Genomic DNA, 64,687 nt, shown 5'->3' on the forward strand with positions numbered 1-64,687 from the left:
TTGACTGCTGTTGCTAAGGTGTTATGGCTGGTTGCTAAGGTGTTGTGGGTGGTTGCTAGGGTGTTGTGGGTTGTTGCTAGGGTGTCTGGGTGCTTGCTAAGGTGTTTATATGTGGTTTCTAAGGTGTTTAAATATGGTTGCTTAGGTGTTGTAGTTGGTTGCTAAGGTGGTTATTTGTGGTTGCTAGGGTGTTCTGGGTGGTTGCTGAGGTGACACTCTAATTTTAACCGGAAGTGTACATATAGCTCCGCCCAGGAAGCGGTCTAGGTATCATTCGAAAGGGTTTGTTCTCACCTTTCGAATGAGTCTCCTCCCATGTCAGTGGTATGTAAGGTTCATGAGATATTGACTACGTTTACATGCAGCCAATATCCGTGTTATTGTCGGGTTAGGGTCACTATTTGGGTTTCTAAAACATTCGGAATAACCCGTTTACATGCGTGAGCAGAGAGAGTTACTCCTGTATACATGGAATTTGTAATCAATTGGCAATATCCCGATGTAAACGGCGACGCACGGTTAGCGTCTGGACGTACGGACAACCTTAAAGGAGTCATAACCTAGTATTACCTTGGATACCCAACGCTCTATTATAGTATTTCAGGCACTTCTAAAAAAGAAAAGTGGAAAAAAAATAAACACAGAGCTCCTTTGACCCTTATTTCTGAAGGCATTATTGTCTCGCGAGATCTGACGCGATGTTTTGGCTGTCGTGGACGGTCATTTTAATAATGCAAATGAGGGGCGCGTTGATTGGTTGCAGGAATGAGGGGTGTTGACACCGCCGGCAACTTCAGCATCATTACAAACTGACATCATGGCGCAAGTTGTGAATGAACCAGACCCGGCCGCGACCTACGGGATTCAACCGTACATGTTTGAGCCGGACTCTGAACCAGAGCTGGAAAGGGAAGATGTAGAGTTGTTGGATGGACGTCTACATCAAGATGTCTCTGAATGGTAAAGACAATCATTTTGACTGAGACATACATTAACATCAGTAACGAGCTAAAACGTTTGTTGCTATTTTCTCCCACATAGGTTTACCTTTTATTTAATGTAGATTACATTAACGGAGATGTAGTCTACTTTTTTATCAGCTTACAGTGCTTATTGAGATCAACGTTTACTATGTGTTGTTTTTGCCTTGTTTCACGTTGTTATTTAGACATTCAATATTTTTCTTCTTAAGACATGTAACGTGATGTTTTCCTTTGTTTATTATTACTTGACTGTTTGTTTTATTTATCTATCGTTATCTATTTTATAACAAATCAATACAATGATATGTTGTCATAGTTATATAATATACAATTCTATGAAAATATAGCTGTTTCATTTTCTTGTCTGTTTATCACTGAGGGCAAACTTCATAATAACAATGTATCATATTTTAAACTATATTTATGTACTTTTCAGTGAGTCACAGTGTATTAGATGACTCACTTGTCACGGTTGTTGAATGCATTGTTTTCTTCTTGTCTCGTGTCATTGTTGTTTATGTGTGAGTGGGCGTTGTCCCGCTCACGTGTCCGTCAGCGCTCCAGCTGATCATCATCATCATCAATCACTGTTCACAGCTGCGATTCATTTCCGTTCCTATTTATACTCACACCATTCTCTGTTCCAGTGTCGGATTGTTTGTTGATGTCCTGTGACCTGCCGTGTCTGTGTTCGCCTTGCCTTGTCTTCCTGCCGTTGTGTTCGTCATCCTTGGGTTCACCGCACTCCAGCACCGGGATTGGGATTCACCACTATCACCGCACCAGCGCACCACAGACCATCTAGTCCCTGCCTGAGTCTGAATCGCCGCCTTCCTGTTCTTTCTGTTGTGTGTACTTTGGAGAAAAAATATCACTTTGAGTATCTGCGATTGCTTCCTGTTTATTCTATCATGACATCACTAATGTCCAGTGAATAGGCTCATTTGCTAAAATACCATCCTGACTCATGCATATACTCTAAAACAGCCTTTAGATAGGTGGACACTGTAGTGGGCATTATGCATCAAAGTGTCAATGTCACAATCTCCCTCTTGTCTACTCCTAGCAGTGTTTTTGTAATTTGACAGATATATCAAAATCATCTAGTCATTCGTTTGCATACAAGCATTGTAACCTACTTTTATGTACACTTGTTACACTTTTCTTTTTGATGAATAGGTGCACTTGTGGAAATTGCAGCACCATGCCCACTGAAAGAGAAAACGTCTGCTGCAGGGAGACCCCAAAGGTGGACATCATACATCACCTACCAGCAGTCACATCTTTCCAAGTATATATATTTAAATATTATTATTATTATTATTGTTTATATCACAGGTTTTAAGAAGGATGAATCAGATACAGACTCCTCCCATGTGTATGATTCAGCATCCTGTATTAGACTCAGTGTGTTTGAACGTCTATTCTCTTCAAAATGCAAGAAACATTTATATGCAGGACTAGGGACATCTGCCTATTGGAGGCAGTGAAAGGCAAGTTTTATTCAGCAACTGTAAACACTAATTGAATAAAGATTATTGGCATTGCCAACCTTATTCAACACAACAATGGGAAAACTAAGATGCTTGTTCAGTCTGATCATTGCATGTACACTAATAATTGCAACTTTACTAGTAATCTACAATTGTATTGGATGTAAATAGAAGGTTATAGAACACAGTACTATTTACACAAGTTCTTGCAATAAGTAAAATTTGAAGAAACAAACACCCGCAATTTAAAAGTTGCTTTATTATGTTTTTCAAAACATGCAAACTTAAATAATTTTTTTTTTAAAACTTTGTACATCCTATTTACAGTGAATACAGGCACTTATCATATCGGTGCTTTGTGAGTTGGTGCTGGGGACATCTCGGACACAAGATCAGGGTGGTCATTCCTGCATGTGTGGTGCTGCGTATCCGCCGTGAGTTCCCCGATTCAGATGGAGGATATACAGGCTTCAGGGTCCCGCTCGATTGAAGCGTGACACATAGCGGGCTACAACGTCTTCCTTTGCTGGTGCTTCAAATTGAGAGCAGAGTGAGTCTGGCACAGGTATCTGCTTGAGCTGACTGACAAAAGGTTCTGGGTCAGGAAACACCACATCAAAAACCAGGTGCATCAGCTCATCCACATAGTCTGAAGGCAGGAACAGACATTCTTTGGATTAATAAACAAAACAGGCCATTTATAAATTTTCATCAACATCCACTTATTTTTTTTTTTTTTTTTTTTTTATACAGCATCACATGTATATGTAAATGTTATGTTCACAGATTAAGGTCAGATAGGTTTGAAAAGTCTGTTTATATGGTGTTGTACAAGTCCAAATAATTGTAATTGTACATCTGCATTTTATATTGTAATTTATCACGTTATTTTTATATATATATATTGTCTATGTTTGATCAGTGTGCAATAATAAATAATTCATAAGTTAACTTACTGAATGTCGGGTCTTCTTTCCGTGGCTTCACTGTACATGTCCCTTTTCTTCCTTTTGGCCAATAAAGTTTGAATGAAGGTTTCCCATCAGCCTGCCTTTGTGGACGGTCAGCGTTCTCGTTATAGTGCATCGCAGACAGGTAGAGTCTTTGGAAAGAGAAATTCACAAATGTTGTCACTGTGTATTACGTATGTTGGGGCTCGATATTGAACATTTTCACAAACATTGAGAACCATTGTTATTAACCTGCATAGCATTCCCATGAATGGAAATGGCACACTTTTTGGAACAAATCGAATGACCACTGAGTGAAAAGCCTCCAGCGATGACGTTTGGTGATGGGGGCTTAGCTTTGACACGTCTTTCAGGACTCTCTTGCTTTAAACAGCTTCTCCAACTTATAATGAACTGGTGTTCCTAATAGTTTGATGACAAAAAATATTGGACAACAACTTTATGCAACTCTTTGATTGTGGCCTACTTGATGAAGATAAAACAATGGTTATAGGTCAAGCTGTGTTCATACTTAGAAACCCAATAAAGTATAACAGTATAGTTATTACAATTCAAAATTCACTCCTTTTCATTTTACAACAACACATGGAAAATTATGTGGTTTTTAATTCATTATTGTTGTTTGTAAAAACAGGACTCAACCAGAAGCTATTTTTAGCTTGTAAGAATGGGGATCACATACAAAATACATATATATTTTAAATATAATTGCTGCTTCTAATAGAACGAAATATGACGAATTTAATTTTCTTTTAGAATTAGAGATATTCTTTTGCATTTTAATCAGGTATGTGTTTTATCTAATTCATAAATTACAATATTTTGTAGGCCATTTGGATTTGTGTGTGACAAGAATAAAATTACCTGCTTTCAACCATTTCTCCTTGTCCGTCGACACACGTGGAGCATGATGACAGACTGGGTACAGGGGGTCATCGTGGTTATGGATGTCCTGTTGGTGGTTTATCACAGACGACCACTTGGCGATCCTCTCTGGCCCAGAGGTCGATGAAGCCGCAATCCAGTAGATCTGGTTCTTTATCATCGGCAACCATTTTTTCACCTTTTCACAGTCCTTTGTTTTAGAAATGGCCGTCAATTTTTTGCCCATCCCTACAACAACATTGAAAATATAAAATTATTGCCAGGGCAATAAAACATAGGTCAACATTTGCCATAATGAATGAAATAAGTAAATGTCAAATACCTTTCTCAAAGTGCCATACATCATAGTACTGAGTTATTTTGGCATCAGTGAGTAATTTCTGGATCTGGGGGTGCCGATCCGATACGATGCAGTCCAACTTAATTCCAGACTCTGTGATGACTGCAAGGTTCCTCTTCAAACCTTCCTTTTCCATGTTCACGCTACCACCAACCTCGTTGCTCTATTACGAAATATGTATATGAGTGGATTACGTTTAATACATTAAGGCTAATACGGCAAAGGCATCTCAGCAGTGCTGTGATTTACTCAGTTACCTGGACTAGCTGGATGTCGATGACTGTGTTTTTGTTCAAGTCCATCATGGTGTAGCTTCCCAACTTTGCACTATGTCCTGAACACATAATTGTAGAAAATCAAAAATAATGTTATTGATGAAAATAATCCAAAAAAGTGCATTAATCCACTATTTTCCTGTATTAAGATTTACAAATAATAAAATAAAATTGCCTGGTGAATCAGCCCTCATATCGCCACCAAGAATAGCACTCCCGTCTGTACTCAGCTGTTGCAAGACGGCTGCCTGATCATTCTTCCACTTGTGAATCACAGCGGGCTCTATGAAGTTGCGGCAATGTGTTCGGAACTGTTTGTAGCTGTGCATCTGCTACTGCATGGCCTTGAAGACCTGTCATGAAAAAAGAATAATGGAATTGAATGGGTCTACATGGTGATAAACATATATTTTATTAACATTGCATAAGTAGAAGAAAATTGTGGTGAGTCTAAATCTTATACCAAACAGTGTTGCTATTTGGGTTTTACATGAAAAGACAAAAATCCAGAAATGGTGGTGTATCCCTTCAAACAAACTTCCTTTCAACAGGGCTGACTCAACTTTAGTCCACCAGGCAGACAATCCCACAGACTTTTGAAGTGTTGCTGCTATATAACAGTAAACTGAAATGATTTGGTCATGAGGAGACAATTGGAGAGCTTCAGAAAGACCAATTGAAACCAAAGTATGTGTGTTGCTGCTGTTAATAACCAAATCTATAAAGGAAAGTGTGCGTTGAGGACTCAGGGGGTATTAATCAGTGCACCATGCAACATAAAGTGGATGAACCCCCAACCTCAGCCATTTAATGAAGAGCATTCCATTACCAAAATTAATCGTTTTTGAAGCTATAATAACAATATTAGACAAACTCCTTGTACATACATACCTTCTGTATATTGAAGAAAGAAGCACCAGACACGTAGATAGCTGTAGAAAGCTGTAAATTCCCCGCTGGTGTGGAGTTTCCAATAACTGGCTGACTCTTCCACCGTCGTTGGTACTGGCAATGTGGACATCTCTGCCAAACTTCCATGAATGTACCTCTCAGTCTTCTCTGGACCTCACAAACTTGCGTACACACTGGGCACTTCTCAAAAAGCTCCAAGAGGCATTCTTCAAAGACCAACAGCTTTCTCATTTTGGGAATGGACGATGACTGTTCAGGAAGGGGAATGGTGTCTTCCCTACATTGACAAGAGTGAAAACAGTCACATGCAAGTACAATGTATAAATGCAGGTTTAGATATATAGGTCCAAGTGAATTGAAATGGGAATACAAAACATTACAAATTTTAGCAGTTCTTAGCATACAGACAACTGTCCCTTGTTTATAATCAAATACATCAGTACTCACATAAGGATTAACATGATATATAATTAAAAACAACAAGTGACATAGGATAAAAACATGTTGTATAGTAATCGGGCAAGTTTTCTTAAATCAGAATAACTTACAATGTGTCCATTGACTCAGTTAACACATTAACTGAATTTTCTGGGTTATATGTGGAGTCATCTGCTTCGGGTGCCACTAAAGAGGAGCTAGCCTCTGCAGTACTGGCCTCATCTCTATCCTCCTCCATGAGACGAGGCCTCTTTATTCGTGGCTTTATTGGTGTTGAGGACCATGGATGGACAGGATGTAATGTAGATGGTGATGTGCAGATGCCTACATCAGTAGTGGTCTTGACTGTTGTCTGGGTTCCTTTTATGCAGAGAAACAGATAGACATGACAACAAGCCAAAAAAAAAAAAAAAATTACATGTTCTTCCATGAATAATATGACAGTCTTTGTCTTTTTTTTAAAAGTCTACATACCTTCACTTCGGAAGTGTGGTTGCAAAGTTTTAAATGACAGTTGCGTTGCAGTTGATGCCAGCACCACGGGTTCTGTCTGGCAGCCAACATCTCTAACGTTTGATGAAACGACAGTACTGGTACCAGACACTTCATGAGATGTGCTAGCCTAATAATGGCATAATGATAAAAAAAAAAAAAAAAAAATTACAATTAAAAAAATAAATTTTTGAAACATTTGAAAATTTGGAGTGATATGCAAAAAAATGTGTTTCACTACTTCAAGCGGTACAAAAACAGACAAAATACTGCAATAGCTCAATAAATGTGACAGTACTTAGTGAAATTGTAATCACAACCAAATAAAAAAGAAAAAATACACCATTGCCAGATACATTCTTACAGAAGCCCCACTAACTGAAAGCTATTTTCAGACTGCATGTTTTGCATGAGTTTGGCTAATAATGTTTAGTGGTATATTGTTTTCATACATGCATTTAGCAAAAAGTTTTAGACACTGAGCATGGACTCCTGTACCGTCACTACTGTAGTGTAAAACAAAGTGGAAAGATGTGGCTAGCATTCGTAGAGTTCATTCCCCATGTTTACCTCGAAGGTAAAGTTAGCTTCTACATACAATTGCCACATTAGCAGTTAGCTGCTTTTTGTTACACACAGTAGAGCAATAAAAACACAGTCTTACCATTTCAATTCCAGGCAAGTCCCTGATGGTTGAGATGGCACCTTTTCCCAAACGGAGCTTCGAGGCCAACTTCGCCTGATATTGGGCCAAGTTTGTAAATGAGTCCTGTGTAAAATGTTTAGCGCACACACTTAACGATACGCCAGTGGAAAGGGTTTTTGGGACAGCGTCATTAAAAATGAATTTCATCCACTGGTCCCTGATAGTTTTGTCCATTTTTGGTAGATAAAACACATTTGCATGATGTTTGTGGCAGTCAACCACAGAGCAACTCAGGTGTGCACTCGGTTTCTCCATCTTTCTCGACTGAACTGAATATGAGGGGGAGAGGGGCGGGCTTCCCGCGGCATAGATTTGCGGTGTCCATATATGGGATATCCTGCCCCGTCTTGACGTCAAGAGGGGGCTGAAATCAAAATCTCGTATTTGAGTGCACGTGCACGCGCGCTGGTTTATTTACCCTGAGGTAAACAAACGCTTCACTTTTAAATATCGGCTTCCCGGCCAGTGTATAATCGTTAGTCAATCATTACATACATTGATTCTTGTGGAAAAGTGAAAATTGCAGGTTATGACTCCTTTAAGACGCAATATGCGTCATTTCCGATTCTTCTTCCTGTATCCAAAGACAACAACAACAGCAGCAGCAGCACGCGGATAATGAATAGTTCGGGGCAGATAGCGATCGCCTTTGTTTGCGCTTTCCTCCTCGCTCCAAAAGTGTGGTGCTGTGCTGCGTCTCGACATGTTTACCTCTACTAACGTTACTTGTTTACTTCCGGTATACTGCACGCGGGTTTCTGTATGCGCCGTCTCTACTCAAAAGACCAAGATTCATTGCGAATAGAACATGCGCAGAACATAAATCAATGTTCCTTTTGATGGAGATATGCCGATATGCGTTTACATGACCAAATATTCGGGTTAGAAAAGGGATACCCCTGGGATCATATCTGGGTTTTTAAAAACCGGGATATGAGCATATCCAGGTTTTTGCAGGTGTTTACATGGCCGTGCGCGACCGGGTTATTGCTAATATCCCGGTTTTGAATGGGTTATTGGCTGCATGTAAACGTAGTCATTGACACTAATTTTAACTGGAAGTGGCTGTATCTCCTAAGTAGTAGGTCATATTGAAGCATGGGAGGGGTTAATAGTAAGGTCCGGATGACACCTTTAAGATGACACCAGACCCATGTCATTTTGAGCTTAGGGGGCGGGATCATAGCATAGGGTTTCTTCATACTAATTATTTAGGAAAATGGCTGTTATACATCAAAATCAATCGAATTTTCGGCAAATTCTGCTTGAGTCACATGACTACTGTTACCTCACTCCTAGATCAGTAGTTAAAATCTGAATTGGTATTTTTTCTGATTTTTAAATGGCATGTTTTGACTAAAAGTTGTAATTAGCGTGTAATTAGTATGCAAAACAATTGAATTTTCGGCAAATTCTGCTTGAGTCACATGACAATTGTTAGCTCACTCCTAGATCAGTAGTTGAAATCTGAATTAGTATGTTCTGTGATTTTTAAAGAGCATTTTTTAATTAAAAGTTGTAATTTTGCAGTAATATTACATTAACAACTCATTTTTACCTTAAATTTATTATTATATGTGTAATTATGATTTTTTGGAGCATTAATATTCATTGTATGATCATTAAAACCTATAAAAAATAAATAAATGCATATTTTTTGGTTAAACTGAACTGAGTTTGAAGAGTGTGGGAATGGCAGTTGTTTTTTTTTCTTTGTTTACAAACATCGTCTAGTTCAGGAGGGTCACAGACTGCAGCAGTTTGTTGGTGTGTGGAGGCTGAAGAGAGAGGTTGTGTGGTTTTATACAGTGTAAATTGAGTGAATTAAAGACATGTCAGTGCTTTTCGAGACTGGAAAGGTGAACTCAGACAACATTTTGTCTGCTGTGTCACGTTTTTCAGGATTGGAGGAGTTTTTACATGACGAGGATGTAAAAATTCCCATTCACTGCACCAGTGCAGACTGTGAGAATATGACATTGATGGGGTGGTGGTTCAGCTGAAGGAGTTGTGTGGGGTGGTTGGACGTGTCCATTACATGTTCCTTCCTGAATTTCACGCTCATATGATGAATGAGCATTTTGAAATTCTAAGGAAGCACATTAAACTGAGCACTCTAACACAGAAGCATGTGCGTGCACTGCACAACTGCAGTGGTTGGACGCTGGGCCATGTCGAAGGGGGGTATTTTTTGAACATTTCTGTTGTGCCAAAAACTAATGGTGCAATAGAGGACATGTTCATGGAGAAGTATACTGCAAAATGTAAGACTGCAGAGATTTTTAATGCAGTTGTAGTGGACTTTAAGTCTGCACTGTGTGCAATGGCAACGGCACCCCGAAACATGGATCGCCCATCAGTGATGAAGGCAAATTTTCATGACCTGTCCCATTTTAATATCCTTGATGGTGACCAAGGTTTCGTGTTTGTGCTCTTACAAAAGTGCATAAGTAAAGTCACTGAAGGGCTGAACGTTGATATCATGTTTACTCTGACCATGTTTGGCCAGAAAAGTGAAGACATCCTGGATTTGAGTGCATTTGTAAATACAGAGTTAGTTGTGTCCGTGTCTCTGCACACAGCGTGCACTGTTCATGCTGCAGACCCTAGGGTGCACTTAATGTGGTCACGGTATGGCGTGCAGGAGGTGGTGGGGAACAGAGGGAGTCTGTTCTCAGCTCTGGCAATGAACGAGACTGCCAACTTCTCCTCCAACATTGACCACAGGGATATCGATATCTCCAGGGCACTTCGGGGGGTGTTTAGGGAGAGTGACCTCGGACACAAACTCACGTTTGTTCAATTATATGCTACTACACCCCCCAACAGGATTCAAAATGTCAGTGTGCATCCAGTCAGTGGGTGCTTGGTGACCTGTGGAGCGTGTCACCCAAGGCACCTGAGGAATATGTGGAGTAGGGCAGACACATATCTGACATACATGTCAGATATGTGTCTGAAGTTCGGGCCTACTGTTAGGGCTCGAATTGAGCAGGTTGCTCTCTTTGAGGGAGAGTTACACCATGTAATGGACAGTGAGTCCACTTTCGATGAGGAGGTGTTGGGAAATTTGCTGAGGAACAAGCCTTTGTTGGTTCCCTTTACCGATGTTGCCACTGATGCTGGGGTCATGTGCATTGTTCAGGATGTGGCCAAGCACATGGTAGCTAAGCTAAGGTCACTTTTTGAAAACCACACTGGCAAAGGAGGCTATGAGCAGACATGGGCGTCATTCCAATGTGAGCTGGGTCTGGAAGAGCTGTTCTTTGGCCACCCATTCTCCCCATGGGATTATGCTTACAGTGTCAGTCTGGGCACCAGCTCTAACCAGAGCAAAAGCGTCACATGTCAGCGGGGATTTGCTGGTTTGGCCCCTACCAGCAGTGCAAGTGCTGGACTTGCTCCACCTCCGCTGCGTCACTGGACATCTAACGAGACACAGAATTGAACGGCTGTTCAGATTCTCAGAAGCGGTCAGTGCTGGCATGAGTGTGGTTGGGGCAGAGCTGGTCATGCTTCTGCTCTGTGATCTATTTGATCAGAATGATCGAATCCCCATCACAGCCCTGCAGAAAAGAAGCTGCCCGGGGACACTAAAGGGCTTCATGTCCAGGCAGGGTCTTTGCGAGACCCTGGAAGGCGAGGCGTCTTTTTGTATATCCGCATACATTTGGCAGGGCTAAAGATATGGTGGCCCAAGCAGGCCATGATGTGAAGTCCTGTCTGATGTGGGGATTGCGTGGACACAAGCTCCGGTTCTTTCCAGCCTTAAAGTTTTTCAGTATTAAGAACAACAAAAAGGTGAACTGGAACTTTAAGGATTACTGGGAGATCCATGACATCTGTGAAGAACTGTCTGTGGAGGCGCAAGCGGTTAGCCTGGTGGGAGATGTGTGTTTGGAGCTGGAGAAAAGGGGTCTCAGCTTCATCCGAAACACGCAAAAATATATGGAGCATGGCATGCCGTGGGTGAAGGAGGTCCTGCTCAGGCTGCAGAAAGCGTTAAAAGACCAGGAGCTCGTTAAGGTCATGACTTTCGTGAGCTCAATTGGGCTCATTCAAAATGGTGACTTTATCAGTTTTGAAAAACTGAAAGCCCTTCTTGATGACCTCCCTCTGACCCAGGCACGGCTCAAGACATTACAGGTCCTATCCCGCTTTCTGTTGCAGAGAGTGTATGGTATGAAGCTGTGGGCCTTACACGAGGCCATACCATACATTTTTTTCTTTGCCTCTCTCTTTGCACTGGATCTTTTTTTAGTAAGTTTCTTTTGTCTCCCTCACTGAGCGCTCCAGGTCTCTCTCGAAATTAAACATTTCAACATCATTGCAATTCACACTATTGAAGAATAGTGCCAATTAGGGGCCCCTCAAACGCCGCCGATCTTGCGTCACTGGACAGGAACGGGGCCCTCACCAGGTGACACATTGCACGGGGCCCTGGTAAAGTAACATATTGCAGATTATTAGCTGGAAAAAGCTAATTACTGCATTAGCTAACGTTGAGATAATCCAGCTCTTGTTATGAAACGTAACAGTTGCACATTGTATTCTGAGTTAAAGATGGATCTCACCACCGACGCCGCCCTGCCATTCCTCATTGCCAACGACATGGATAGAGCCTACCCACACCTGACCATTCTCCACAGGATTTATAAAACCCTTCCAATCAGCAGCGCCAGTGCCGAACGAAGTTTCAGCCGTCTGCGGCTCATTAAGACATACTTTCGTTCGTGCATGGATGAGGCCAGACTGTCAAATCTCACCTTGCTGTGTGTGGAGTGGGACATACATATTGACAAGGACAAAGTGGTTGGCAGATTTGCCACCATGAAGGGACCATAATAAGGGACCATGATATGTATATAGTTTTGTTAGATTTATTTGTTCTGGAGGATCGTTATCTCAAAGTTTTCATCCCAATTAAGTAGCCTACCTATGGAGTTGTAAACAAACTTTGTGTTCAGTATATATAATAGTGCCATGTCAATTATATAATGTGGCACTGATTGAGCGCACTTGGCCTGTTCAGCACCATCGCTGTCAATCAGATGTCACTGTCCGTGGTGCTGAAACATTTTTACTTGACTGGCAAACTGTTTTCTTTGTTCGTCAATACAAACTTGTCAACAAAAATAGTTTTTCTTTGTTTTATTTAACATATAAGCTTACTTGGCTCAACAAGTAACACATTATTACATATGCATTCATCAGATATTTTACGTTTTTTTTTACAGTTTTAATTTTAAAATGACTTGGTAGCAGAGGGGCCCATGATGAAGCTCCAACCCAACTGTACTGAGAGTCTAGCTCCGCCCCTCCCCATATGGTACACTTTTCAGCTCCACTAATTACCGTTGATACCGTTATATCTGTCTGACGTCATTCACACTATATAAAGCAGATTTGCTGAGAAAACCTATTTCGTTTCAGATTCATGTTGGTTAAGTTAACGTTAGTTTTTTTAAGTAAGTTTACAATTATTTATAGAATTTTACTCTAATATTTGGCTGTGTGAAAGTGCGGGAGTTCGCTCTCTCAGGAGCGTGTGAACTCCTCTCTTACGCAATCTGAGCGCGAGTGCTCTCTCTATTCACATTGAGAGAGTGAGTGAGAGACAGAAATGACTAAGCATACAGTAGCCTACACGTGTGAGATCATAATATTAATAATAATTTTATATATTCACTTTATAAATAATAAAAAAATACAGTAAAGGTACAACATTTATTTAACCAGGGAAAAAAATATGAATCATATTCAAGTAAAATTATTTTCAATAATGAAAATCCATTGTATTGTGACTTAATATTCCTTTTATATGTTAGAGTTTCTTTTGTACATTTTCAGATGTTTTGATATATTCATAAATAACAGGGTTTTTTTAATTTTATGGTAAATGGCATGAAAATATATATATTATATATTAAAAAACTGATTAGTCAATGATGAACAATCAATACATTTCGATTTGTAAATGCAATATTTCTGAATCAAATGTTTTTCTTTTTCTCACCTTTTCCTTCCCTTGTTTTTTTTGTCAATAGCTGTTACATAAACCCAAAGGCTCTTTTAAGAGCCACAGCACAGTGCGTCTTTGGCTTTGTAAGTATATGCATATATTTGTCAGTCACATTCTCAATATTTGCGTTTAGGTTCAGTAAAGCTATGTAGATCATGCAGTTAGTCATTAATCATGGCTTAATAAAGACAAATTGTTAATAATTGTAATTGTAACAAATAATTGTTAAAGTATAGGATCATCTCATCTGATTATTGGATTTAAAAATGTATTTTGTGGTGAGTGAACCTTTATTATGTAATTAAACAGTATATTAACCTATGTGCCTAGTGTAATGTGCCCCCCCCCCTTTTTTGTCATCTAGATTTGTCAAGGTCATCTGGAAAGTGTTCATCCATGTAAGTAATTTAATCTTAAATGTTGCTATAGAGTAGACGTGTAAATATACGTTTTCTTTTAGGATACTGAAATCAGACATATTTTCTTTCGATTCATTTTGTTGCACTGTTTTGGTCAAGTAGGACCAGTGGTACTCTAAGAATTAATAAATAATTGAAAACTGATGTAGCAGCCCTGCCTGTTTTGGGGGTACAAATAACAATGATTCATTATTAATTTATTTCAGGATCTGAATTTTGGTGTGGACATTCAGTGCGCTTAATTTGACCAATTACTGCAAGTTCCAAGCTTATGAAAAAATTATACTTTATTGTATTTGAAATAGATTACCCTTTTCAATAGTACATTGCAAATATACTATTGTTTACTATCTTTAAATATATTAAAAGTATATTAGTATCAGGCTTTTACCTATTAAGATTAATTTATGTTTTTCCCATCCTTTGGCCATAATGACTGGACGTTACTCTGAGTACATTAAGAACTCAAATCAGTGAAGGAAGGCTACATCTACAGCCAAGGCACATCTAGAGTCACTCTACACAAATGTCTCTATAGATGAAGCTACTGAAAGACAACTTCCTGAGTTCGTTGAACAAATTTCTGAGTGTTGTGGTCAAGTTGCTGAATTTGGTGATCTTAGTGTGCAGGATTTGGACACAACCATGGAAACTGAATGCACAGCAGAGGCTTATCCTTGGACAGTGGGTGATTGTGGAAATGGGGATGAGAGCGATGACGAAATTGAACAGCCAACTTTGACTACTAGCTTGATGAACTGGGCCATAGAGTATGGTATCACTCTAGTTGCACTGACTGCCTTGTCAATATTAAGGTATCACCACCCATCCCTGCCAAAAGATGCCAAGACACTCCTCCATACAAACAGAAATGACATTATCAAGCAAGTTGCAGGTGGTGCACACTTTTACTTTGGAATTGTAAATTCTCTGTCACGTTTCTTGAACAATGCTTGATTTAAAATTCCAGACAGGCACACAATAAAATGACAACTACATTTTGATGGGCTTCCTCTTTACAAGAGTTCATGTGTCCAGTTATGGCCAGTTTCGGGCTTAGTCCAAGGATTTGCCATGAAACAAAAACCTTGCTTGAATGCCCTGTTTGGTGGAAGGTCAAAACCACATCCTCTGGGAGACAGATGACCATCCCCATTTATTATGCATGGTTATATGCATCTTGTTTGCCTTGGAGTCACAAGGAAGCTCCTAGAGATGTGGGCAGGCAGCAGTGGCCGACTTAGGTGTCGCTTGCCATCCAAGAATGTAACACAGTTGACAGATACACTTTTGTCTTTCAAATGTCACATTCCCAGTGAATTTGCTAGAAAGCCCAGATCTGTTGCAGAGAGGCATAGATGGAAGGCAACTGAATATAGACAATTGTTGTTGTATACTGGGTTTACGTCCTTGCACTGGTTTATGTCCTTGCCTCTCCAGTTTACAACAACTTCATGTTGCTCTATCTATGTGGCCATATCTATACTGGCATGTCCAAATCTCTGTGTGATCTTCTGTGACTTTGCAAAAACCTTGCTTGTGTCTTTTGTAGAGCACTTTGGACAGCTTTATGGCAAGGAAAATCTTGTGTACAATGTGCATGGCCTTATACATCTCAGTAGTGATGTAAAAGAACATGGGCAGTGTCTGGACAACATTTCTGGTTTTCCCTTTGAGAACTATCTTGGGCAAATAAAGAAATTGATCCGCAGCCCTCAGTTCCCAGTTGCACAAGTTGTGAGGCGAATGTCAGAGCTTGAAAATGCAGAGTGCAGTGTAGATAAAAAAATAAAGACAAACTCAAAAAGCCACACAATGAGGGTCCTCTACCATCTTACATTACATGTCCAGCCATGCAGTACAGAATTTTAGTTCAGATTAACATTTGAGGGCAGCAATTGTATTTATAATGTCAAAATAAAACCGAAGTAATGTTACTTGAAAGCATTACAGCCTACTATTCCTGCCAAACTTCCATGGTTGCAGTGAGTGTTACTACAGTAAATCCATGGTGAATGTTGCAGATCTGTGGACACTGGATAGTTCATTCATGGCACAATGTTTCTTCCTGGTTTCCACGTCAGCGCTGTTTGATCCGTTAATAACGGAGAAATGTGAATGTTTCTCGCTAGATCTCGCAGCGATGTTATTACTTAAGTGGCGAATTCAAATGCTTTCTTTACTGGATCTCTTAGCGCTGTGTAGTAACAGTGTCACTTGATCAAGATCGCGCTGCTTTGGTCCAAACTGATAAACTTACACCCCTATATATATACATATATATTGCTTGTGTAAGAAAAGAAGAAAAGAAAAGCTGGCTCTTAACACATATGAGTGATTTATTTATTATTATTTTTTTCCAGATACATTTAGTGAGGCTTGGCTGTTGCTCCCAAGAGCACTGCAGACATCCGATCTCCAAACAGAGGATGACGAGGACAACCGTCCAGCGTATAAAAAAAGGAAGAGAAGGTATAGCACTAATTGTGATAAAATTTCATTTTTCTTTTCTTTTTGTATTTTTTCCGAACCAAAACCGATCAACTAAGATCCCTGTAAGTGCATGACATTAACATATCCTGTGATGTGACTATTTTGCAGATATGCTAAAACATTATATTGTGCTGCCCTAATCATGATTGCTATATTGACTTAACTTCTTTTGTTTAATAGAGTCGCATACAGACTGACTGACTTGGAGAGTGAAGACGACGACTGTGACATCCCTAATAAGCAACCCAGAGGGAAAATCGCCAGGGCTCCATTAGCTTTAGCCCCTGCACCAGCTATTGCTCCTCCAGCTGCTACCAGACCAGCAGTTTCTCCTGGTGTCCACAAACCGACCTCTAGCATGGCACCCGCTAACCAGCCCAGGATAAACGATCAGCCAATGTGTGATCGTAAGTGTGTTCAGCAATTACTACTACATAGCAGAATTCATTAAATTACTTGGAAATATTTTTAGCAAGCTTTAATTTCTGGTATAGCTAGCAACCTGAAACCTATTTAGTTTGATATGAAGTTCTTGGACTAACAATAGGGGGATAGAAATCTCTCAGGTTACTATAAAATAATCTTAATGTGTTTTGAAGAAATGAATGGGTCCTGCAATGAGGGAAACTGTCAGTTGTGAACAAACTATTAAATAAATATAACTTGAGAGTGTTTATATTTTACAGAAATTCTCCGTGGGATTTTGACTACAATGGAAACAATTAAGCAGCAACAGAAAATGATATTGCTCCAAATGCAAACTAATTACCCACATACATTGGAGGTGCCAAAAGTTTCTGAATTCCCACTGACAGGGCTTTGTGAAGTGTGTGACCTCACAGTCATTTTGCTTTGCACATATATTAAATGCATTCATATGTCTGCAGAGCGGTTTTACTTATTTTCAGCATTATAGGAAAAACATTGACACTTTCTTGCCTATAGTGATGAGAAGATTGATAGTGAGGCTGTGATCAAATTTGTAATAAACTTCATTCTGAGTTTTCATGTCAGAATTATTATAATTTTTACTGACATTTTCCATATTACATTTTGAATCCATAAAGTCCTAGATTTTTTCCCCCATCTTATTCCCATTGTCTTAATAAGTTAGGAAAACCAGCTTTAAGTTAAAACGGGCAAACTAATGCCACATATCAACACACATACCTAAATTCTAAATTCAGAGATAGAGGGGACGGACCGTAGAGAGAGAGCCCTCTCCTCGGACAGCACGCCAAATACGCATTTATTCTATCTGATTTATTTGTAAGTGTGAACTTGTGAATTGAGAGTTAACTATGACATTAATGCGATCAATCGCGATTAACCATTTTAATAATTTGACAGCACTATTTAAAATATATTCAAATAGAGAACACTTATTATACATTTTAAATATATTTCACATATTACTCTTTTTTTCTATCTAAATCATTCCCTTTGTGGGCTGTGGGAGATATATTGGCAACATTAGTTCTTCAATGGCCCTACATGTCTCCTTGATACAGTCAGACACTGTCTGAACTCCGAGACGGTAGCAGTACGCCAGACTGTGCATCGAGTCTCCTGTTGCCAAATACCTGTGAATAAAAAACACATTGTTAGAGTTTGTGAATAATGCATCTGTGTTTGTTTTACAGATTATGAAACACTAAAGTCCAAGTGGAAAAATCTACGAGACACATTTGTGAGAATCACAAGCAGACCACGCCCACCGAGTGGTTCAGGGGCAACTACACAAAAGGAATGGAAATAAAAAGAATGTATGATTATTTGTTATCAAACTACAACATTCTGTCATATGTTAGTTCAAAACATTGCATTTTTATAATTTAATTTAGGGTATTTTATTATTTGCTTTCCTCAGGACAAGGAGCATCTTGGATGACTACAGTCACACCAGCGAATTTGCATGTGAATTTGGAGAAAATAAAGACAGAGAACATTCAACAGATGAAGGAGAAAGTGAGAGAGGAAGTGAGAGAGAGTACACCATGACAGGAGACGAGCAAGAAAATGCAACATCAAGACCTAGAAGAGGTCAGATAAAGAAGAGGAGGTCAGCTGCACAAGTGGAAACCTCAGAGCTGTACAAATTTCTTCAGCAGCCAATGCCTCATGAAGATCCTTATGAACTTTTTGTATTGAGTTTGGCACCCGAGATGAGGAAAATAACGGTAAATAAAGGGCAATTAAAAGTCAAATTAATGTCACTCATTGTCAACTGGGAGGAGGAGCAGCGTCAAATGCCAGGCCTGTGTCTACTAATCAATTTGCACCTCAATACCACGTGGAACCTCACAATTACATGCTTAATCATACACACAGCCTGCCAATATATATACATTGCCTAATGCCTATATATATATAAGTTATATGTATATATATACATATATATATATATATATATATATATATATATATATATATATATAGGGGAGAGCGGGGTAAGTTGTCACACGGGTAAGTTGTCACACTGTTCATAACTCCAACACTAGAGGCTCTATCTCAAAAATAAAATAGCCACTTTATGTGACTTCTTCTTCTATAGTCAACTTCCTGTTCACATGTGGTCAAGATCACTGTAATCTGAGGTTAGCACAATTTTCTTATTTTTCTGCTTAAAAAGTAAAAAAATTGCACTTTACATTTTATGCAATACAACTTTGTTAGATATGAATTTTTAAAATGATTATTTTGCACAAAATAGAGGAGACAGTAACGTGTCTTTTGATACTTTAGCTAAAGTGATATGTTGAGCTAAACTTGAGATTTAGCCAACATTAGCACACATGTCAGTATGGGGCAAGTTGTCTCAATGACTTTGGGGCAAGTCGTCACATGTGACAACTTGCCCCTGTACAAATAAACACATAGAACATGCTCAAAAAACATGATAAATTGTGATATTGTAATTTATTTCTAATTGCAATAAGGTGTTTGAAGGAAGGAAGGAAAGTCAGGAATTAAGAAAGGAAACAAAGGAAGGAAGGAAGGAAAGTCAGGAATCAAGAAAGGAAGGAAGGAAGGAAGGAAGGAAGATGGTTCGAAATTACATTCCTGGGATTGTCGCAATTGCCTGTCCTCTGGCTCCAACCCCCTTAAACATTCAGGCTGGCTTTAGGGTGGCTGGGGTTCAACCTTATCACCAACTCTGCCAGGCCCCAGCCCCAACCCTGCCCTGCCAGAATTGTGACTCTAGAGATGAGTCTGATTAGTCAGATACAGGGCATCTGTTTTGTTCAGAGGTTAAACATGTTAAGTTAAGCAAGTTATCTGCAGCATTCCATTCAGTTATCAGGATCTATGTGCAAGCCATAGAACATTTGAGTTTAAAGTTCAAAGTAAAGTGGTCTTGCCACTTAATTGAAATGTGTATTATTTGGATTGAATCTTGGTTTTTCCAGATTCTCCAGGCACGGATGTTTATATTTCCAGTTCTGGTTTGAGTTTAAAAATTAAAATCAATATTCACAATTAAGTACTTGTGTTCTTACTTTTAGATAATCTAGTGTAAGAACTTACCCACCCTAGTGTGACAACTTACCCGCCGATGGGGCAAATTGTCACAAGTGCACACTCGCTATTCAACAGTCTACAACTCCGTAATGAGATAAGATATGAAGATGTTATGAATAAAACATATGTGCCCAAAACTTCCTTCTTTCATTTGGTATGAGATTTATACCATTTTGATGTATAGTGCTCAGTAAATGTTAGACAGTGTGAAAAGTGTGACAACATACCCCGCTCTCCCCTATATATATATATGTCTGTGCATACATACACACACACACAATATATATGTATGTATGCACAGACACACACACAGAGGTGCACGCACGTGTAGACGCATGCAGACCACTCACACAGACAGACACCCAAGCAGACACAAACACTTTGTTCTGAAGACTACATTACTACATGTTTGAGTAGTTTAATCTTATTTCAATATTTCATTGATGTTCAAAATGTCTTGAGGGTTTATGGAGCCTTCGCGTGCTATGGTAATTATAGTATATACCAAAAGCCGATGTGGAAAATGCACATGAACACCCTCTCATGTGGTATTTTCCACTGGGCAGCTCGTAGAATATTTTGATGCACGAGTTGCCGAGATGAGATAACCTTTGACCTTTTCAAAATGGCGGAGAGCAACGCAAGAGTCGTAAATGGTAAGGATTGTACACAACTAAACGTTTTTCTTTGCAACTGTTAGCAGATAGTTTTTTTAGCCTATACAATGTTGTGTCATTAACAATTGTAATATAATGCGTTAACACTCAGTTAGTGTCAGTTTTAAAAATACCGTTTGGTGTTACCTCACCCAGAGCAGATGCTAGCTAGCAGTCAATAGGAACCTCCTAGTAAACAAGGAGCCTACAACCTACAAAAGCACTTGAACACAACACACTGGTAAATACCAGTTCACAAGTGGAAAATATCATCTTTTCCATAGCATGTGAAGGCTCCATTACACCCAGTTTCTCCCATGTGCACAACCAAATATACTGTTTACAGCGTCATATGTGAACAAAACAAATTTTGCAGCATACTGTTCATATATAATTTTCCAAGTTTGTCACAAACTAAAAACTACTGGACTACTGTCTACTACTGTTGTTTGATTTTTTTTGATTGTTTGTTTTGTTTTTGTAAAGGCTATGTTGAAGCACATTTGTGTGGTCTTTTATAAGGGTGATGAAAAAATGTTGTGTTGAGCAATTTTAAACCAGTTACTATGAAATAAACTACTTCTTTTTTTCTTTATAGTTGTTTCTTCTATGCACAGTCATCAATTGACTAGTCTTGTATAATTTCATCATCATTTGTGCCCCCAAATGGAATTGCAATATATTTACCTTAATAATGTCATTTTCATATTTATATATCTATAATTATGTTTGAGGCATTCACCTAATAACATTAAAAACAAAAACATTTGCATTTAACTATGAATAAAAAAAAGTGCTTTTACACAGACTTTCTTGGCATATAAGCCACTTAAGACAGCTTCTTTGACAATTTGGTAAAAATAAAAACAACAGTACAGTGTATTTTAGTGTTCAGCAAGAAGTTGTTGTGGCTCAACTGGAACACAGTATGATGTGGTCTGCTTCCTCAGGTCCTTCCCAACATAGGACAGCACATTCTCCACATCAGTGGAGGACATACGGAAATAATTAAAAAAATGTGCCTTGTCCAGGAAAAGTTCCTGCACTAGGTTGTGATAGGCCCCTTGCTCTGCTCTTCTTTGATTTATTGGATGCACCCACATCCTTGTCTTCCTCCCCTGTAATAAAAGAAAGGCCACTACTTTCTTCCTCCTCCAGAGCTCTCGTCTGAACCTTGGACCTAAATGGGGGAAATAATGAATGCGATATTTCGTATTCAATAATCTAATATGTAATCTTTTTGGTCATTAATAATCTCAGGTGTTCATTAGTTTTTTTGTATATTATTAAAATTGTTTCATTTGAGTTAGAATATTTTTTTCCTTTAATAATAAAGCGACGAGATGAATTCTGAATTTCCCTATTAACAAGATTGAATAAACTGATTGTCATATGCCTGGGGTTGGGGCTCGTATGCGAGCGCCTGGTGGCCGGGCCTCCCCCCACGGGGTCTGGCCGGGCTCAGCCCGAAGGAGCGACGTGGGGCCGCCTTCCCGTGGGCTCACCACCAGCAGGAGGGACCGTAAGGGGCCGGTGCTGAGAGGAGCGGGGCAGCATCGCGTGGCGGTCGGGGACAGTGCCTCTTGGATGGCAGACTGGGGTGGTGGTCCCTCTTTTTAAGAAGGGAGACCGGAGGGTGTGTTCCAACTACAGGGGGATCACACCTCTCAGCCTCCCTGGGAAAGTCTATGCCAGGGTACTGGAGAGGAGAATACGGCCGATAGTAGAACCTTGGATTCAGGAGGAACAGTGTGGTTTTCGTCCAGGCTGTGGAACACTGGACCAGCTCTATACTCTCTACAGGGTGCTGGAGGGTTCATGGGAGTTTGCCCAACCAGTCCACATGTGGTTTGTGGATTTGGAGAAGGCATTCGACTGTGTCCCTCACGGCGGCCTGTGGAGGGTGCTCCAGGAGTCCGGGGTCCTTTGCTAAGGGCTGTCCGGTCCCTGTACGACCGAAGCAGGAGCTTGGTTCATATTGCCGGCAGTAAGTCAGACTTGTACCCAGTGCATGGTTCTCAGTCGGAAAAGGGTGGTTTGTCCACTTCAGCTTGGTGGAGAGTTCCTGCCTCAAGTGGAGGAGTTTAAGTATCTTTGGGTTTTGTTAATGAGTGAGGGAAGGATGGAACGGGAGATTGACAGACGGATTGGTGCGACTTCTGCAGTAATGCGGTCGATGTACCGGTCTGTCGTGGTGAAGAAAGAGCTGAGCCGCAAGGTGAAGCTCTCGATTTACCGGTCAATCTACGTTCCTACTCTCACCTATGGTCATAAGCTTTGGGTCATGACGAAAGGACAAGATCGCGGATACAGGCAGCCGAAATGAGCTTTCTCCGCAGGGTGGCTGGTCACTCGGGAGGAGCTTAGAGTACCAGCTCCTGCCAGCGCAGGGGCCCATCGAGAGGGGTCAGCTGAGGTGGCTCGGGCATCTGTTCCAGATGCCTCCTGGACGCCTTCCCGGGAAGGTGTTCCAGGCGCGTCCCACCGGGAGGAGACCCCGGGGAAGACCTAGGACACGCTGGAGAGACTATGTCTCCCGGCTGGCCTGGGAACGCCTTGGTGTTCCCCGGAAGAGCTGGAGGATGTGTCTAGGGAGAGGGAAGTCTGGGCATCTCTGCTTAGACTGTTGCCCCCGCGACCCGGCCCCGGATAAGCGGAAGAAGATGGATGGATGATTGTCATATGAAAAAATGACACTGGTAATGAGTACAAATTATTTATTTTTAGTTAAAAATAGGTCACTGTGCCACAAGCGATAATGGATCATTTACCTCAGATTTTGAAAGCAAATATTACAGCGTTCAAACTGAATTCTATGCAAACATACAACTGTACTTAATAACAAAATTAGTCACTGAGTGTATTTTGTTAATGTTTTGATTTTTAATAATGTTATTTCTTGATTTGATTATATCGGGCATGTCCCAATATTCACACTACGCCCTAAGGTCTTCCTCGAAGTGGACACTTTTTGAAAGTGCACTTAGCGGAGTAAGTGCGCAAGGGCCCGAAGCTGTGAAGAGCAGAATTGGGACAGTTTTGCACACGACACTATCTACGTCACTTCTGTTGTGATCAGGAGAGCAAACATGGCGCTGGCTGCAGTTGCGGTATTCGTAGTACTCCTGCTAAAGTTGATCACAACTCACCACCAGTTTCTTACCAGAAGAATTAGGAACCGCAGGAGAAGAAGGCTTCTGCACCGGATCCAAATGTGTAAGCTGATGCCCGACCAACAGGTAAATGAACTTTATTTTACATTTCAATGTACCGTTCATTTACGAGGCTAATGTTTGTGCTGCTAATGACACTGCTGTTGTGTCACGAAATGTAGTTTTAAGACTTTTTCAGTCGAGAATGTAGTTGATTAAAGCTCAAATATGTGGTTTATTTATAAAGATAGTGCCTATTTTAAAATTTTATCCGACGTTTTTGGAGTTGTGAGGGTTTCACAAACTCGGTCCTGAAGGGCCACTGTCCTGCACAGTTTAGCTCCAACCCTGATCAAACACACCTGAGCAAGCTAATCAATGTCTTCAGGGTCTCTAGAAACTCAGAGCTAAGTGTGTTTGATCAGGGTTGGAGCTAAACTGTGCAGGACAGTGGTCCTTCAGGACCGAGTTTGACAATCCTTTGAATGAAGAAATTAATATCTTTTTTTACTCTTAGCTACCAACCTTTCTGTTAATGTTATTCATATTAAAACAGTTTCTGGCTAAGATAAATTGTGATATAACCTAAACTATGAAGTGATGTAAACTATACTGCATTATACTGAGAGCTGTTCCTAATATTTTGTCAAAATATCAAGTGTGGACAAAATATCAGGAAACAGCTCTCAGTATAATTCAGTATAGTTTACATCACCACCACCACCACAAGTGAGTGTCCAAAATTACAATGAAAATAGATCAATTCCCTTTAATAAATTAAATTATAAAATGAATAAATACTTTTTCATGGTGTGATCTGTTTTCCTAAATCTGTCATTCAAATTGTTTTTTTGTCTTTTTAAGTTTGGCAGACTGACCAGGTATGCCAGGCTGAATCATACCATGCCTGTCCTTCTGGTGTATTTTGATGTTGAGAGAGACCTTCGACCCAACTACCGCCTTTCAAGAAAATCAATGGATGGCTTGATGGATATTCTGCACAGGCACCAGGGCCACGGCTGGGGATCTTATTTGGAAGCCCTAATATTTGTATATTGGATTGCACATGGACTGTCTTACAGAGTCACTGCCCGGGCGTTCTCTGTGCCAAAATTGACAGTGTGCCGTGTGGTGCACAGAGTTGCTCAGAAAATTATGGACATTGCAGGTAAAGTGATTTGCTATCCACATCATGATGAACTTGAAGAAGTTGGCCTGTGATTTGGACGCCTTGAATTTGACAAGGCTGTAGGGGCAATAGATGGATGCCATATTCGTATCAAGCCTCCAAATCGTAACAAAGAGGACTATTTTAATTACAAACAATTCTATTCTATCCAAATGCAAGCCATCTGTGACTCTCAGGGACGTTACCCGTGTTCTAAAAAACAGCTCACTTTATGTCAATGCTGAGTTCCCCCCACCTGGCTTTTTTCTTCTTGGTGATGGGGGATATCCCTGCATACAGTCCCCCATAACCATCATCACAGCCTACAAACTGCCACTTCAAGGAAGGGTCGAGGAACGCTTCAATCACAGCCATTCACGTGCGCGTTCAATTATTGAACGAGCCTTTGGTATGATGAAGGCACGCTGGAGGGCAACACTCTTCAAAGCCTTAGAAGTAAAGGTTGGCTTCTGCACAGAGGTGGTCACTGCCTGTGCATTCTTACACAATGACTGCCGTACCCATGGTGATGTCCTGGAACCAGAGCCAGCTTATGATGCCTTACCACAACCACCAACAGCAGATTCTGGACAGGAGACAAGTGGCAACCAGCTCCGGGCGAGACTCGCTGCACATGTATCAGCACACCTTAATGTTGAAGGGCACCTTTTGGAACATGACTACATAATTAAATTCAAAGTACCTCATACCTCAACACACACATTGGTGTCATGAATGTAGAAAGTTAACACCTCAAAGGTTGTATCAGCGATTTCAGGCCCAAACATAAATGATCACATTCATCTAATCTTTCCTAACGATCCGCTAGCTGCCCGCCCCATAAGCATGCCGTCAAAAAACGCGTCTCTAGGCAGCCTAGGCTCTGAGATCTGCACACAAAAACAATTGGTTTCACCAACCATTCAAAACCAAAATAAATAGTGTTCCAACCAATCACCGACAGGGGAGGGTGTTGTGAGCCATCATAGGCAGCCGTGCACGAGCGCAAAACCTCACAACATGATTGGTTGGAACACTATTTATTTTGGTTTTGAGTGGTTGGTGAAAGCAGTTGTTTTTGTGTGCAGATCTATTTTGCTTAACATTGTTTACTTACAGTTCTGTTTATATATTTTGTAAAATTAAATATGTTGTCGATTACCTAGCACCTGTAAATACCAAATTTATCTGTCCTTTATCTATGGTTATAAGCCTACACTTGTACCTGGCGGTATTGTTCTGCATTGTCAGCTCATTTATTTTGTTATAAACTTGTCTTGAAGTACTTTGTTTCAGAAAAAAAAGTAAAAAAAAAAGAAAAAGTGATTTTTCTAAATGATAAATGTTTCTCTTTATTTGTGACGCATATCAGACTTTTACTGATAAACAGAAATTATAATAATAGATACAGAATTACAATTTCCAAATGTCTTGTACAAACCAAGAAATACAGCCAAAGTCCTCTGAAACTTTAAATATAAGTTAAATCACTCAATGGTGTTAACACAGTGTACACTTATACAGGAACATCAAACAACAAACAGAACAGAACTAGATGCAGGAAGTTATTACTTCTCTGTCATATGGTCAACCAGCTTTCCAGCTTTCTAACATCCTGTCCATTTGCTGCTGAGACTTTTGGAGCCAAGCATTATCCCTTTCATTTTCTTCCTTCTGTGTTTTCTCTAGCCGCTCACAGAAGTCTTTAAGATAATCTACACTCTCCCTCTTTCTCTTTCCTGGTCTGACATCAGTTGATATACCTGGTTGGTCACTTGGGGGGTCTGTGGAGTTTCCTGGTTGGAGGTCTGCTGTCTCAGTATCTGTGGAGGACCCTGTTGGAGAATTTACTTCAACCTCAGCCTCACTGACAGGTGTCTGGGCTCTCTCTACGCTACTGTTTCCAGATGAGAACAGATAGACTGGCCTGACTGAGGGTCTCTGGCCAATGGCTTCATGCATGGCTGCAAAGAAAATCCATGAGGCAGCAGTAACCTCTCCTGCATCTGTCCCTGACCCAGTTTTTGGCAGTGTTAAGTCCTTTGTAAATTGTAATAGTTATTAAGGGGGAAATTAACATTATTTACATGGGTTTACATTCTGAACAGTCATTATGTAAGGGATAATTATTTGAAATGTTTTGAGACAGTTTGTTTTTTTGGAATTTTCAAAGAGTTAGTAAAAGAGTAAAGTAAAAGTTAAAAATTTATTATTTAAATATCTATTTTTTTATTAAGTATTTATTTTTTTATTAATACATAACCTCACTGTATTATTTTATAATGTAACATTATAGCATGACATTTGTGTCAATATTCGTCAAGCACAGGTGACTCCGCGTGGTGGGAGGGGACCCCAAAATCAAATTCTGCCTAGGGCCCCCAAAAGGCTCGGGCCGGCACTCACACACACACACACACACACACACACACACACACACACACACACACACACACACACACACACACACACACACACACATATATATATAGTGTATATAACAAAAATATAACGCATCACGCAAACCATTTTCGATAAAGGTCACATAATGTTTCTAAATGTTTTCCCCTATAAAGGCTTTTGTGATGGAACAAGAGAATGATGACATTTCCCATTAAACGTGTTTCTTCTTTAACTGAGAAATTATTTTACTTTTGAAAGATAAAGTTTTATTTTAATGTCAAATAAGCTGAACTTAAGGTTGAATCTTACATTTAAGTTGGAATCTTAATTTGTGCATGTACACAGCCAGACTGTGTAAATCATAAAACCAATACAGATTTATGTTTTTGTGAAGGAATAAGAGAATGTTGAGGAGAATGTCCCTTTAGATTGTTTCTTCTCTGACTGAGTACCTCCCATCAGAAGGCACAGATGATGCAGTGATCCTGCAGGGTTTTTTTTTTGTTTTTGTTTTTTTTGTTTTGCTAGTTTGCTTAGAGATGGGAAGGTTTGTTCATGATTTCTACACCAAACTAATTGTGTTCTTGATTTAATTTTTTTTTTTTATTGTCAACGTGAACTGTATCATTAACTTACCATAGTGTTATTAAATGTATTTTACCAATACATTCAATCAGCTCTGAGTTGTGTCATCTTTTATATATATATTTATTTTTTCTACGTAAATTTCTATGCACTTTTGTGATTGTAACCTGCAGCGTGTGAACAGGACTTTTAATTTGGTCTCAGAGTGTGACGTCATAAGGCGGCGCCGCGCTCCCGCATCTGTTGTGATTCGGCTAAAGAAAGGTTTGTGTTTTAAGGTGTTTAACGCGATAGAAACCGTTTAATCGTCTTCAATCGACGCCTACTGATTCAGGCATTATTAAGTTTAACAATGCATTGCTTTATTAACGTCGTGTGAGTAAAGTAACAATTAAAAATTAACAAAAGGTGCGTTTCAATTCGGTCTCTGGCGAGCAGTGAATCAAATACTTTCAAAATGTATGTAGCCTATTGTAAAAAAAAAAGTAAGTTTTTTTTTGTTATCTCAGGCGATTTAAGTACATTAAATCCGACTGACTCCCTTACTAGTTTTCTGAACTACTGAACTAGAGCAGATTGAGATGCACACAGAGATTTAGTTTGGATTTATTTTTCTTTCTGTTAATTATTCTCATTTTAAACAGGAAAAAACAAACAAAACAGAAAAATTCCTGGTGAAGAACTGAGATCCAGACGACACTATTATAAAGATGGAGTTTATTAAAGAGGAGAGTGAAAACATGAAGATTGAAGAAACATTCAGTGTGAAACAAGAAGAAACCGAGGAACAAACAGGTTAGTTTCTCAAAGTTGAACTCTGTCATCTGATCCCTATTAAAATCTCCAGCTCTACAGAAATAAATTATATTTTTAGGGGTGCACCCATTGCTGCTGGAGCCACTTTGGTGCCCTAAGCATAAATCCTTTTTGATTCCTTTTTAACTTTTTATTACCAAAACATATAACTCAACTCCATATAGGGGTGTAACGGTACGCAAAAATCATGGTTCAGTACGTACCTCGGTTTTAAAGTCACGGTTCGGTTTATTTTCGGTACAGTAAGGGAAAGAAATGCAAACATTATCTGCAGGTTGTTTATTACTATAAACTTTTTTAACAATTTGTTCACACTTTTTTTTAAACACTTTTTAATATAATAAAAAATATATAAAATAAAAAAAGAATAAGAAATAAAATACTGTTGCAAAGTTCTCCACTAAATAAAATACTCTCAGTCTCAAACCAATATCACATAATAAATTTAATGAAAAATATAGGCTAAATAAATAACTATGATTACAGAGCAGCATTACCAATCCCAGCTTGTAGGCCTGCTCATATTTAAAAATTAGGACTGGGGGAAAAAATGAACTTTAATTGCACAATTTGCTGTAATTAATTGCAATTCCTCCAAGCTTGTAATCATCAATAATTAAACTTAGAATCACCTAATTAAATGAAACACCGGGGGAAAAAAGGAACAGAAAATAGCCCTATATTAAAATAATATTAAACATGTATATCAATGTATTATTATTTTTCAATAATCAATCAACAATCAATTTAAGATTTTTTTTTTTTTTTTACTAATTATCAAAATGAATATTATAGCCCTACATAGCTACCAGAGCATGTGATCAGAGCAGATCATTTTACCATTGTTGCCAGCATGACTATACCAGCTCAGCAAACAGAAGTCTACTACTGAGAAATTTCACCTTATTTGAGAGGACTTTGCTTTTCCAGTGCGTGATCGGTACATGATTGGAGTGTTTGGGCCGTTAACGACAGAGCAGAACGTGCAGCGCAAACACGGACTCGAACATTGCACATTGACCAGAGAGCGCAGACACACACACACACACACACGCGCGCGCGAAACGGAGAGTGCGGCGGCGCACACGGAGCGGAAAAGATTCTTTTCGCCCTGCAGTCGATTTCATTGGTTTAGGTTACAGTGACGACGGATAATACTTTAGAATCAGCTGCAGGGCGGGATTTGCGCTGAACGTGGAGACTTCCGCCACTTAATATGTTCGTGTGGAAACTCGAAAATGTACCTATGTTCCGCACACAAAATATTGCATTCAGTCATTCAGTCACCGAAAGCCCTGTACTGAAACGGTCCGGTACGAATACACGTACCGTTACACCCCTAACTCCATACCAATAACACAATAGCAGCATCACGGCATGTGAACTGCTTGTAGATGGTTGATAGTTGTCTGTATCTTCCTCTCCTTGTACGTATCTCAGCATTGCTCCTGCATTAATTTACAAGTTTGGGGGAAATGCGATTAATTGCGATTAATCACAGCAAATTGTGCGATTAATTATTAATTTTATATATAATGGGGCCATCCTTAAAAAAGTTAAATTTTGGTCATGGTGATTACATAGTATGAATTTAATCAAATTTGCATATCGGGACTTCACTGACAGTTTTCCAGAACTTGCTGACTCGCGATCTTCGCAGTAGTGAACGCGCCAGAGAGAAATGCACATTTCATTACATAAGCCTAAGCAGAGAGCAGTCTGTTTTCTTTTGTTTTGAATTGTTTTGTTTAAAAGTGTACATTTCATGCTTTCTATATGTCTCAGGTCTGTGAGGCAAGTAGCTTATACGCTGAGTTTCAGTTCATTTAAGAGACCAGCTCCAGTTCATGCGCCGGCGCCTCCGTGTCCTGATTATATTGCCTGCTATATTTAGCCTACCTCTTATTTATTAAATCCAGGAAATTGGTTGATGAAACATTAATTAAAATTAAGATACAATTAATACGAAATTCACTTTAAAGACAGGCTTTCTACAAAGACAAACTTAATGAAGTGGTCAAAATCATGTCTGCCCACTCCATTTGTCTCCCGAAAATTTCGGGATCACCTTATCTTATTCATGCTTTTCACTTTTCATATAATCAACATGATTATGAAAACTAAAAAATATAATATCAAAAAAATTATTTTATTTAAACATGAATATGAAACTAAATCGTTTTTTAATGACTGGGCTACAACACATAGGCCTATAGCCTACAGAGAAATTTAATGTCGGTGCATCTTGCCAGTATTATTTTGCTTGATATGCCAATTCTTAATATTTGGTGTTTTAAATGCCTGTTTGAGATCTCTGTGAAAGTTTTAATTGTAGTGCCGCTTTCAGAGCGGTCACATCGGTAACATTGTTTCTTCCTCATAAATGCGAACAGGAAAAATAAAATAAAATGAATATATTATGTTCTGTGGAGAGCCAACCCCTCTTCATCCGGTGGGTATATTGCTTTTGGTTTGCGCAGTGTAATTCATAGAATTAGGCCTACTAAAACATATTTTTCGTGGATTTGAGTGTCGCGATTTCGGTTTCATTTCCCATACAGCCTAGCCTACACAGCCCTTATAATAGATGACGCCACAGGTTTTTATTTAAAAGAAAGAGCGTAGCCTACGTTTGTATGTAGGCCTATTTATATTCACAATACTTACTAAAATATAATTAATATCATTTTATTGCATTTGTATTAGTAGTTTGAAGAGTGAAAAAAAAAAAATCTGTCGGTCTTAACTAGGGATGCAAATTATCGATTAATTCATTAATCATTAGTTGATTGACCTTATCGATCGATTAACGATTAATTGATAAGCTATTTTCCTGAGAATGTAAATTTCTCACGGTATCAATAGTGTCTTTAACATAAAAAGCAAAATATTGCTCATATACTGAATAAAAATGCATGTTATATTGCTCAACTGATGTTTTATTGTAACAGTTGGGATACGGTACAGATAATGGAATTTATGTAGTTTACCAAAATAAATTATGCACAGAAAATTAAAATACATAAAAAAATAAATGTAAAAATAATTGTAAAAAAAAATTGCATCACAATAAGTGTATTGTGATTGTCACTAACATTTTAGTAACTAAACTGAATTTTATTAGGTTTAGTGACAACATGTTACAATGTTTACATGGTACAATTTCTGGTAAGCTACGCTTTTTTATTATTTCAATTCAGTTACCGGTATTGTGATTTTATTTAATATTGACTCATTTGGATAAATATTAGGTAGGCTACACAAGATAGACATGAATTTTTCTCAAGAAAAAAAAACAACTCACCTAATGCTGTAAACTTACAGAAAGCCCTAACAGCTGGTAGTAGGCTATTATTTAAGGTTAAAAATAATTAAATATGATGCGTTTTTTATTATAATAACTTTATTTAATGATACAAGTAAAAATATAATAAATATGTAATATAGAACACATATTTAGCAAAATACTCTCTATAGCTATTTCGTTTCTTGCCAACTACGTGCTGTAGCCTATATTATGTTCATTAAATGGCTTTCCTGAGGTAAATGTGAGATAATTGTTCTCCAGCTATGTTATTGACCTCTTCACGCTGATGAAAAACACTGATTGATCGATATTATGTATGAGAAATATACATTTCGGTAAGTTGTACTGTATCTCTCAACAGTGTTCGTTTTTTTTTTTTACTATTAGCTAGTAACGTTAGAGATGATCGGTTCACGTGCGCTAGGGATCTGTGACATAACATTTACAAGCGCCAAAACGGTATTTATTGTTTGAATTTCGTAATAAAATTGACAGAATCTGAGAGCTGAGTTTTTATATATCATAGCTAACCTGGGGTGCGTTTCCCGAAAGCATCGTTGGCCAACTATGGTCGCAAGTTCCGTCGTTACCAATAGAGTTCAATCGACATTGCGATGAACTTGCGACCCTAGTTGGCCAACGATGCTTTCGGGAAACGCACCCCTGCTCTGTCTAGCTTCGCGATTTTTCAGTGCATGAGATAATGGATGTGTGGTGTGATGCGTGAGGGCTGGCAGCTCTGTTTCTGAAATGCTCCCACATTCCCCTCCGTTTTGACCGCCTCATGTTTGGTTTCTTTTTTGCCGCCTCAAGTTTGTGTCGGGTCTCTCACCGCCCGTGAGAATCTCGTGCACGTTCGCAATGTTCAATTAACCGACAATAATTTCATTTAATCGAGTAAATTCTTGTTGACAATTAATCGATAATCGATTAACCGTTTACATCCCTAGTCTTAACGCAAGTTTACAACCGGCAAGACGGTCGGGCTGAAAGGGAAAAAAAATAATTAATTGGGTCGGTCCTAAATTGACAGGGTCGGCCAGGGTTACGGCATACAAGAATATTTTTAAGGATGGCCTGAAAGAGGAAGAGACTGTACACTGAATGCCTTGAGTTTTCCCTTTGTTTTTTCTCTTTACTTGGTAATGAAAAATATGTAATTAAGATATTTTCGTTCCTTTCAGTTTCACCATCTTGATAATAGTATCATGTGTTGAAGTTACACTATGTTGTGTCCTAGACTTTCATCTCTATAGTAGGCGTCTTATCTGTGTGAACTGGCATGATCTCTTTACTTTTTCCTCCTTTCCCTCATCTCTCATTTCCTCCTTTTCCTCATATCTCCTTGCATGGTCAGCATTGAGTCTTTCCCTGTATTTTTGTGTCCTCTCTTTACTTGACATTTCTGCCTGACAGACAAAACATTTTAATCGCATCTTTTAATAGGCAAAGCATTGCAAATATGGTGAAACATGGTTAAAATTAAGTATAAAATTGAAAAGAATGGCATTAATTGTATAGGTAATTTAATGTTCACTATTAAATTAATTGAATATGTTTTGAATAGTTATTAATTTATCATTAAAAAGGTGTATGTAATATTGTGTTACAAATATATCATATGGTGTGACTTAGAAAAACAGTCACACCATATGATACAGTGTCACCATATGATACAGTGTCACACCATATGACGTTTTGTTCAGTTAAGCTAATCTCTAATCTCTAGCTTATACTTAGCATGTAAATTGCCACATGGCAGGAATGATTTTTAAGAATTAATAAGTAAAATTTGTATAAAAGTGTTTAATTTTTATGTAAATGTCGACACAAAACATTGACCACTAGTGAGCATATCGGATACAGAGCTTTTTAATTAAAAATTAAAAAGCCAGAACTCACCTCTTGACTTTGCAAACCACTCTAGAGATGACACTGCAACTTCCTGGTTTAGTGTGGACCTCTTCATCATAATGATGTCCGAAATTATTGCCTGTTCAAAATATAAATTGCGGTGTCACACCATATGATGCCCATTTTACGGACAAAATGTATTTGGCCAGAACTTGCTTTAAAATCATACACAGACATCAACACTTTCTGTGTCTGTTGAAATAGCCTAATTCTGTTACTTAAACTGTAAATCTATCAATTATTTATACTTTGCTGACATATATTGACATATTAGTAAGGTGACGGTCACACTTATCTGAAGGGGTTGTATTAGGGATGTCAATTTTAACAAATTACAATGATCGATCGTCGTTTTAATTAACGATCAATTAATCGTTAGCCGTAACACTGCATTATGAGTCTGCTGTTTATGGCCAACAGCATGACAGGGTGTGCAAATACCACTCTGTTGCTCACCAAATGAATGAGAATGTTTTTTAATCTAAAAGGGCTAGTAGGATTGTAAAATGTTTCAATGTGATTTGATCATTTAATTAAATTATTTAATAATTTAATTTAAACGACTAATGAAAAGCGTCACCAACGCCTCAGATGCGTGCTTGGAATATGTGACTGTTGTGGATGTGCTCTTCCTGGAACAACGTGCTGGAAATGGCAACTAAACCCGATGAATTCACAACGATTTAATAAAACAGTGTTCTCATGTTATGTATTATGACAGTCCTAATCATAGTTATTATTAACCGTGCATTGCTGTTTGAGCTGCGTGCTGAATGAATAATGTTAAACTGGAGCACACTGCTAGCGCTTTATTTAACTCAAAGAAACGCATCCTATATGAGATTAATCAGATATATACGAAATAAACAATATTGTTGCAAGGGTGGGTTTTCGGCTCACAGGCGTTTGGGGGGTGCGAGACGACCACCATTCAACCCGAAAACAGTCATATAACTATTCAATGACTCCGAAGCTGTTCGGTTAAGGTAAAGTTACTTAGTTAACCTTTAACCAAATATTATCAACAATTAATCGATCATCGATTCATCGTTAACATCCCTAGGTTTATATATATATATATATATATATATATATACACATACATACATACATACAATGATTATATTGCTTCCGCTAAGAAAATAGTCCGTTCTGCGTCCATAGAAACGCTGTTTTTCATGGCAACGGTGTGTTATCAAGAAATAACAGATCGCATTCTACATAGGAATTCAACCAAGCCATGTAATAAACAACAATAAAATGCTTATTATTATGAGTGGAAATGTCTTACCTTAAAAATCTTCTCATCTTCAAATCGCGTTCTTCTAATTCTGAGGTAAATCCAAGCAAGGTACACAGCACAAATACAGTGAAAACTCGAGGAAAAGCAGAGGAGTATGTTACTGAAGTCTCTGATTCTTTGTTTTTAAGATAATGAGGATGTTTTACAGCTCTGCGTTCCTTCGCATGGACTATTTGCATGTCAACCACTTGTGTGCGCATGGGTGTATTCACATTAGAGTGAGCACGGACTGAAGAAACCGTATGTCGTTGCTTTCATATGGAATACTTAAACACAGAATATTTGTTTTTGATATAATTTATTGATATAATTTACATTTAGAAATGAGTGACTCTAAGCTTTGTAAAGACACGCGTCTCAAGTCTGTGAGACAAACATTCGCTGAGTTAGAGGTCATTTTCTGCTGCGTTTCAGACTGAACTTCACATTGAGAAAGACGGCAAAACGCGCATCATTTATTTTCTTTATTTTAAAGGAGCTGTATGTAAGATTGTGACCAAAACTGATACTGCAATCTCTTTCAAATTATTGTAGAGCGGTGTATCCCCTCCCCCTCCCCCCTGACTTGAGGTTGCCAGATAGGCTGCAGGATCCAGCAGGAACGTAGGCTGCTACAAGGAGCTGCAGCTGTGGTAACTAGAGCAGAGCTGGCAACCCGGATGCCGAAACACTACTGACTTTGTGATTGGTAGATAGGTGGAGGGTGGAGCATCAGGCTAAAACACAAGATGGCAACATCAACATCAGTTTAGGGCTGCAACGTCACTTTTTAAATGACAATATCTTGGCCGTACTACTGTTGTCAGCGATGTAAGTATTTGAAATGAACATGATTTCTTAATGTCTAGTGACATATCAGGGCCATTTTATGATTAATTGAAATACATTTCTTACATACAGCTCCTTTAAGTTTTTTAAAATAAGCATTTTGTTTTATTATGAATGTGCACAAATAAAAGAAAACATTTTAACAGTTTTGAATGATTTATAACACTTGCATGTATAACAAAATTCTGAGTTATTTTGAGTTTCTTGCACTGATTTAAAAAAAGCGAAAGGCTTATAAAATCCAGGCTTCAGCCAGTCTGAGCTAACCAACGAGAACCCCCAGCTAAGTACCAACCAAGATAACGGCAGAGGTTGTTTCCTTCTTAAGGACCTCTGAATGACCCCAGGGTGAAATCTCTTAAAACCACAGAGACTGAGTGTAACAAGTTCAAAATAATGTTGGATGGAAGAAGACGGGCTCGACTTCACTGAGACTCGTGTTTTATTTCACAACCAGTAGATCACACAAAAACATAAATCCGTGCTGCGTGCGCTCTCAGTAACTCAGTCCACCAGTGCTCTACAGAGTTTTCTCACACTGTCACAAGTCTCAGTCAGTCCCTCTATGCCACTTCTCATCTCCCAGGTGGCGTTTATGGTCTCTTCACGCCAATTACTGAAACAAGACCAAAGGTGTTTGTCGTTTGCACTTGACCCACTTAGCTTGTCTCCCTATTCGCTTTCCCCGTCACAGACCTCGCTGAACTACACCCCCCTTGCCACACTGAGACTTTACATATCAATCGAATATCGTTCAGCTACATACTTTTATATCATGTCTACAAACTATATATGTGACTATTATGCTTAATCACATAAAAGTCATGCAATTGTTGTAACTATTGAATGGTTCATTTAAAATATGCCTTGCTTGGTACCATTGTGTGTGGCTGTTCATATTTCAGAAAATGGCTTGATTGAAATCAGCATAAAATGTATCATATTCGTATTATAGGAATCATGTCTAGACTATACTCTCTGATAGAGCTGAGACCACTAATAACGCATGATTTACGACTAGAGGGGAAGAAGATCTTATAAAATCATGTCTTTTAAGTGAATATTGCCAGAAACTTGGGATTTCATCATCTCACTATTAAAACTCATTCTTTCCTCACTTTGTTTCCTTCTGCTACTCGTATGAATGTGTGTGTGTTTGTGTTAGACAGTTTGTGTTAGATGTGTTAGAGTAATCAAAAGTCTTGCTTGTATTAAGAGAAGTGTTTTTGTGTTATGTGCTTACGAATTTAAAGGGATACTCCACCGTTGTTCATATTAAACTATTAAAAACTATTAAACCAGTAAAAAGTCACATTGGTTTTAATGACAGAAGTGAGAGGGTTTTTCAAGCGTGACTTTTTACTGCGCCGAGTCGAAGTGCTTCCAACTTCAAGTGCTATTCCGCCATACATTATAGTTATCCTTTTTACCTGCTTAGAAAAGCGCCACGTTTTATTGTGTCACCATACTTGGTCGTGTAACTACTCGTGTAACTGTATTTAAATTGGGAAAACGTTTTGTCGCTGCTAACTTAGTCTCTGTTTGATCCCTAATGAATGAACTGGGCTAAGCTAAGTGCTATCAAAGTGTCGCCGTGCGCTAGAGCGTTTGAGTGCACGCACTGAGACAAGAGAGGTATGCATCAACTCATCTTAGTTAAGGGAATAACATAGTTTAGAGCAGACCTGGGCATATTACGGCCCGCGGGCCACATCCGGCCCTTTGTGTGTCCCTGTCCGGCCCAACATAGATTATAAAAATATCTACCGTATTTTCCGCACTATAAGGCGCACCGGATTGTAAGGCGCACATTCAATGAATGGCCTATTTTAGAACTGTTTTCAGGCGCACCGGATTATAAGGCGCATAGAATAGAAGATACTGCAGTCAAACTCGACACGTCCGCATGAGCGCGAAGGTAATAAAAAAAAACTAATATCCGTCTGCTCGGGCACTTTGGGTTTTGAGTTTGAATCTGCCCGAGCAGACGGATATTAGAACATCACACCAGCACCCAGTTTGCGCGTCTAAATCAGTTGTATGGTCTGGTGTTCAGTCTAAAACAAAACAGCTGTGTCAAGTATAAATGCCTCGTCTGTTTGGGGAGTTGCGCGCGCACTCAGCTAAGGCTCGCGCTCTGTTGCCAGGCGACAGTATAAACAAGGTTTAAGTCAGCGGTTGTTACTTTTTATATAAGGCGCTCCGGATTATAAGGCGCACTGTTGTTACATTTCTAGAAACCTTTTGTTAGGCTATTCTTTGTTTTTGAAGATTAACAAGTTCAAATTAAATTGCACTGATTCAGTGATTGTTTTTGTTTTATTAGACCTACACACCACAATTTCACTTTTCACAAATTTTCAATTTCACACCTAATATAAACAATTTTATTTAGTTTTATTCTACTGATTACCAGTACCGGCTATTCATAATATATAATTTAGGGAATTGTACAATGGAAGAAAGCTGAGCAGAATTAAGTGTTATTGTTGGTGTGGCCCTCTGACACGATTCAGGTTTCTCATGTGGCCCCTTGTAAAAATTAATAACCCACCCCTGGTTTAGAGTATCCCTTTAATGTTTTAAATTGCTAAGTTCTAAGTTAACTTGCTAATAAATAGTGTTTCCAATTCCACTAAATTGACCTGTTTGACCCTTACACATTATTTTACCTTATGTTGCCACTTTCCTTTGTCCCTCCTTTGCATATGGATAGAAAATGTCTTTCTAGCATTGCAGGTGTTACTAAGGAGTGTCAGTGCTCTCTTAGTAATTTTGCTCTCTTACAAATTACTGAGAGTAAATCCTCACACGTGCGCCCACACCATTCTCTTAAAATGCACGTAATTGCAGATTTTCCAGTGAACTCCATTCTCGTTTCTGCTATTCCACCAAGGCATCAACCACATGTGCATTATAGCGCATTAACCTCCTGAGACCCAGAAAAAAGTTTTGAAATGTTTTTTTTTTTATTTTTTTTTTTTATGTCATCACATTGTTTAGAGCAGGGGTTTTCAAAGTGGGGGCCGCCAGGGGGGCTGCAGCAAGTTGGAAATAAAAGCGAAAAAAAGTAAAAAAAGTTAAAAAAATAAATATTTGTTAATATGAGTATTGTTAAGAAATGACATTATAATAATTTGTTGCATAGCCTATCTGAACATTATACTTTTAATGCTAATCTTTTAGAGATGAACTGATTGATCGGCTAGTGACCAGAATTGGCCGATTTTCACGTGATTTCCAGTCTGACATAAGCCGATTCAAATGCACTCTGGCGCCGCATGAATAACATCGCGGGACATCAGCATCACACATGCACACAGAACGCACATGTAGGAAACCTTGTGAATTACGGTCGTTTCAGGCCGCTCGTAATTCAGATTATGTGATGGTGTTCGGCCACTTTGATGGACAAAATACATATGATTTCACACAAAAAGTACCTAAATATGCACATAATATGTAGGTATAGTGTGTTTTAACAAGCACTGGAGTAGGCTATGTCAGAAAAGAAAATATTTATAAAAAATTTACCAATTTAAACTTGTTTTTGGTGTATATATACAGTACCACTCAAAAGTTTGGAAACACTACTATTTTTAATGTTTTTGAAAGAAGTCTCTTATGCTCATCAAGCCTGCAGTTAAAAAACAAACAAACAAAAAAACAGTAATATTATGAAATATTATTACAATTTAAAATAATGGTTCTCTTTTTTAATATATTTTAAAATGTAATTTATTTTTGTGATGCAAAGCTGAATTTTCATCAGCAAGTACTCCAGTCTTTGGTGTCTTAGGATCCTTCAGAAATCATTCTAATATGTTGATTTGATACTCAGTTATTATCAATGATGGAAACAGTTGTGCTGTTTAATATATTTTTTTGGAATATTTTTTTCAGGATTCATTGAGTAAAACGTTAACAGCATTTATTCATAAAAACAGCATTTACTCAAAATAAAAACATTTCTAACAATATAGATCGTTACCATCACCTTTCATCAATTTAACGCATCCTTGTTGAATTAAAGTACTAATTTCTTAAAAAAAAAAAGTTATTGTTCCCAAACTTTTGAATGGTAGTGTATATTGTTACAAAAGATTTCTATTCTAAATAAATATTTTTTAACTGCAGGTTTGATGAGCATAAGAGACTTCTTTCAAAAACATTAAACATAGTAATGTTTCCAAACTTTTGACTGGTACTATATATATATATATATATATATATATATATATATATATATATATATATATATATATATATATATATATATATATATATATATATATATATATAAAAAAATAAATATATATATATATATAAAATAAATATTTGTGTGTGCGGTAAAGTGGTTAGAAAAAATGAAATCAGAATCGGCTAAAATCTGTATCGGCAGGTCAAACTAAATGAAAAAACGGAATCTGCCTTGAAAATTGTAATCGGTGCATCTCTATAATCTTTCTGATTTACTGGTATCAAACACCATCACATAATCTGATGTTCACCTAGATGTTTTATTTATTTATTTCTACATGTGCCGTAAGGGGGGCCTTGGCCAGAACCTAGTGGTATTTGGGGGGCCTTGGCATGGAAAAGTTGGGGAACCCCTGGTTTAGAGCACAAGAAACAAATGGTAAAAAAATATTTTTGCAAAATATTTTATTCATATGTTATGCTATGTCCTCTGTAGTGGACACCAGGACCAAGTTGTTTAACCTGTTAACCGTTGCCAGTGCGCCCACACTTTTTTTATTTAGTTCAAAGTTACTATCAGATTTAATGTTATACCTTGACAAACTATAGATCATTAAAAAGATATAAGACTCAAGTTTCAGTATTTGACCACTATTGTATTCTGAGAAACTTATAGCGACAGTTATTTTTTAATTTATGTCAGGAGTTATGAAATGAAAAAATGAGTCGATACCTTTAATATGAATTATGTGCATCAGCCGCTTTCATTCATAAAAAACTCTGTGCTGTCGTCATGACAGCGCTTGACAAAACAACGTCCCTCAGGGCTTTTAGCTCAAAAATGTGCAGATTTGGAGAAATATTGATAGATTCTCATAGATTCACATCAGATTTCTATAGACAGGAATAATATTTATTGAATTTATACCCAAATCCGTTGATGTAATCATTATGAGCGCTTGGTACTCTATATACTGTTTTCAATTCATACCAATAGCCTGAGGGCGCCCTATGCACAATAATAGCCCATATATGGAACATGAAGAAGAGCCATGATCATGTGAAATTCCAGGACGTCACTGATACACACACAGCTAACAGATCGCTGTAACATGCCGATAAAGATGTTTTGAAGACAATAAACATGATTGCAATGATATTTGATTTACCTGTGTTTTTCAAGCCATGCCAGGTATTTTCAAAATAATAGATTATATTTATAATGTAATGCTAATCTATATAGACTATCATTGTGCAGAATACTATAAAATAATATATTTTCTGTCTGATTTTTTTTATCTGAAGCCAAATTAGATCACAAGATTATTTAAAACACTCAACTACAGTAAGTTTGAAGCACAAACATGGTTTTAATCTCATAAATTGTCATGTATTGATGGTGTGCTAAGCTAACATGCTAGCTAGCTCTAGGTGCTTCTATCTTGAAAAACATTTAACTAAAGACTTATCTTCATATTTTAAATATAATATGGTCAGACATGTGGCTTTAGCTGCAGTGCATTTCTAGATTGTTACAGTGCTAACTTCAATTATATTTTCATGAAAATGTTTCATAAAAATACATTTCTAATAACTTTACACAATTTTTAAGCTATTTATAACTATTTTTTTCATTATGACAATAATTCTACATTTACAATAAACTGCCAGATGTCAGCTTTCAAATGAGATCATACTTGTGCTTTTAGTGCAAAGGGATCATGAACTGTATCTGTTTCAGTTTGGGTATGTCATTTCTGGGGATTTTTCAAAAGTGGGGTTGCAGCTTAACAGGTTAAAAAATAAAATGACATGAAATTATATGTATAGGCAAAACCATTGGGATTTTTTTTTTCAATCACCAATAAATTTTGGGGTTTCAGGATTTTTTTTTTAAACCAAAATTGATGATTCTCAACTATGTTATGAAAGATATAATGGAATGAATTGATACACCATTTTACTTTATACAATATTTGGGTAAAATGGCCATAAATTAATATTCCCATTCAATACAATGTGTCTATACACTGTATCTAATTTGCGTTCTTGGAGCAACGTTTAATGAAAAAAGAAGAGTAATAATTGGCAACATTTTAATAATAATATCTAATATTTCATAGGAATATTGATGTATAATTTATTTCCATATTCACTTGTTGTGTCTCCCAAATTGCCTGATTAACATGATTTAAGTCCTGATGTGCTCTACCGAGGACGCGTATGAAATCAATGCCCTGTTCTGTAACAAAGTGTTTTTTTTTCATTTGAAACCCCATAACATTTTCCTGAGATGTTGGTTTATGAAATACAATTTGAAAAGTAGTCAGATTTAAATTACAATTACAATATATTATCATATTTCCTATATATTATCATATTTCCTAAATTAATGTCAGACATTTTTAAAGACCAAGGATAAGTTGTTTTTATGGTTTTCATTTGGTATCTCTGAAAAGCCCTGAATGTGCTCTTTACAGGACACCCAGGTTGTGACATGTGACTTATGGTGCTTTTCCACTACACAGTACCAGCTCGCCTCGGCTCGACTGGACTCGGCTCTGTTTGGTTTTCCACTGTGTAAAAGTTGTACCTGTACCTGCTTCCAGGTACTTTTTTTCGTACCACCTCCGGCGAGGTTCTAAGCGGGCTGAGACGAGCTGAGGCAATACTAAAATGTGACGTGAAAACACGACAGATTGCTGATTGGTCAGAGAGAATCGTCACTATTTACTGCGTCATCGTTGCACGCGCCAGACGGAGTATCCTGAATAAAAAAACAGCAAAAACAAAAATAAAAACATCCAAAAACAGCATACACTTGATTTCCTCCATTGTCCTGTGTGTGTGTCTCGCGTAAAAGATTAAGTAACGGCAGTTTCCTGCGGCGTCGCTATGACGACCAGGTACTATTGTGGAGGTACTATCTGCAATGGAAAACGGAGCGAAAAGCGAGCCGAGCCGAGTCGAGTTGAGCTGGTACTGGTAATGGAAAAGCGCCAATATATGATGTCAGAGAAATTCACTAAAATATGTCCACTACAGTGGACAAAAGTCTATTCCTGGGTCCCAGGGGTTTAGATAGGACTGTTAAACAGATTGTAAACTAAGGAAGACGGACGGTAGTGGTGAGTGCTCAGGCTCTTGCATTCTCAGTTCTGTCAATATAAAAGTCTGCCACCCCGTCAAACATTAAAGTCTCACAACAACCAGAGGGGCAGGACTTTTGGGAAGCCGTACATCATTTCTGAGTTCATATTGGTGGTGCAAATGCATCCTGGAAACCTTTCAAGAACTTAGTTTGGCACCCCTGGTGTATAGGATCTAGTGTTGCACGGTGCTAGGATCTAGAGGGCTGGCAACACACTGGCTGTGTGGCGTGTCTGTTTTTATTTCAGCTCCCATGTTAACAAGTTAGAGCTAGCACACTGCCTGCGTGACGCGCAGCTCGAGACGCGCGGAAAACGCGTGCATGCTAGAAATAGAACTGACGCCTATTTTTCGCGCGGCACGCAAGTGTGTTGGAAGCGTTTCCAGGCAAATAGAATAGGAAAAGACACGAATACATTAATAAATTACATTTTGATGTTTGAAAGTCTCTAGGTTTTGACATAAATGCAGATATAAATGTAATTTAAAAAATATTATTGATTTTCAAATATGCACCTCTCAATACAGAACGAAATATTCTGTAGCCTATTTTGCCGTCAACACTGCCGACGCTGTCTTTGCTGCTATATATTTATGTTTAACTTGAAGTATAGGCCTTCCACATCCCTATATGTCAAATATATCACCAATGAGCCAACGCTTATCATATGTTACCAATATTAAACATTGTTTTATATATTCGCTTTTCATATTTTTGTTCAGAGTTCAGAATCAAGATAAAGTTATTACCTGTAACTCTGTTTCTTATGATAAATGAGATAATGCTGCTAATTTTTTTTTTTTTACCTTGAATGTCATTGCTCTAATTTATTTTTTAATATTTTGATATTTCATATTTTGTTCAAATGTTTAATATATCTGCTGTTCATATGTTAATTTATTAGTGTGTTATATGATTAGAATGTTGTCCCAGTTTTAAAATAAAGCACAGCAATAATATTTGAGTGTTTCTACCTTTTCAGGAAAAGTATCGAAAAAGTATCGAAATCGAAATTCTTGACTTGGTATCGAAACAATAATTTTGGTATCGCGACAACACTAATAGGATCTAACATGCATGTTATTAGTTTGAGTCTAAATGTTTGTGACATTAAACTGGGATTAACTTTTCTGTCTTTTTTTTGCCTCAGACCTGATGCCGTTGAGAAAGGAGTGTCAAGATCTGAATGAAATGGAAGAGAAAGATCAATACAAGACACATCCTGATTTCATGACTGAAGAAAAGTCTTTGAATTGCTCACAGGCTGAAACAACTTCCTCACGAAAAACGGTTCAAAATACACCAAAGACAGGGACTATAGGTAATTTCACCTGCCATCTGTGTGGACTAAGTTTCAAAAAGCAAGGACACCTTGAACTTCACATGAGAGTTCACACTAGAAAGAAGCTTTACCCCTGCCAAGTGTGTGGAGTAATTTTCAATGAAAAAGGAAACCTTAAAGTCCACATGAGAATTCACACTGGAGAAAAGCCTTACACCTGCTCTCAGTGTGGAAATAGTTTCAGTCAAAAAGGAAACCTTACAAACCACATGACAATTCACATTGGAGAGAAGCCTTTCACCTGCTCTCAGTGTGGAAAGACTTTCAGGCACAAAGGAAACCTTGAAACACACATGAGAGTTCACACTGAAGAGAGCCCTTACATCTGCCAACTGTGTGGAAGGACTTTCAGGCAAAAAGAAAACCTAACTTACCATTTGATAGTTCATAATGGAGAGGAGCCTTACACCTGCCAACAGTGTGGAACAAGTTTCACTAAGAAAGGAAACCTTACAAAACACATGATCACTCACAAGGAAAAGAATATTTTGATATGCCAATGGTGTGGAAATACTTTTAATCAACATGGAAACCTTAAAGTCCACATGAAAATTCATGCTGGGGAGAAGTAGAGTAAAGAAAAGTTAACATTTGTATGTTAGTGTTTATACAAATTCAAGTATCCCAGACCGACACTTTACGTACTGATACACTCATGAGATTGCGTTACACAATTTGTAACAGCAAAATTTATAAATGATATGAAACGTGTATGTGTGATGAATAGTTTAGGCTTTAGATTAGGGGATGCAGAAAGCTTTGTATAATTTTTGGACACAGACCTGCTTACAACTTCACGATGCATCAATAAACTATATTCTGACGATTTACCAGTGGTTTGATCATTGTTTTTTCATTATTAACCATTGATTGAGATAATGATGCTAAAACAAGTTTGACATAAATATCAAGTCATTAATAATATATCAATTAGGCCTAGTAACTTAACCATCAAGTATCCCAGACTGGTCTGGTGATCTGATTTTATATAATTCATTTTAATGATCTGATTTTATATAATTCATGATTTACTTTTTTTTAAGATAATATAAGACATGTTAATCATTAGCATATCACTTAGTAATCATTATTGAATGTACAGTCATGTTTTGACCGCCCACCGGGCCGATGGAGGACGCTGCTGAGTCATCATTAAATCAGTATTCTGTTATTTCATAACCACTTGCTTAGCCAGCACTATAACTTGGCATTGCAGTAGTGTGGAAAAATGACTGCTTTAAGGCCCTTTCCCATAGGACGCATAACGAAAAAGCGAATAGTTTGCGTCAAAACCATTCACATCTATCTGCGACGCTAATTTGCGACGTCTGTGACTTTCAGCATTCCAAAAATTTTTGCGCGGACAGCTGAGAAAACATAAACACTTCATCATCATCATCCTGTAGCGTCAGACACACACAAATTTAATGAATATTCCAGCAAACTCACTCTCCCAACAAAGGCCTGTGAAACTTCCCCAAAAACGAACATCCCGGGGGACTTCTGACGGCAAGATGAAGTGGTAGTCGCTTTTCATTTGATAACGAAAGTTTAACGAAGATAAGTTTAAATATACTTTAGAAAGGGATAACGTTGTTTCTAATAACAACCTGAATCTACGTTCAACCGAGTTATTCCAGACAGAGATGGTGAGCGAAAGTTCAGAGATTGGACTGATTGTCGAATCCTTTCGATCGGAGGTCAAAACCAAAATGGATGCTCTACAACGTGAGGTAATGGGCCATGTTCATTCCATTCAGACTAAGCAAACCATTATGTCTGATTCCATAGAGAATATAGGAACGACGCTCAATTCCCACCATGACTCGCTAGAAACAATGGAACCCACAGTTTCAAATTTGAAAGATCAAATACAGAAGTTACAAGAGCAACAACAAGATCTCGAGAATAGGAGCCGTCACCAAAACCTGCGAATAATTGGCATACCCTTAGGACGTGGAGAATGGCCGGCCTACTGACTTCATGTCTGGTTTCTTCTCGGAGGTTCTGGGTGAGGATCTGTCTGGTCTTCAGTCAATGGTGTTAGATCGCGCTCATCGTACCCTCGCTCCGAAGCCCAGTCCCGGCAGCAGACCCAGAGCAATGATCGTTCATCTGCACTACTTCTCCGACAAGGCCAAGATTCTCCAGGCCTCCAGGAAGCGCGCGCGGTAAGCTTACATTTCGCGGCGCGTATATCCATATCTTCCCAGATATGAGTGCCGAACTGAGTCGTAAAAGAGCTGCCTTTAACTCCGTGAAACTCAAGCTTAAGCAGGCTGGGATTTCCTACGGCATTCACCATCCGGCAGATTTACGGTTCACTTTTGAAAACACTACACTTTCTTTCAAATCACCATCCGAGGCAGAGGATTACTTTAAACTACACATCAAACCAAAAAGGGTCACACGCGTTTCTGAATAGTTTTTCTGGATCATCCGGTGATGTCTGCCTCCAGCGTGTTTGGTGTTTATTCGGGAAATAAACGTTAGCAGTGCTTGTTCACCTTATAGGTTTTTTTATATTATAGGAAGGTTAATTAAATGTGGGATGTTTTCTTGCTTCTCAGTTGGGAAGCTGTGGGGTGGGTGGGTTTGGGTCAAGGTGTTTGTTCGTCATTCAAATTCGTTCATGTATACATGTGCTATCGTGTTCAGTTGATAAGTAAATTTCAGAAAGGGGTTGAATCATCAGTTTTTTGCCTATTAAACAATACTGTAAAACCTGTGTGAGTTGGAATGTAAAAGGGATTAACCATTTTATAAAGCGCAATAAGATCCTCACCCATTTAAAGAGTCTGGAGGCAAATATAGCATTTCTCCAAAAAACTCACTTATTATCAGCTGATCACTATAAACTTAAAAAATCCTGGGTGGGGCAAATTTATCACTCTGATTTCCAGTCAAAATCCCGGGGGACCTGTCACATGCCTGTCCTGTGGTGTTTGTGTTCCTGTCTCTGTTTTGACCCCACCCTTATTGTTATCTCATTATTGGTTTCATTTGTCCCACCTGTTGTTTCCTCATTATCTGCCTGATTTGTCCCTTTTATAAGTTCCTTTGTGTTTGCAGTCTTTGTTGGATCGTTGTATTGTTTACGTCTCCTGTTCTCCTGTGACCAAGTGGTATGTTCATTTTGTAGTTGTTGTGTCGTTAATATATGGTTTCTCCCCCTTGTGGGTTTTTGTTTTACTTTGTTCTTTTGTTAAAGCTGCCGTTGGCAACATTTTTTTTTTATCATATCCAGTGAACTTGACACTATAATCCGATAGAACAACATAAATAAAGTGGTTTTAGAAAAAACCCGAGCTTCTAAGGGCCAATCTCATTTCTCTGTCTTACCCCTTCCCCTTACCACTTTGTCTGCGTCTTCCCCTTGCTTCTCGATACCGAGTGAAGGGGGGTAGGGGTAGAGCGTTCCACTAAGAAATGAGACGCCACTCGATTGCCGTTTGCGTCATCTTCCCTTGCCACTATCTGGCTGCTACGTCAACAGAGGCGACAAGCATTGACATAAACAAACGAAGATGCCGTCGTCTCAGGTTGTGATGTCGATTTCCTGGGCTCTCTTTATCTTTGCACGCTTGTGTGCCATCAATCAAAGACACCGTAGAAGAAGATTGTGTCTCAGACGCATTCGACTGCTCACGGATCAAGTCATGGTACGTATGTTTCATTGTATTTAACGGCAACGCCGGCGATACCATAGCTAAGCAAAACATTAACAAGCGGCTAACGTTAGCCTACTATTCTTATGTTGTTGTAGCTACGATCTGAGGAAAACGCATGTATTTTTATCCATGTATGCGTTAATTTTGTAATGTAGTTTCAATATCATGGTCAATATCATGTAACTTACTAGGGGTGTAACAAACAATATATCGCAATAAAAAATGCAACAATACGTATCGTGGATAGTTCATCCAAAATAAAAAAATTACTGTGTGAGAAAAAAAATCATGTTTTCAGACTGCATTATTTTTTTTCTCACACAGAACTATCCACGATACGTATTGTTGCATTTTTTATTGCGATATATTGTTTGTTACAGTCTAGATTATACATTATAATCAACATTATATAGTACATAATGTTGATTATAATGTATAATAATGCAATGGGGAAAATATTTGTGGGTCCTGATAATGCCAAAACGTCTTATGTTACCAGAATTTCATAGCTGAGGGTACAAGAGTAGTTATGTGCGCATTGTGCGGTTTACTGGGGAGTGTATATGTAACCTTTTTGACTCTGCCTATTAAAGGTTTGAACAAGTTTTTTTTTTGTTTCTCCAGGCCGATCGTCCACCTATGTACTGCAGAGTGGATGCGACTGTGCCCATCTTGCGCCTATGGTTTGACGAAGAGGCTGAAATAAAGCAGGACCTACGCTTGACCAGGAGAGCCATGAATAGCCTACAGAGGCTTCTAGACAGGAATCAAAATCATGGATGGGGAAATCAACTAGAGGTCCTCATATATACATATTGGTTGGCACATTAACTCTCATACCGGGTGGTGGCAAGTGTTTTCAATGTCCCCAAGGCAACAGTATTTCGAGTAATACACAAGGTGGCACAGAATATTTGGAACAATCTAAACAAAGTTATCTCCTTCCCACAACATGAGCTGCAAGCTTTGGGTCAAGGATTTGTGGCTCTATCAGGGACCCCTGCATTCCACAACGTTGTAGGGGCGATAGATGGCACACACATTCGGATTAAACCACCAGATCTACATCATCTAGACTACCTTAACTACAAAGGCTTTTACTCGATCAATATGCAGGCCATATGTGATGCAGATGGAAGGTTCCTGGACATCTTCGTGGGTTACCCAGGGTCAGTCCATGACACGCGTGTGATGAAAAACAGCTCCTTCTACACATCTGGACGTTACCCCCCGCCGGGATACATTATTCTGGGTGATGGTGGGTACCCCTGCCTCCAGACCCCTATATGCCTGCTCACACCATACAAAGAGCCAGTACGTGGACGAGTGCAGCAACGCTTCAATCACCGCCATTCAAAGGCACGCAGCATAATTGAGCGGGCCTTCGGAGTAATGAAAACACGGTGGAGGTCAACTCTGTTCCGGGCACTGGAAGTCAAACCTACCTTTGCACCTCAGGTAATTGCTAGCTGTGCATTCTTACACAATGTGTGCTTGGACAATGGGGACACACTGGATCCTGACGAGGATATTATCAGGGATGATCTTGATCCCCATCCTCCCCATGAACCAATGGCACTTAACGAAGCCTCAGGGAATGCTACACGAGACGCACTGGCTGCCCAAGTTTCCGGGGATGTGCAGGCCACATGAAGAGACATGTTGCACTGTTGATTTTCCTTCATGAGAATTATATACATGTAATATGTTTAGGAATTTCATAGTATTTTAATATTGTTCTTCTATTGTTCTGCCCCAATTTCTTAACCGTTGGCATTCATGTGTTTGTATTGTTGTATAAATGTTATTGTTACATATTTTCTTATTGCATTTTTTAAAAACAATAGTCCGAGGAAGTTTTTTATGAGGGGTAGGCATGTTCTTACCTTGGTATTTTTTTTTTGTTCGTGGAGTGGGGTGTAATGTGGGATTTCTACAGTTGTTTGCAATAAATCTTTTAAAAAACACAACATATGGTGACTATGCTTTGTATTACTGTAGAATTTATTCACATCTAGAAAAGCCTTTTTATAAGAACATCATTTATTGCTCAACAGCAGTAACTATTACAGCATATGTAAATATAAAAATACATATTTAAATATAAATATAAAAATACATATTCAAAAATAAATATAAACTCTTAAAACATTAAAACATTACTATTAAATTAATATGTAAACAGTTGTGTAATTGAACAGGTAATCCTTAGAACAATAATACATATACAAATGTAAATGATAAACTCTTTAAACAAATAAATGAATAAGTAAACCGTTGTGCAATTGAACAGGTAATTCTCACATCTTTTCAATCATTCTTTCAAAGAGGTCTAAAAACCTCTGTGTCTTCGCCTCACTCTCTTCATGGCGCCTTTGCTCCTGAAGAGACTCCTCCATCAGGTACTCCATAATAGGATTGGACCTCCTCCTAGATGTCGTGGCACTTGTTGCTGCAGGGGTACTGGTTGGCATACTACTGGGTCCTGTGTCAGGGGTCCAGGATGCTGCTGAGGTGGAGGGCTCCACAATATCCTAAAGAAGAAAGAAAGAAAGAAAGAAAGAAAGAAAGAAAGAAAGAAAGAAAGAAAGAAAGAAAGAAAGAAAGAAAATCGTGTTACTTTTTAGAAATTTTCAGCAAATATCTCCTAATGAAATTTAAAGAGAATGTTTGCAAATCTGATGTTAGTGGAATTCATAAAAGTACTGAATTGCATGGTAAATGATTAGCCTCACCATGAAGATTGTAATGGGATCCTCTGCTGGTTGGAAGGATGCCACCACCACAGGGGGGTCCATCGCAGGCCGGGCACCCAAAACCTCATGCATTTCTCCATAGTACTGCCATGTAGCAACAGTGACCTCACCCTGGTCTGTCCCAGCCGGTTTTTGGAGTCCTCAATTCCTGACACACACACACAGAGTAAACAACCGGCTAGCTGATACATTCATTAGGTAATTGGAAATTATTTTAAACTGGACATCATATACCTTGTATTTTTGTTTTAAATTCTCCCATTTTTTGGAAGCCTGCCATCCAGTCAATTTGTTTCACAAATTTCCTGCATCACAACCGACAGCTCAAACATTCAATACCGGTATTTTAAGCACAACACAGAAATAAAATTTCAGAAAACAGACGCAAGTGATTGAACAATGAACTCACTCCCATTGTTGTTTGGACGTTGTTTTGGACTTCATGAACTCTTTTTCATTATCTGCCCTGGAGCGAATGAGCCGCCGAGTCTCCTCAGGTGTCCCTGAGGGAAAAGGCAAATAACTTTATGCGTTTAACGTTACATTAGGTGAATCAAGTAGCGTAGTTCTACCAATATCAAACCAGTCCACCGGTCAAATCAATCAAGGAATAACGAGTAATGTCACGAAAATTCACTTCACACTAATTTCACCTAAAAAACATAATATGAAGTGTCATGTCAAGGATACAGATAAAAATTAACGTTAGCTTAGCTCGACAAATATAGCTGCTAGCTAGCGGTTAACTAGCGATTCAAAACAAAAACATTACAATTAAAATCGCTTAAACATTGTTTTAAAGTATCCTAAAACACGAGTGTCATAATTATAATGTCAATTAAACTGATGAAAATACTTACATTTGTGCGACTCCTTCACAGTACGACGCTCAGCCATAAAAAAGCTTGATGTTGGCACTTCTTGAAAAAATTATACGTTGTTACCCCTCTCTTTCAAGTGTGGTCCTCCGCAAACTTCGTTTCAAGGGCTATGTAGCCCTTCGCCTTGGCCCTAGCCCTTGATCAGAATGAGAATTGAGACGCCACTTCCCCTCACATGAACGCGCAAAACCAAGGGGGAGGGGTAAGGGTAAGGGCTAAGACAGAGAAATGAGACGCAGCCTAACTCCACCTAGAGCGTGTTATTTGTTTTGCAAAAATCCACCGCTCCCGATCATCAGGTCCAATCCGCGCAGAGGGGTGTGAGATCTGACTGTCAATCACATGTCATGCACACACCACGGTCACAGATCCCCTCTCTCGCGCGGCTCGCGCACGTTACAATATCACATGCACAGGACACGCTTGAAGTTCGCCTGAGATTGTACGAAGCGTGATGGCGGAGAGAAAATCTACTAACAAGCTTCCAATTCCTCGGTTATTGCTGATAGATTAGCCAGGGCAGCCTACCTCCGAGTCCATGGTGTTGATCGATGCTGAAGAGACGCGCGCGTTCACAGAAAATCAGGTACACATGCACTGACGAACACGACGTCTATGGGAGGGTGCTCGTTGGTAGTGGGGGAGGGGCATGAGAGTTGTAAACATTCAAAATTTTGGCTAAGTCAACCAATCTGCCAGACTTGCCGACTGCAGCTTTAATAATTCATTCTCTCTGCACTTGAGTCTTCACTTAGGCTACGTTCACACTGCAGGCTGAAACGACCCAATTCCGATTTTTTTGCCCCTATGCGACCTGTATCTGATCTTTTCGTGACAGTCTGAATGACACAGATCCGATCTTTTCAAATGCGACCCAGGCCACTTGGGTATGTGGTCCCAAATCCGATACATATCTGATCTTTTGAAATGCGACTTCAGTCTGAACGGCCAGGTCGCATGTATCCGACCCGCACGTCATTGATACGCGAAAAACGTCATAATTCTGCATTGAAGTAGTCGTCGGTTTAAAAATGGACTGCATATTCGTCGAGCTGAGGTAAATCTGCCGAACGGGTCGACCTCGACAAGCCCGTTAATTAAAAAAAAAAACAAAAAAAAAACACGGCCATTATATATGCGTTGTTAACTTATTTGTGCTGAATCTGATATTAGATAGGTCAGCGGCTGCTGTCTGGCTCTTGTGTAACGGTCGCTGCGTGCGCTCGTGTGTGTGTGTGTGTGTGAGTGAGAGAATCACAGTTAGTTAAAGCAGAGACGGGCTCTGGTTAAAGTTTAGCTACTTCCGCAAACAACAAGTGACGTCGTTGACCGTTGAGTACTCTTCTGCGCATGCGGGTCACTTCTGGGTCATTTCACGTTCACACAGGAGATCACAAAAGGTCGCATTTAATTGGAAATGTGAACGGCCTTGCAAAAAAATCGAATTTTTTCAAAAAATCGGAATTGAGCATTAAGCCCTGCAGTGTGAACGTAGCTTTAGTTTTCTTAGTTATCACGTCACAGAACCGCGATTGTTATTAATAAGAACACCCCATTCTGCGTGAGTAATGCTCAAACTGATAGAGGGGGAAGATAAGTTATAATAACTGGTACATTATATTGGATACCCCTGATATTAGCGAATATTTATGCCCCCAATTGGGACGATGTATCGTTTATAAAATCTATCTTAACCAATCACTCCAATTTGACCACACATAAATGAATCCTAGGAGGAGACTTTAATTGTGTGCTCCACCCCACTATGGATCGGTCTTCAAAAACACAAAAACCCTACAAATTAACCAAATCTGCCATGTTTATTAATACTTTTTTAGAGACATACACATTCTCAGATCCCTAGTGTTTTTTACATTCAAATATTAAACAGTTCTCTTTTTTTCCCCAGTGCATCGTTCATACTCACGAATCGACTACTTTTTAAATTTTTCTATTAATCTTTTTATTGGAGAATCAAAGGTGTTACATTTTACAGGAAATGAAACAGTTCTCCAGTTTCATTTTATCTAAAACAACTACAACCTTATACAACCCCCCCCCCCCCCAAAAAAAAACAAAAACAAAACAAAAACAAAAAAACACTACTTAATGGCAACCCTACCCACCCCCCAAATTTTGACAACATTCTGGGAAAACAATCTTTTTCCATTTTGTTTGTTACACAGTACTTCAAAAAAGTTTAGGGATCTACACATTGAAAACAAGCACACAGCTGCATGCCCACATTTCGACCCCAGTTGATTAACAGGTCTTTAAACTCTCAGTTTCACAATTGTCAGTCAGGCTACTCAGTTCCCACCACATCAAGGTAATTGACCATTGATTTGAATAAACATATATAGAGAAAATAAAAATAAAAAAGGAAACAGAGAGAAGTAGTAGTAAATTGTAAAACATAAAGGAGTCTCATACTTCAGGCAATACTTTGAGATTCTCAAAATATGTCACAAATGGTTGCCATTTTAAGTAAAATTTCTGGACGGACCCTTTCAACGTGAATTTAACTTTTTCTAGTATGAGAAAAAATAAAACATCTCTTAACCATGCGGCTACCGCTGGTGGAGTAGCGGATGTCCAAACCAATAAGATTCTACGACGGGCAAGAAGTGATGTAAAAGCAATAATGTCCGATTGGTCCCGGGTTAAAGTTAAGGTCTCCTTTGGAATACCAAATATTGCAATCAACGGACAGGGCTTAATTTGAATTTTTATGACTTCGGATAAAGTTTGAAAAACAGATGACCAATATTGATTTAGACGGGGGCACAACCAAAACGTGTGAGTTAAATCAGCTGGAGAGAGGGAGCATCTATTACAACTCCTGTCTGTTCCTGGATATATATCTGCTAACACGAATCGACTACTTTTTAATAGATGATAAACTTTTAACTTCTCTAACTTACTGTAAAAATGAATCTATTGTAATCTCGGATCACAGTCCAGTGGTTTTAAAATTAGCTTTTCCCAAATTGCCAAATTCGGAAGAAAAGGCACTTTAATAATTTAATTCTTTCTGATTCATCCTTTGTAGATTTTATTAATAATAGAATTGATCTTTTCTTATCTATCAATGATACCCCAGATATCAGCAAAGCCACACTTTCGGAGTCTTTAAAAGCCTATATTAGGGGGGAAATAATCTCTTTTTCATCGTGGGAAAGGAAAAAAAGAAGCCAGCAACTAAATGACCTCATCAATCAGATTAAACAATTGAACTTGAAATTTGCAATCAACCCCTTACCCGAAGTTTTAAGGGAAAGAACAAGGCTGCAGACAGAGATTGATCTAATAACTTCCGAACAGGGTGAAAAACTTCTGCTTCAATCTCACTCTAAATTATATGAACATGAACACTCAGATAAATCTGGGAAAATTCTTGCACAACAAATAAGGCAATATTCAACTACAAACATTATAACATCTATTCGTAGAGATGATGGCAGGGTCACAAATGATGAATTAGAAATCAATTCATTCTTTGAACAATTCTATACAGCCCTATATTCATCCGAAATTGATTATAACCCTTCTGAATTTAACTCTTTTTTTTTATTCCATTAAAATGCCACAAATCCCCTTTAACTCTTTCCCCGCCAAACACAGAATTTTCCGGGTTTTAAGAAAAAACGCTTCCCCGCCAAACACGGAATTTTCCGGGTATCCGTGTTTTAGGTGGTATACGGTAAGGAAGACCCGTGTGCATGCACTGAAAGAGTACGGAACTTTTTGATCAAAGAAACCAACTGCGATCGGCTCAAACATGAATGGAGTAGCGAGAATATAGGTCAAAATAAATGTATACGGCTGATCAAATACTGGAGGTGTTGATGGACTCGGAGTCTGATGACTCCTTATTTTAATCATTCTGAATCTGATCAAAGAATTTTGAAAAAAAAAAAAAATAGTAGGCTACACAACTGTTTTCAACATTGATAATAATAATGAATGTTTCTTGAGGATCAAATCATCATATTAGAATGATTTCTGAAGGATCATGTGACACTGAAGACCAGAGTAATGATGATGAAAATTCAGCTTTGATCACAGGAATAAATTACAGTTTAAAATATATTAAAATAGAAAACAGCTGTTTTAAATTGAAATAATATTTCACAATATTACTGTTTTTGTTTGTATTTTTAATCAAATAAATGCAGCCTTGGTGAGGAGGAGATACTTCTTTTAAAAACATTTTGAACTTTTGAACGGTAGTGTATATATATATATATATATATATATATATATATATAATCCAACATTGTGCATTATATGTGCATAAAGATAGAACACTTTCTCATATATTTTCTTATCTTGTCTTACCTCTACGTGTTCTGCCACCTGGGAACGGCGAATGAAATCGTGGCAAAAGCAAATTACAGTGTCTAAATTTAATATATTTTTAATTTATTTATAATTGTAATTTATTTTGGAAGGTTTTATGTATGATCGAAACGACATCAGAATGTATTTTGCTTGAAAATGCACTTGTTTAATAAAAATGCCTTTTTCTCAGCTTTTTGTCCAGAATGTTGTGTTTTTGACAAAACCTATCTATGTTCAAATGGCAATAAAAAAAAAAGAAAAAATTAAGATAAAATAAAATAGTTTTTTTTTTTTTTTTTTTTTTTTTAAAAGCAGAGGCTCAGGTCTTTATTTTGATATGTAGCATGTTCATATATTCATAGAAGGAAATATTCTGTGGGCCATTAAAGTTTAGCGAAAATCGTCAAAAACCCTGGCGGTGGCTGGCAACTTTTTTTAAAAATGCTGGCAGGGAAAGAGTTAATGATTATGCTGAACTGGAGAAAATTCTAAACTTAGAAGAACTTAATGTAGCTCTCTCAAACATGCAAAACTCAAAAGCTCCAGGGCCAGATGGCTTTATGGAAGAATTTTTAAAAATGTTTAAAGGGAAACTAATGTCTCTGTTACTAGCTGTATTTGAGGAATCATTCTCCATAGGCCGCCTCCCGCACACGTTTTAAAATATTGGCAAAGATTCAAGCCCGAAGACTAGAGAACATTCTCCCTACTAATTTGGCTCCTGATCAGACTGGCTTCATTAAAAAACGTGTTTCTTTCTTTAATATGTACGCAGAGTATTCGATATTATTTATTCTCCTGACTCAAATAAGCATATACCTGAAATTTTTATATCTTTAGATGCTGAAAAAGCATTTGACAGAGTGGAGTGGAGCTATCTTTTCAGCTGTTTAGAGAGATTTGGTGTAGGTCCAAATTTTTTGTCCTGGATACAACTTTTATATGCTTCTCCCTTTTCTTCCGTTATTACAAATAACACTAGCTCACAATATTTTCCATTGTATAGAGGAACAAGACCAGGGTTGCCCTCTGTCCCCCTTATTATTTGCAGTGGCGATTGAACATCTAGCCATCTTGCTACGGTCAACTTCAGTTATCCAGGGTATATCCAGGGGGGGCAGTGAGCACAAACTATCGCTCTATGCAGGTGATCTGCTACTATTTATCGCAGATCCACATCATTCTCTCCCTAATGGCTCTCCCAAATTTTCAATTATATTATTTGGCTTGTAACCTAAGAGCTCTGACTTACTGGCAAGGTTCACATCACATAAATCACTTACCAGACTGGGTCCTGAATCCTCAGCCTGCCTTCCTTCCTCACTTCCAGCCCTCCTTTTCTCACCCTTACCACTTGGTCTAGATTCTCACTTGTTGCACCCTATGGTTTGGAACTCCATCCAGATTTGGGCCCAAATTCACAAATTTTTTGGATGGCAGAGAGGTTCAACTTGTGCCCCAGTTGCCAGAAACCATCGATTCATTCAGCCTCTAAATGACCAGGCATTCTTGCTATGGCAAGAAAAAGGAATCTTAACATTCAAAGATCTTTTCGCTGATGGTTCCTTCTTATCTTTTGTGCAATTGGAATCTCGTTTTAAATTACCTAAAACACACTTTTTCAGATAGCTACAGGCACGCGATTTCACACGCAAGAATTTCATCTCTTTTCCTTCCCATCCCGATCCAAACCCTATTGACCAACTCTTTCCTGATGTCATGGTATACAAGAAAATAGTCAAGGATTTAGATGCGAGTGAATAGGTTTTTATTACAGTCAAAAAGAGAAGACAAGAGGCTCAATTTGACAGGCAGAATTCACAGGAATCACTCAGAGTAGAAATAGCAGATAATTCTCATGCGAGCTCAGTGTAGAAACATCAGATGATCCTCAGGCAAACTCAGACTGGAGTGGCAGATAATCCTCGGGCAAACTCGGGCAGACTTGGTAACGCAGGTACTCAGTAGGCGGAATGCAGATTCACGTGGACAAGATGATCCTCTGTGAAGCGTCGTAGAACCAACACGGAAACAGGACTGGAACAGCAGAACAAAAGCACAGATCCAGGAGAACCTCCACAACCATCGAGCCAGCTGATGAGCCACGCCCATTCACTCAACACGCACACACATAGCGAGGGAGAGTCAATGAATCCATGAACCGTGACACCTGATTACCCGGAGCAAAGGGGCACTATTATTATTACCCTATTACTAGCTTATATATAAATAAAACTTATATTATTATTATCCACTTCTGTTAATACACAAAGAGATTCATGGCAACTGGACCTCAATATGTATCTGACAGACGAGGAATGGAATGAGGCTAAATATAGAATTCACGGCTATAGAATTCTTCTATCTGTGCTAGACACAGCCTTATTCAATTCAAAGTGGTACACATGGAAGGGAATTAACACAATGATGGGAAGGAGATCCAGAGGAGGAGATGACGATGATTTACTGGACACTCCCTCCTTTGTGAATGATCTTAACCAGTTTTATGGTAGATTTGACATTGCAGATTTTAAAGATAAGAGCAACGCCATTTGTCTAGGTTCACACCGAAACCCCACTATTCAAGTTTCAGAATAGGAGGTTGGCATCTGTCTCTCACAGATTAAGCCCCACTAAGCACCGGGACCTGATGGTTTAGGTGGGCGTGCTTTGAAGGTGTGTGCCAGCCAGCTAAAGACTGTTTTAACTAGATTATTCCAGTTTTTATTAAATACCTGCACTGTTCCGAAGACATGGAAACATTCTATCATAAGACCAGTTCCCAAAAAACCAAGGTCTAGGACCTTGAATGAATTCCGCCCTGTTGCTTTAACCTCCATACTGGCTAAATGCATGGAGAAGGTTGTCAGTAAACATCTTACCTCATGCATAAAAGAACAATTCGATCCATTACAGTTTGCTTACAGGACAAATAGGGGGACTGATGATGCTACCCTTACTATGGTTAACATGGTTTCTAGTCATTTACAGCAGAATAACACGTATGCATGGATTTTATTTATAGATTTTAACTCCGCTTTTAATACAATGCAGATTCATATTCTGCTGCAACGGCTTTTGGACTTGGGTTTGAATGGGGGTGTTGTACATTGGGTCAAAGACTTTATTTAACCGACCGCCCACAGAGAGTCTGTGTCAGATGAACTGTATCGGAGGAAATTGTCCTAAACACTGGAGCACCTCAGGGTTGTGTTCTATCACCGCTATTATTCTCTGTGTATACTAATGAGATGACAATGCAAGAACACAAGTATAAACTATTTAAATATGCTGATGATATGGCCTTAGTTGGTCTTTTTTATAAGAATGATTCTGTGTCTGATTATTTTGCTCAGGTTTCCTGGCTGGAGAAATGGTGTAGGTCTAGCTTTTTGTCAATCAATGCTGTGAAAACAAAGGAGCTGATTTTACATCATGCAGAACCATACCTGTCGCTTACTCTCTGTGGTCAAACAGTGGAGATAGTGTAACAGTTTTAAGTATCTAGGTACATATGTGGATGATAAATTAAGTTTCACTGAAAATACTGATTGCATCTGTAAAAAAAACGGACAGAGAATGTTTTTAATTAGGAAACTGAAGGAGTTCAGTGTTAGTCAAAACATTCTGGAGAAAGTGTATGTCAGCCTGATAGAGAGTATTCTTGTGTTTAATATCTCGGTCTGGTTCGGTCACTTAACACTTAAAAATAAAAATAAGTTGGGCAGGATAGTCAAAACAGCAGGAAAGGTAATAGGCCGGCAACAAAAGTCACTGGATGTCCTTTATAGTACAGCTCTATATAGAAAGGCCCTGAGCATCATTGGTGACAAAAAATGTAATCGGTTACTAAACGTAACCTCTGTTCTCTCTAGAAGAGGGAATGAGTATTGCGTAGTAGCTACGCTACGGGAAAGTCTTCTTTCTCGAGATACTGAAGCCAAAAAATTATCCTTAATTTTTAATAATCTTGCATGCAGACCTAAGGCAGGCTGTCTAGCGTGCTCATTTGCTGCCCTGCGGCAACTGCAGCAGCCTATCGCTGAGCCCTTGGCGTGACGTCACGTCCAATGAGCGCGCTAGGCGCGCTCAATGCGTCACAGCCCGTGAAAAGGGGTGTGGCTTGGCGCATATAAGCAAGGCTCAGAGGCTGCTTCACTGGTTTCTGTCGCTGAAGCGAGTGAGCTCGTGGCGAGAGCACGGCGGGCTACACAATACTCGTTCCCTCTTCTAGAGAGAACAGAGGTTACGTTTAGTAACCGATTACGTTCTCTTACGAGAGGTTCTCTCGTATTGTGTAGTAGCTACGCTACGGGAACACCCTTGTCAACGCCGTGCGCGCCCAGCATCCACTGAATGAGTCCCAGGGAAAGCCCGGGGAACGTGATAACAGAGCCGGGCGGCCAGTAGAAGGCTAGCGCAGTACACAAGCACATACTAGGGAGCACAGAGCGGCACAGCCGGTCCGAACTGACAATTCCCTGCATAGTGCAGCTCAACCAGTAGAGCTAAATCACCCAACGTAGCCCGCGCACTGATAGTGGGCTGGTCTACGCGAGACTTAGGCTGATAAAACATTCGCCTCTAAGGCGGGAACTTCCAGGTTGTAAAATCTAACAAATGTAGAGGGGGAGGCCCAGCCTGCCACTGTACAAATGTCGTGAATGGAAATCCCACTGGACCACGTCCACGACGAGGCCATGCCTCTGGTGGAGTGAGCTCGAATGCCCAGTGGGCACTGCAGGTCTTTAGACGTATAAGCAGCTGCGATAGCATCCACTATCCATCTGGACAGGCTGTGTTTCGAGGAGGCGAGCCCCTTGGTGCGCCCTCCAAACGAAACAAAAAGCTGCTCCGAGCGCCTGAAAGCGGCGGAGCGTGTGATTTAGTTTCTCAGCGCCCTGACCGGGCAGAGGAGATTACTATCGGCCTCGCTGCCGGAAGTTGGCAGGGCTGAGAGAGAAATGACCTGCGCTCTGAAGGGAGTGCCCAATATTTTGGGAACGTAACCATGCCTCGGTTTGAGAATAACTTTAGAGTCGTTAGGTCCGAACTCGAGGCATGCGGCGTTGAAGGTCTCCCACACGTTTAACTGAAGACAGAGCTATCAGAAAAACGGTTTCATCCTCCTGGCTCCTCTAAGGAAGCGAGTGACGAACACGTTCCTTCCTAATGCGCGGCCCAGCCCTGAGTCAATGAAAGCTGAGATGGCCGCAACATAAACTTTGAGCGTGGAAGGGGACCTGCCCGTGTCCAGCAGCTCTTGAAGGAAACACAATACGTGCGATACCCCACATGCCTGTGGATTGAGCCCCTTGGCAGTGCACCACTTACTAAACCATTGTGTTTTTTATGTTCAAAAATGGCGTCAGGCAGGTGTGGAGTACTAATCACACTTTGCATCTTCACACTATTTTATACGTTTTTATGGCATTTTAATGAAGTTGAAAATCGTTTTTTTACTTTAAACAATGAAATTCAGCGATCTACCTCAGGATATAAACACCTTGGTTTTGGAAAGAACGTTATCTACACGCTGATCTATCGCCCTTGGACCACATGTTCTAGAAAATCAAGTCGCAGCCAAAGACGCGGCTATAAAAGACACTTGAGTGATTTGTTAATCATATTAATGTGTTTGCTGGTGTCGGGAGACATACATCAATGTCCAGGGCCGGGGTCATGTGAAGGTGGTGAAGGAGTTAATGCGATTTTTGTCGAGGAGAATTGTCGGAACATGGCTATGGAGCCATGTCGGCGTTCGGAAGTTGTGACTACATGGAACCTGATGGCGGATCAGTGGAGTGATTTGCATCCTTGTCATGAAACACGAGATGTGTATCAAACGGACTATGGTGTGTCTGAGTTTTTTTCGATCACGGAGAAAGAAGGAATGAAACAGAGGAGCCAATTGACTAAATCTTCTGTGAAGGATGAGGAAGAAACGCTACTCAAGGATGCAAGGACGTCCTCGTTAAGCGATTACAGAACTTTTAGATCAATGAAAGGTTTGCATACGGCTCACCTCAACGTCAGAAGTCTTCTTCCAAAGATAAGTGAACTACGATATTTATGTCAAGAATCTAAAGTGGCGTTGTTTAGTTGCAGCGAAACATGGCTTGATGATTCAATATTGGATGCAGAGATTCATATTGACAATTATTGTTTGTTCAGAAGAGATCGAAATCGGAAAGAAGGAGGTGGTGTATGTGCATATGTAAGGTCAGATTTGGTGTGTAATGAGAGAAGTGATTTTATAAACTCTACAGTGGAGGCGATTTGGCTTGAAGTTTTACTGCCAAAGAGTAAACCGATTTTGGTTGGTATTTGTTATCGTCCTCCGGATCAAAGTGATTTTTATGAGAGTCTGGATGAGGTCTTAAATAGGTCTAATTATGTTTTAGGTCAAGAATTGCTTATTCTGGGAGATTTAAATACAGATATGTTGAAGAAAGATTCATCAGTGTTTAAGCAGTTCAGTTCATTTTATAAATCATATGCATTGAATCAAATTATCAGTGACCCAACCAAAATTACTTCTAAAAGCAGTACAATTATTGATGTTATATTGGTTTCAGACATTTCTAGGATATATGAAAGTGGTGTTTTGGAGCTTGGTTTAAGTGATCACAATATGGTATATGTTTTTAGGAAATTAAAGAGAGAGGCTGTAAGTCATTATAATACATTAAAAATTAGAACGCTTAAAAGATACAGTCCACAATTTTTTTGTTGATGAACTTAGCAAGGCTAATTGGAAAGAAGTGATGCAGTTTGATGATGTGGATACAGTTTGGGACAGGTTTAAAAAGACATTTGTGCAAGTTTTGAATAAAGTTGCACCTTGCTAAGAAATAAGAATCAAGCAAAGAACAGAACCCTGGATGACAGTATTTTAAAAGATATCAAGGAACGTAATAATAGCTTAAAATTATTTTAAAAAGTTGGAAATAAAGATAATTATAACAAATTTAAACGTAAAAGAAATGAGATAAGATGCAAGATTAAAGAGGCCAAAAAAATGTTTTTTGATGAATGAAATCAGTGAAGCTAAACAAGACTCTAAAAAAAATATGGCGAATCTTGAGTGGTTTAGGCTATCGGCAAAAGGTTAAAAGTAAAGATTCAAAAATCAGTCTCAAAATTAATGGTCAATTGATGACAGATCAGAAAAAGGTAGTGAATTGTTTAAATGAGTTTTTTACTACGGTGGGCGAAAATTTAGTAAAGATTTATTTGATGATAATTTGGTTAAAGAATATTATGATAATTGTGGTGTTGCCTTGGGAGGTTTTTCATTTAACAAAGTAAAAGAGGTGACAGTTTATAAGAAACTAAGTGAATTGAAGTGCAATAAAGCCACAGGGTTAGATAATATTCCGGCTAAGTTTATTAAAGACGCTGCTAATTTTATAACTCCTATGGTTACTCACATTTTAAATCTCTCTATCTGCCAGAATAAGGTACCGGCTGAATTTAAACAAGCAAAAATTTCCCCTTTTCAAAAAAGGGAGTAGGCTAGAGTGTAATTATTATAGGCTACTTATTGTCAATCCTGTCTTCGTTATCTAAAATTTTTGAAAAAATATTATTTGACCAAATTGAAGAATATTTTTCAAATTTTAGTATTTTATATGAATTTCAGTCTGGTTTTAGAAGGTTGCATTCCACAGAGTCAACTATTCTGTATTTGACGAATTATATAAAGAAAGGAATTGATAAAGGTAAATTAAGTGGGATGGTACTTTTTGATTTACGAAAAGCCTTCGACACAGTTGACCATAGTATTCTGTTGCTGAAATTAAATGCTATGGGTTTTGACTCTAATTCATGTAAATGGATCAAATCCTATCTTACGAACAGGTGTCAATTGGTCGATGTAAATGGAGTGTGCTAAGGTTTTTTGCCGATCTCTTGTGGAGTACCGCAAGGTAGTGTATTAGGGCCCTTACTTTTTTAATTTATATAAATGATTTAAAGATGGCCTGTTCTAGCCACTTATCATTATATGCGGATGATGCCATAATAATAGTTACTGATGAAAATAAAGAAACAATAGAAAACAAGTTAAGTAGAGAAATTGTAGAAGTGTCTAATTGGTGTTTTAAAAATAAGCTATTTTTGCATTTAGGGAAAACTGAGGTTATTTTATTCGGTTCTGCTGCAAAGTTGAAGAAATGTCCCAACTCAGAAATAAGGGTGGGAGATGAGTATTTTACTTTTAAACAAGAAGTGACATTTTTGGGATGTATTCTTGAT

General features: G+C 38.7%; 1 protein-coding gene and 1 long non-coding RNA gene across 3 annotated transcripts; one reads left to right on the forward strand and one right to left on the reverse strand.

The window, feature by feature from the left end:
* Positions 1-2,723: 2,723 nt before the first annotated feature.
* LOC308689559 (uncharacterized protein) lies at positions 2,724-7,761 on the reverse strand. 2 transcript variants are annotated; one of them, XM_081363343.1, is made up of 11 exons: positions 7,454-7,761; positions 6,772-6,919; positions 6,408-6,657; positions 5,839-6,136; positions 5,123-5,300; positions 4,930-5,006; positions 4,655-4,835; positions 4,312-4,560; positions 3,679-3,849; positions 3,433-3,578; positions 2,724-3,125 (listed from the first exon to the last, which is right to left on the reverse strand). In XM_081363343.1, exons 5-9 carry the CDS (start codon positions 5,274-5,276, stop codon positions 3,797-3,799), a joined length of 714 nt encoding a protein of 237 aa, XP_081219469.1. In that variant the 5' UTR covers positions 5,277-5,300; positions 5,839-6,136; positions 6,408-6,657; positions 6,772-6,919; positions 7,454-7,761; the 3' UTR covers positions 2,724-3,125; positions 3,433-3,578; positions 3,679-3,796. The 2 variants fall into 2 exon arrangements, with proteins under 2 accessions (XP_081219469.1, XP_081219468.1); XM_081363342.1 differs by having other exon boundaries at positions 5,123-6,136.
* Positions 7,762-28,086: 20,325 nt separating this feature from the next.
* Positions 28,087-45,605, forward strand: LOC308689454. Its single transcript, XR_014030005.1, has 3 exons — positions 28,087-28,179; positions 28,560-28,710; positions 44,585-45,605. It is a non-coding gene; the product is annotated as an uncharacterized lncRNA (long non-coding RNA).
* The last annotated feature ends 19,082 nt before the right edge of the window (positions 45,606-64,687 follow it).

This window comes from Scardinius erythrophthalmus (assembly GCF_964197995.2).
Source record: "Scardinius erythrophthalmus genome assembly, chromosome: 4".
Lineage (NCBI taxonomy): Eukaryota > Metazoa > Chordata > Actinopteri > Cypriniformes > Leuciscidae > Scardinius > Scardinius erythrophthalmus.

Coding starts and splice junctions, on each gene's coding strand:
- LOC308689559 (XM_081363343.1), bottom strand. CDS start 5,276: ATGCACAGCTACAAACAGTTCCGAACACATTGCCGCAACTTCATAGAG. Junction 4,561..4,654: donor TGTATGGCACTTTGAGAAAG/GTATTTGACATT, acceptor ATGTTGTTGTAG/GGATGGGCAAAAAATTGACG. Junction 3,850..4,311: donor GGAGAAATGGTTGAAAGCAG/GTAATTTTATTC, acceptor TCAAACTATTAG/GAACACCAGTTCATTATAAG.